The sequence below is a fragment of the Haemorhous mexicanus genome, chromosome 5, assembly GCF_027477595.1.
Source record: "Haemorhous mexicanus isolate bHaeMex1 chromosome 5, bHaeMex1.pri, whole genome shotgun sequence".
NCBI classification, from domain to species: domain Eukaryota; kingdom Metazoa; phylum Chordata; class Aves; order Passeriformes; family Fringillidae; genus Haemorhous; species Haemorhous mexicanus.
The window spans coordinates 45,734,233-45,806,321 of record NC_082345.1 but is presented as its reverse complement, the minus strand read 5'-3'; the positions used below and the strand labels follow the sequence as shown (position 1 = coordinate 45,806,321).

Below are 72,089 nucleotides of genomic sequence, written 5' to 3'. Positions count from 1 at the left end.
TGTTTCTGCTCTCTGTTGTGAGGTGGTAACCGTGAGCAAAATGGAAAAGCAGTTAACCAGAGATGGAAATATCCTCTTTGATTCCTCCACATGAGTCAATTAAGCTTGTCATGAAGTACCCAGAGAGGGTAGAATACAATCCATGTTCACTTTAGGTAATGTTTTGGTGAGGCAGTCATGAGAAAAAATTATTTTACTTAATTGTTTTGATTTTGAGATAGTTAATTTCATCTTTTCAGCAAGTCTGAGTCAGCCAAGCTGATTCCCTGTGATGATTGCGTGGCTCTTCTTCACAGAAGGCAGAAAACAGAAACACAATTCAGTGTCTCTCAGGTGGAAAAAGGAATTGCTCTGAGGCAGCAGCTCTCAGGGGCTGGGAAGCTTCTTGGAGGACTTTCAGGCAGTTTTTTCTACTAACTACTTTTAGAGTTGAGTGTGTTTCTTTAAATGCATTCAGAAAATGTCACATCCTAAGCATAATAGGCAATAATCCAAGTGACTAAAATAAGAACAGAACTTCAACATAACTATTTAAAAAATCATTTCAGGCTTCAGATTATTTGCTGTATAGCTCATATGAATTACGTCAGTTGCCAAGACCACCGCCATCAGCTTTTCCAAACAATCATTTAGTTTTGTATTATTATCAAATACTTTATCTTGACAGCATAATTAGTGATTTACTGCACCCAAACTGGGCTATGTTATTACAGTCCCTAGACAGTAATCCCCAGCTGATCACCCAGTGAAGTCAGCCGAGAGGTTGCTAGCTAATGGTCCAATGCAAACTAAAGTGCTGTTCACTACCTAATAAACACATTTGTTCATAGCACACTTGCTAATAAGGGCTCCACTAAAAAGAACATCCCTTAATCTTGTACAATACCACTGGAGTATTTTTAGTGCATACTAAACAATCTTTTTACCCAAAAGAAGAACTAAGGATCCACTCTACTAAAAGTATACCCCACTTAATACACTCCGAGAACAGTATGTTCAAAATCATGTTGAAATTAATTATTTCTGACATTTACCCCAAAATAACATTTAACAAGCCTCTGCTTATCTGCAGCTTCTCAGGATGACATTATGGAAGAAGGCAGCTAGGTGGAGGAGTTGTTAATGTTATGATGCTCACATTCATGCAGCCACCATCAAGGCAGAACTAGAGGAGGTGTTAGTTTTATGCTCTGAGAAAAGTTCTGTTGAACTGCTGAGATTACCCACAAGTTATAAAATTTAGGAGAAATATAATTATTTCTTAGGTCATCCCATGCTCTGGGGTTTTTCTAGGCTGTTTTGATTTATTTTGTTCTATAGTTACATTAAAAAATATCCTTGTCACTTAAGCCATGATTTTTTGCAGTGAAGCTTTTTCCACCTGAAGTTTGCTTGCCCTTTGTATTTAAAATGCTGAAAGAAAAATGTAGCCAAAACTCAAAGCATTTTCAAACCTGTAAATACTAACTAAAAATAGGAAAATAGCCTTCCCAATAATAATTCTGTGACTTGACCACCTGCTGATACTCCCTCTGCTGCAGTCTTTGGTGCCAGAGCTGTGTGGCACACTGCATGCTGCGGGTCCCTGTCGCTGCTGCTCTCAGCTCTGCACGGCAGAACAGCGAGGTTGCCGTAGTATGAACCCATCACCAAAGCAAGGTTCATGGGACACAGAAGTGGAAGAGAAAATTTGGAGTGGTGTATGAAAGGAAAGGCCATAATCTCTTCAATAGACCCAGCGGATAAAAAAAAGGGACTGAGTTGTAACTATCATATAATGTCAGAAATCAGAAGGGATTTGAGCCATCAAACCCAATTAGCCAGCTGTTGAAGGAAAGAACGTCTTAATTGTGTTCTTCCCCCCCACACCTCCCTGTTACCATAGACCTGTTTAGGTGGAGTGACTGCAGGTAAATGGTCTCGTTGCCCACAACTCCTTAGTGAGATGTTGTCCTTCATTGTCTGTGTCTTCTTTTTACGTTGGATATATCCTTGTGATATGCCTACACAGAATGGTTATGTATCCATTTGTTTATCAGACAGAATTCACAGAATTGCAGAGTTCTTGTGGTTGGGAGGAACCTCTAGAGATCATCTGGTCCAACCTCACCTTGCTCAGGAAGGGCCACTTAAAACCAGTTGCCCAGGACCATGTCTAGATGGCTTTTAAATATTCCAGAGATGGAGACCACAGCCTCCATGGGCAATCTGTGCCCTGATATTCAGAAGGAACCAGCTGTGTTTCAGGTTGTTTCTGTTGTAACAAATTCTGTCTCTGGGCACCATTTAAAAGAGCCTGGCTCCATCCTCTTTACACCTTCTCTGCAGGTGTTCGTACTCACTGATTGTACGCACTGATGAGATCCCCTTGAGCTCCCTCTTCTCCAGGCTGGATAGTCCTAGATCCCTTGGCCTAGCCTCCTATGTGAGGTGCTCCAGTCCCTTCATTGTCTGTGTGGTCCTTGGCTAGACTCTCTCAAGTAGCTCAATATCACTCTTGTAGTGGGGAGCCCAGAACTGGACGCAGCACTCCAAGTGAAGCCTCTCCCCAGTGAAGGATCACATCCCTCAAGCTGCTGGCAATACTTTGCCTAACACTTGTCTTCTTTGCAGCTAGGCCACTTTGCTGGCTCATGTTCAACTGGGTGTCCGTCAGGAGCCTCATGGCCTTTTCTACCAAGCTGCTTTTCAGCAAGTGTAAAAATAAAAAACCAAAACCTATCAAATAGAATAGTTCTATAAATTTCCAAATTTACAAAAGAGCTAAGCAGCTCCTATTAAGGCCATCTTCCCAGGTTAGTGAAAAGGAAGTGTTATAAAGTGTGAATAAAATAGCCACATTTCTGCCAAGGGAGCACATTATATATTTTGTAGCTATTAATAACATTGAACTATTAAGGGAGACAGTAATGACCTGCTCAATTCAGCATTAAAATTGTGGCTAAGTCAATACCTGATCTGTGGCATTCCTTGTGTTTTCAAGTAACATTCTGCCCACTAACATTCTAAGTACATAATATAAGAGTATTTATTTTTGCCTGCCAACTTTTTTCCAGCTCCTTTAAAGTCTATGATACAAGTGGTAAAGAGACTTCAAATGAAATTTTGTTCATTTTTAACAAAATTGAGATCCAGCACTGAGACTGCCCCTCTCCAGCAGCCAACCCCTCCAGAATGTTAGATATGTTGAGCATTCTCTAGCCCTGCAAACTCAGTGTTCCCTTGATGCCATTTTCCCTATCACTGCATCAAAATATTAGTTCCTGTGGGAGGTTGGTGTTGTGGTGGCCTGGAGAGCACTGCTGGCCTTGCATGTGGCAAGAAGAAAACTCCTGTCAGCCAGCTTGTACATACTCCCCCTCCCTTTCTTCCCCCAGGTCCTGGGAACATGTCCTGTGGCAGTAGTTTGTGCAGAGTTTTTGTAAAGCAGATTTCTAATTTTTAGAGGGAAAATGTGAATTTTTATTTGATTCTGATCTAATAATTCTTGAAAATTTTAAACAGAAATAAAAACTAGCATTTGCTAGCTACAATTGTCCATATTTTCTCAAACTATAGTTACCTAGATAATTGTGGGAAACAATGCAAAGTTCTTTTTGAATAGAACCTCTTCCCCGACTGAGCATCAGGATGAGCAGTTGGAAAATCCCATCAGAGAACCTTCCTGGGGCAGGTCCTGAAAAGCTGTTGTAGCAAGCAGCTATTGTACCCCGGCAGATGCAGAAGATGCCCATTAACACAACTAGCCACATGGTGGAGCTAGGTTTGAGGAGACGGAGGTCAAAGCATCCCAGGAGATGCTCCTTCTGGCTTGGGAGGAGAGGTGCTGCCTCCCAGAGTGCTGCAGGTTTCCTGTTTGTTGTCTTCCAGACGTAAATGATCAGTAGGCTTTCAAAGAGAGAGCAAACACACAGAGAATAAGCAGCTGTCAATAGGGAAGAGTTTTAGCAAGCCTTTCAGCAAAGCTAAAGAGTGAGCTTGAGTGCCAGCAAGCACAGGATCCTGGCTACACACCTAACTGCTTTACAATGGAAACAAAAGATTAGGAGAAGAATTTAATTTTTTAGATGTTGAATACCGTGACTAATTTCCACCAAGAAACCGTATTTCATCAGGATCTAAAACACAGCCTATGACTCTTACTATGATTTACAATGACTAAGGCTGCAGTTGTTTCTGTAGACACTGCTGCTGTGACTGAGAGGTTTAACTGAGCATCCGGCATTTCCAAGGGGGGGGAAAAAAAAGAAGAGGATTACAGCAGCAACTCCTTTCAGACAACTCTTCTGTTCACTGCAATGAAGTCAGCTCAAAATTAATTGACCTGTTAAGTATCAGTTAACCTCACAATTTGAAGGAGATATGGAGTTTCTCCCTTCTGATGGAGTTTCCCAGCAGCCAGGCAGAAGAAGCTGTAGGTGGCACCATGGCACTCTGCAGGAGGGCAGTCTGGTGCTGGGCAGTTCTGACTGATAATTGAGCTGGTGAAAAGAAACCACAGACTCAGTGGAGACACCACTTTTATGTCACATTGCAATCTCCCTCCGTACAGCAGCCCTTCTGGCCTCTATACATTACCCATCCCTGGTTTTCCCTGCTGGATAACCATTTATTCACCCTCTTCCTTCCACCCATCACAAACAGTTCATTGCACAGCACTGATACCACTGGGTTTTGCTGGAGTTAAATTCTGGTTATCCTTTTTTAGAGAGGGCTAAAATCTGCGATTGAGCACAATTACTCTCTTAGGGAAAGGGACAACTAAAGATATTATTAGTTCCTATTAAGTGGCAATGCCAAAACTTCACAGGATCAGGTTTTATATGACCGGACATATTTAGCAATTTAGCAGTGCTGTAAGTGAGGATGTGCATCATTTCCTGGGATTGTCAAGCCTTTGATGGAACTCTTGGAATGCAATGAATAATATTATTACAATACTGTACTTTCTTAAACCTAGTGGGCATAATTAAAGTCCCACCCACAGAGGTCAAATCCATCTGACTCACTATTGTTAATAGTTAAGAGACTTCCATTTATTTTACAATGGTTTGTTTAGAATATGAAGTCAGTGGATTTCTTGCCTTTGTGGAAGGTGTCATTTTACTATGTCAGGGACAATGTGGAATTCTGGAGTAAAGCTATAAATAGAATACAGATGCTATTGGATCTGGTTGTTACTTTAGAAAAGTTAAATCTGCTTTGATTAAATCAATGAAATAATTATTTGCATTAGGGTTTTGTCTGGTCTAGCATATTTAGAATGGGTCTATACTTTTAAAGGTAGGATTGCTAATCCAATAACAGTGTATGAAACAATACCACCTTAAAAATTGAGGTTTCTCAGGTATTTTGCTTACTCCTTTCATCACAGTGAACTAGTTTAGAGAAAAAATTATATTTCTCATTTTAATGTCAGTTTTATCATCTGGAGCTTTTGCAGAAGCACGGAACTGATAACTGATACGCTGTATTTGTATCAAGCATTGCATTGGGACTTTTCAGGGGATCCTATCCGGAGAAAAAGTGCTTAAACTTTTAAATAGGAACAGAATAATTATTAATGAAAGCCATTAGCAAAAAGCAATCTCTATATTTTGGCTGATTAGTCTATGGATTTGATAGCTGTCTGTGTAAAATTAGTTTCATGGGCTTGCTCATATGGCCACTTAAATTCAGATCTTCAGAGATATTTCAGTTTGGAAATCCAGGGCAAACCTGGTGCTTGTGTTTATTATTTGGAGCCTAAATAACTTTGTGGAGTCAGAGGTCCTGCTAATGGAAACATATTCATGTGTACCTTACTCTGTTACTGTGAGCAGTCTGGCTGTCAAGCTTAGAAAGAAAAACAGTGAAAACCAAAACTTCTTTTTTGCTCTTAAAATAAGGAAAGAGGGCTAAAGTGTTCCATCCAGCAATACGGAAGATAACAGCAGGTGAGTGGCTTTCCACTCAGAAGCTCATGCTCCTGCAGATGCTTTTGCAGGGTAACCTACCCAAGCTGCAGGGGTGGACAGGACAGTTGGCAGCTGCAGTGGGGATATGGGTGGGCAGCCCTCCTCACCCTCTCAGTGAAAGAACCACAAAGCAGCAAAAAAGCAGGACTTCCAGGCTAAACATCTTCTAGCTTTCTTAAGGCAAAGAACTGAAGCACCACAGAGACCTGACATCTCTGAAGGAGATGTTCTGTAACCCTGCAAACCCAGTCTTCTCCACTGCCCACCACATGCCATCCCCATCGTTTTGCCTGAGGAAGCTTTGGGCTGGCAGTTCTTGTCCCCATGGTCACCATGTTCTTTGTGGGCAAACCATCACCTTACTCCTGACCATATTTACTGATAACTGAATGAGGAGCAGCAAGTATTATTTGTGTTATATTACTTTTCTTTCATACTTGCATGAGAGAAACACACCAGCACATATTACTGCACGTGGTACTGGTGAATGTACTGGATAACCAAGGCAGAAGATGCTGGCAGCATCTGGCAGTATGAACAGCCAAGATACAAAGGAGTAGAAGGGACAGTGCTTCAGAGACACTGCTCAAATCATTGTACAGATCTCTGCAATCTTTCTTCTCAAGCTGAAGGCAAGAAGGCAGGGTTCAACACAACACTGGAATGAGTCTAGATTTCATTCATGATTGATTTTGTTGTCTTGCTTACATAACCCACCTAATCCTGCCTCCTAGCTCTGTAGATCACATCTTGCAGTGCTCTTCTTAGGCATCAACCCAGATGATAAAAAGCAAATCTCATTAGGCATCAGCAGTGTAAGACATAGAAAAAGGGAAGTAAAGAGAATTATGTTGCCACCTCAGTGGAATCAGTTTTATCTTCATTTTTATCAGGTATTAGTTCTCAGATGCACAAATGCACTGTGCCAGGAGAGTGGTAAATGAGGTAGGAATTGGAGTACAGGATTTTCCATTTTAGAGGAGCCCAGATTTCAGGCTGAAGTTGTGGAATTAGTGGGTCAGGGGCCATGCTTATTCCAGTGTCCCCAGTTAAGCCCTCAAGTAAGTAGGCAGGATTAACAAAGAGCTATTGAACCTTCCAGAATAGCACTCTCACTCACATAGCTTGGCCAATAATATCAATGTAAGGCACTTAAAAATATGCTCTTATTTATTGATCTAAGCAGGAGATGAACTCTTGTGACAATTTACTCCCAGTGGGAAGAAAAAATATCTGAGACATCTGACCTTGTACACCCTCCCTTGGTACTGGGGAGGTGCAGGTTTGTCTTTCATTCCTTTGTGCAAAAACAAGGACAGTGCTGAAAATATATGGGGTAGGAGAGGAGGGGGAGGCAAGGCTGTTCCTAATTCAGTCACTTCAGTCACCAAGTTATCTGAGTAACTTTGGTCTTGTTTCTTCAGAGTGCTGGGCTTTTTTCTTAGAGTAATTTGCTGAAATTGAAGAAGGATATGGCCAAACAGGCCCACAGGGAGGAAGGGGAAGGGTGAGCAGAAGAAGCACTTGGGTGGCAGTCATTCATAGGAGCTTTTACACACTTTATAGTGTAGAGGAAGTGATGCTAGCTAAATATTGGCTGTCCTCCAACAATCTGCAGCTGGAAAACTGCCCTGCTGGGGAAGGGCTGAACTAGGTGTTCAAATCAGCCCCTGCAGGCCTCAAAGATGAAGTAAAGTAGGGTCTCCTAGGGACACAGCACCATCTTTCCTAGGCACTCTTTCACTGAAAGCTGAATCCAGCCCTAGACAAAGCAAGGACACGGGATCTTTGCTCCAGCCTGCAAATGATGGACAGAAGCAATGCTGTCAGAGTGCACATGACTCATCTCTCTTTGACCAGTTCTGGTTAGGAACCTTGTGTTTTGCAGCAGTAGCAGAACAAATGCAATCAGGAAGACCATGTGAAATCAATTTTGATTGAATTATTCATTACATATTTCTATGCTGTATGGAGAAAATCATTCCAAATCCTATAGTACCCAGCTACTTTCAGCTGCTTTCCTGAAGGCAAGCATGTGACTCTGGTTTCAATTGCTACTGTAAATATACAATTATTTATAAACTACCTCAGAGGGACCATATGGTCCCCTTTTGAATAAAAATGCACAGACGGAGCTGAAAAAAAATCAGTGAAAGAGAGGCATAGTAAATTGATATGTAGGAAACCATCTGCTTCCATGTGCGAGTGATGTTATAACAAACTGCAGGAGGCACAGTTAGGACAACTGTAGAGAGCCAGCTCCTCCTTGATGTTTGCAGATCTGCTGGTCTTCTACCTAGCATCAATTTTGTGTTCACTACCCAGTGAACACACTTCAATCTGATTTAAATTGCTCTGATTTTTGCTAAGTCTATGAAACGCACTAGGTATCACTAACTGACTGTGCTAAAATTAAAATATTTTGAACAAGGTCATTTCTGTAAAGCAGTAAGAAAACTGATGTAGACCTAATTTATTAAAATTTTTTCCATAAAGGTCCAAAACTTGCTGTGACTTTGCTTAAATGATGTCAGAGTAATATTTGTGTTAGGTCTCAGTTATTACAAAGGAGCTGTGAAAGCTGCAGGGATCTGGTTTATGTCATTTCTATCATAGTATTGAGATACCATAAGTACAGTTGCCAAATGGGAGCATCGTTGATGTCACTTGGGTCACGCTGCAGAGACATGAACCCTTAAATGGGTCACTGGCTCTGCAGGGGTGGCTCAGTACCAACACAAGAGCAGTGTAGTTGGTTGTGGGTGTGAGCACATTGTCCCATGCTTTGCTCCATTCAGTGTTACAGGAGCTAGGCTGCTGGCAGTCCCTTGAAAGAACAAGCTAAGTGGTTGAAAGCCATTTGTTATGGCAAGAAAAGAATGACAGGCAGGACAGCAGTCCTAGCACCGACCCCATGAGTTTGGGAACAGTTCAGTGAGCCTGTCTGGCACATACAGTGAATTACTTTTGTTCTCCCATGGTTTGTGAACTCATCTAGGGGCCAATAAGCTGTCTCTGCCCTTCCTGCCCAGTCTCTATAAGCAGGCAGGTAGAAATATAATGTGCATTTTCTGAATCATTATGGTTATCCTAATAATGTAACAATATTATGAATAATATAAGGGTCAATATTAATAAAATTCATTCAAATGTTGTGGCTTGTGTTTTGACATGGGAATTCCATCTCTGGGGCAGAGACTGAGTCAGACAGAAAAGGGCAGAAGAGTTAAGAAGGGAATTATAAATAAACATATTTGCCTTATTATCTTCCCCAGTCCTCCTCAAGGCTGTCAAACACAGGACCACAGTCAAAAAAGCCTTCGGGCCAATGTCTCCTTGCCTGGCCAACTCTGAGGAGATGTCGAGTCTCTTGGGGGTACTTTCTTCCTTTGCAGTCTGTTTTGTGTCTCTCTTAAGAGTACATTGAACAGAGACTTCACCATCTTGACTGTGTATTGGGGGGCAGTTGGAGACTGTCTCATGAGAACCAGCAGCATAAAATGCTGAGATGAGAGAGCAGCACATTACTAAAAATGAAAACATGGCTCATCTAGAGACCTACATTTCCACACAAAGCCTTCTGGCCCTCTTTCAGTCTTTCCTTACTTCAACCAATAGTAAAACTATGTATGTGCAACCTTGTCTTCTTACTCCCCTTCTAGGTTTCGCAGGTGAGGTGCAGCTTGCTGGAGCATCTCTTTGCAGAGTTTGCCAAACTTCTTTGGCTGTAAGTCAGTCCTTCTTTAAAACATAGTCCTTCTAAAAGCACTGTCTTCTGACTTGAAACAGAAAAAGCAGTAGGCATACAGTGTCTTGCAGAGAAGTTAAGGCTGTCACAAGCAATATCAGCTGGGCTGCTAAATGACATGCACATATTAGTGCAGTGATATGGCTATTTTTTTTCAGCTGTTGAAGTAAAACATGTGACTGTCTTATCCCAGCCCTAATGGTTTGAAAAATTATTCCCAGTGAGGATTGTGTTTGCCCTTCATTAACTTGGTTGGGTGAAGTAGATTTGTTTCATGGGTCATCAGAAGCTGAACACTGGAGTTTACACATACACTTCAGTTTCTGTGTGTTCAGATGTAAAACAATGATGAAGGAGGATATACGTTTGATGACCCAGTTTCCCTGGAGCTGAGAACAGATAGATGTATTTTCTATAGCATGCAGTATTGCTGCAAAGTGGTAAAATGCTAAACTGCTGGTGTTTGTGCTGATTTGCCTCCTGACTTGGATAAGAATGACAAATTTATGTTAGGGATTAGTCTTCATGTGTAGCCTGTAATGACAAATCCTACAGGCAGTGATGGTTTTGCTCTGCTGACTGTGGAGATGAGGAAAAATAGCATCAATAGCTAAGGACAGACTTATAAATATAAGTGTGTATGCAAAATAATGTAACAGAGAGGATTTTGGTGCCTAGTTGTGCAATTCTCAGTAGCCATCACTAGCCATGTTGACTACCTCCTCACAGCTTGAGCATTGTGCATTAGAGGGTGTTTCACTGAGCTCTATTACCACTCTTGCACTTACCTTTAAATTTTTTTTTTCTCAGTAGAGATTTGAAGTAATATTGTGCTAAGAGACCTGGACTTCGTGCAACTCCAGTGAATTTTCATTCCTAAAGATATTTTCCTTAGCAGTGCTGTCTGTTTTCCTGGATTTTTGTTGAACCTCTGCACTGTTTACAGAGTCAGTTTAGATACTTTTTCATTTCTTACCAAGGTTGAAACAAATAAAATATAAATCCTTTATCAGCACTAAAAGATACAATGGCTTGAAACTTATAGAGCATTTCTCCTATCCACTCCAACTCCTCAAAGCAATTCATATATAATTTAGTAGGAATCTTCAGAAGTCTAAGACATTTTATCAGGTTATATAAATCTAATGCTGGTTCCATTGCTCACAGTGGACCTCAACCATTTCACAGCAGGGTGTGAACCTTGGAAAGTCTGTGGAAATAGTGCCTGGAAATAGCTCTGTCTATCTAATTAGCAAATTAGTCTGGTGTGCCAACCACTTAGTAGTGCTTGCTAGTACCCTTTGTGAAATGAACTCTGTACCAGCTCAAGATGTTTGTGGCTAGATTTCTTTGCTCATAAAACTTGGCACTTGAAATTCTTGTGGGGCATTAATTGATTCTTTTAAAAATGCACAGAATTTGTCTATGGGTGCTATATAGCTAATCTGGACTCTCGTAACTAGGCTGTGGGCTTTCTGTCTTGGACTCATCCAGATCTTCCTGGAAAGCCTCTGGGAATGGAAATTTGCTGAGGTGATCCATAGCAAGGATACAGGAAATCTCTTTTGTGGCTTTGAGTCATGGAAGACCCCAAAGTCTGTACTTCCCCAGCAAGGCAGCAGAGGTGTTACCAGCTGTGTGCTGGGACAGTGCTGCCTTTGCTGGAGGTCCACAGATGCAGCACCTATAAAGGCAGGTTGGAAACACTGCCTGCTCTTGTGAGTAAATGCCATCTTCCATAAATGCCCTCTTCCATGTCCCATTGTGAACAGTACCTCTCAGAGCTGGCTTTGATGAATCCTGCTCTTTGTGGGTGTTGTTTCCTGTCTCAACTGTGCTAACCACATTGTTTCCTCAAGGGTAAGTGGGTAGGTAAAGAGTGTGTTGCAAGACTTCTTTTCTATCTATTAGTTTTGACCTATTTTGTTTATTGGTATCTGGACTGTTTGTCCAGATGTGAGTAAAATGAAAAATACCCCAAAAAATATGCTTTCCAATTTTAGACAGCTGTTTTGAGCCCTCAGAGGGGTATTCAGTTGCCTGAGAGGAAGTATCACTTATTTCTGCAGTAAACAGAACTAGTGGTCTCTCGTGCTTTACAGAGGGTTATAATGTAAATATAGAAATGTTCTTGCTTGAATGAACTGATTTATTACTGTGCTCTCTTTTAGGATAGTGAAATTGTCCCCAGAGAGGTTAAGGAGTTGGTGATGTGCTTGCCTGAAGTGCTGAGGTGGAGGCTCACTTGCTCTGTGCTTTAGCTGCCTGCGTGGGGTTTGCAGACTGCACAGGGTACATCTGCTCTGGTACACCTACTCATCTTGTTATATCTAAACTCATACTCTGGTCATCCACAGGGACAAGCTTTCTCCTCCCAGCTGTCCAGAGCATGAGTCCTACCAAGAGCTGAACTTGCCTTGGTGCAATTTGTACCAGGCAGGCACATGCCAGAACACTACATAAAGGATGATAATTAAGTGGCATGCATTTATCTGAGCACATTTCCCACTCCTTAGAGAGCACTCTGCGTCTTGGTGGGCACTGGCAGCTTTGTACAAAATATTTCAGGCCCGTTTCTATTCTCTGGCTCTGAGCAGGGGTGAGAATATCATCCCCTCTCTGGGTGAGACTGGTCTGAATGGTACAGCCAGTAATCACATGTTACTTTAGAACATCAGCATGCCGTGTGAGGATGACAGGTCTGCTTTTGTAGTGATAATGAATGTGTTTTGAAGCCATCAACACAGCTAGGACTCATTTATTTTGTCTTTTTTTGTCAACTGAGTTTAATTGTTTCACAACCAGAGCTCTTTGAGAAAACAATTTCTGCATCTCCCAGTACCCGCATTCCTAGTGTTTATTCCATTAATTACAGGGATTGTGGATTCTGGTTAAAATAATCTGCCTCTGGAAATAGAGAAGCTGACCCTACTTGTTCTGCACAGAAAGATGCCAATTAGTTCTCTACTCAAGTAAAAATTCAACAAAGACTTGAATGTTCCTGTGCCTGTTGCTTTACAAGATGGTTTATCAGTTTACAGGGAGGCCTCTCTGCCTTTTCAAAGTGCTGCTGGAGGGCTGCCAGCAATAGTAACAGAAACTGTGCTCATTGTTTAAGTGCCACTGGATGCAGGAATGGCAGACTGATGCCTGCTTTTCTTTCATTTTGTGATGATCTAATTGCAAGAGATGTATAATTCCTTGTTATGTCAGGGAAGCTGTTTCTCCAGCATCTGGTACTTCTCTGATTATCTACAAATGGTATCTGAAAATTAATAGGAAATCCAGCTACTATGTAAGAAGTACTACAGGGAACTGCTGCCTGCACTAAGCCTGAGAAGACTTCAGAGACAGCAAGAACTGGCTGTGTCAATGAACATATAATTTTCTTTTTTTTTTTTCCCTCTTTTTTTTTTTTTCCTTAACATCCTTGTAAATTACAGGCTTTGGTTATGGTTTGAAGAAATGTGTTCTACAAATGTTGTAGCATCTGTATGCTGCTGTTTTTACTGCAGCCATTGTACAGGTCATTAATCTGATCCCACATCATAAAAATTTCTCCACCCTCTTCACGAGTTTCTTTGTTATCCTAACACTTTCCAATACCTTGACGCCTGACTCTGCTACATTCCCATATAATTACCTGGGGTAGAACAACAGGTTTTTTATCTTCAATGCACTTGGCTCCTGCAGTGGTGCTGCTGAGCACCACGCTCACCCCATCTCTGTAACAGACTGCACATCCAGCTCTGATGGGCTGGAACTGGTGACAAGAGAGACATCTGAGGAACAGACCCTCCTCTCTCATCCCCATCAGCTGCTTACCAGGATGAGCTCATGACATGAGCCTGAAGAGGCTCATGCAGATGCTCCCACGTCTGATACTTGGTTTTCACCCCTGTAATCACTGCCAAACTGTGCAAGGGTTGCTGCCATCCAGTGCTGTGAAAGGGGGATGGTTAAGCAAACCCTTCCTAAGCAAGGTGAGGGGAGCTGGCAGGTTTGCCTGGGCTGTGGGGCAGGTCTGTAGTGGGCAGTAACAAGAACGGTCCAGCTGTTGCAAAGCTTAAAGTGAGTGGTGCTGGGAAATCAGTGGGGTTTGGAAAGAATAATTTTTGGGAACTTATCTGAGCATGAGTCCCAAAAAGTGTCCCGGAAGGAAGATCACATGGGAGCATGTCAAGGGCATGGTCAGTACTTACTACGTTTAAAGAGTTTAGTCTGAAGTGAAGATCTCCACCAAAAACAGGTAAATTTCACCAGCTTTTCATAACTGGCAAGAGAACAGTGCTTCAGGTTTGCTGCCCAGTGGGCAAACATTCTCCCAAGGGTACATGTGTCCTAGGTAACCCAAAATACTATTGTATTCCATATCCGTGTCCAAAAAATCACAGCTGTCTGTTTATGGCCCAGCAGCACAGCCAGACCTGCAACTGTGGGACAGTCAGGGGGCACGAATCCCTTTCAAAGGTTCAGGTCTGACACTGGTTTCCCTTTGTCTCCCCATTTTCAGTTGGCAGTGGGGACTGCTACCTTGGAAGGGGCAGTACCCTGCCAATTTGGGTATCTCTTTGTTCCTATGGAGTTTGTGAGATTTAGCAATTTTGTATTTAGTTACTATTCACTGTTATTTTTTGCCTTTTGCTGTTACACTTGTTAGTAACTAATTTTTTCCACTTGTGTTAGTAGATACAAGTATTAGTATTAGTTCTTTTTTGATGGAAATAGATTCATGGGAACTAAGGGGAGGTAACTCATTTTAGACCGTCCACTTCTTTAAATTGTCTTAAACCAAGAAAATGTGGCAGGCAGGATGAAGGGGATCTGGTTACCTGTGGGAAAAGGACCTGACATTTAAAGCCAGGTGGCATTTATAAGGAGGGATGTGGCTCTTGTCTCTGGGGTACATTCTGACTCATGTTGATGATATACTTTCCTCCATTTTTCCAGGACAGCAGCCTCTGTGGGCCCATAGCTCAGGGAATTAATTCCCAGTGTGGCTTTATCTGCAGATTGACTCTCAGACAGGGCTGGCCTGTGCCACCCCAGCCTTCATGGTTTACTTTCCCAGCCATACTGTCCAAGCCTCAGCTGATCAACACCATTTTCTAAGAATACCAATAACCTCACATTTTTCAGGCAGCGAGCCGTGACAAGGTTGAGGCACACTAAGCTAGCAGCACCATCCCTTGCTGGTGCCATGATATTTAGTAATACTGATAGCTTTAGGAGTCTCCATTTTCCATAACTGTAATCTGAAAGAGAAATTCATAGCACTTAACATTTGCAAAATACAGATGCCGGGTTTCTTGAAAACTTGACTAACCACACTGGGATTTGTGTTAGAAGTCAGTATTTCAGCCACATACCCTTAACACAAATGACTGCAAAAAAAAAAGAGTGCTGCTCTCTTGCATGGGGCTGAGAATAGGGAAGGAAGCTTCCTCACAGGAAACAAAGCCCATATTGAGTTTGTGGTCCAAAAGTCTTAGAAATGAACTTATCATCTGTGCCTGCTCCTACCATCTCCACTGTCTCCACACTTCCTGAAATTGGCATGAGTTCTTATTCCCAGCTCTTAGTGTAGTGGAAAATGAGACATCTTAGTGGCTTGAATTGGGCTTCAGCTTGAAGACTAAATGCAATTTTACATGAATTTAAGTCAAGCCAAACAGCCCAGTTGAACCATATGGAGGAATATGTTCCTTCTGATAAAAGCATTGCTTGCCCTAGGAAATAGTAATTTTTAATTTTTTTTTTTCCCCACTCACAAACAGGGAGTGGTCAGACATACTCAAGAGATCTGGCTGACTTTGGGGATACAAGCCAAAAGTAGAAGCATGTGGCTGGAAAGGAGATTGGTGTTTTTAACTTTGGCTGTGTGGTTTTAGGTGAACTTCAAGTGAAGCTGTCAGACTGAACTGCAGAGGGCAACAGATATTTGTGGTAGTCTCTGCAAGCAAGGAGAAAAAAGAACAATAGCTTCTCTTTTTTCCTTTGCTCCATGAATTATGTTCCCATGTCTTGAGATATGGCTATGAGAGGATTAAGTTTGCCTGGGTACAGAAGTGTGTGCAAATGTATGCCAAACAGAAGAGACTATTAGACCAGTCCAGTGCAGAAGCTTGTTCCTCTGTGCTCCCAGGTTTATGGCTTTAAGATACATTCCCGGGCTTGGGGACCTGACAATGGCTTTCAAGGATCCTCTGATACACGAATGGCCTCATCACTTCTGCAGAGAAGCATGGGGAGCTGTACTCATCCCATCCAGTCAGGTACACTCTTTACTTGTTTGGACTCCAGCCAAGAAGCCTTTTTGTAGGTGGTCACTACAATCTGAACACTAGAAAAATTAGTGGTCAAAGGCAAAAAAAGGTAGCACTTTCCAAAGCTTTCCTTTAAAGCTTTGACAAAGGTACTTTGGCAGAAACAGCCACCTAAGACATTACTGTCTTTGGGTATTCTCCTCATACATCTAACGGCTTCTGCTTCCATAGCTGGGAAACGTCTGGCAGGGCTTTAGTCACTTCCAGTTTGACATCTTAAACCCAACTTAACAGCAGCCCTTTAAGTTAAATTGCCTGATTTGACCTTGAAACAAACTGGCAAGCACTCAGACAGTCTTCGAGAAGCAGGCGGAAACAAGTACTGGCCTTGAGGAATGCTGTCATCTTCAGCAACCGCAGGCTGTAGTAACCATCTGTCCCCACTTCAGGTCCCTGTTTCAGAAACTTCACCTTAATGTTTCATAGCTGTTTGTTGATGCTTTGCTCTATATACTGCACCAAATGTAATGTAGTTGGCTTTGCAAGAGCTTCATGCCCTAAATTCAGTGAAAATACTTGGATAAAGAGTAAGAGAGCATTTGCTGTTCAAGCCATTAAAATGATACATCGTCATCCCTTTGGAAGAATGAGTATGGTCCCAACATTAATTTAGATCCCAACTATAATGTTTAAAAACTAAGAGGTAACAGAGAGATCATAGAACTTGATACATTTTATTTACACATAGAAACTGAAAAACTGTGTTGTTTATTTCGATATGAGCAGCACAAAGTTAACAGGTGATGTTAAAAGGAGCAAAATATTACCAATGACTCACTTCAACAATCTATTAGACATGAGCTTGTATGAAGCATACATCGTTCAAACAACATTGTTTATACTGGATCTGTGTGAGCCTTAGCATATGTTGGGACACTAAAACCAGGTTTCTATAAACAATGTAAAGTTCAAGTCTAGTGGAAAAATACCTTTTCAGTTTATATTTTGTTGGCTATAACACTGAAAACAAAACATATACTGGTATTAATTTGAAAAGCTCTGTAGAACTGACTGTATATGGGGTTTTCCCCTCAAATTTGTGCTCATGATAAAAGCAAATGTTATTTCAAGTTTCATTTTCATCCAAGCCCATAAAGTAAACATGGAAAAAACCCACGATTATTTTTAGATGCATTTCTTAACCTCCATTTTGCAGCAGTCCCAAAAAAACATTTCCATGCTTTACCAGTAAGAAAGTCTACACAAGGCCTCTGATGGATGCACTCTTCAGGACATACCCAGCCCTCACCCCTGGACACAGCTATCCAAAGAACTCTGCCTGTTCACGGAGTGGGATGTGCAAGCAGTCCCTGGCCAGGGAAGCTCTTGGCAGCCTCAGGTGCCAGCATTTTGGCTGCATGAGAGCAGCAGGGTCTGAGGCGGATCAGCCACAGGACTCTGCAGGAAGGGAGGGGGCTGGAAATGGCACCAATTGCTCTGGTTGCTGCTGACCCCTGACTTGTCATACTTTTTTTTTTCTGAACTACTGGCATTTCTGATGGCTGAAAATGGAAATGCAGAAGCTCTGCCCTGACTTCTGTTTGTACTAGTTGGGTAAATACACGCCTGGATACAACACGGCATAATGCTAGGTCCAATTGCTGGCTGCAGTTTGCCATGGCTTCTTCCATAAACCCTTCTCAGCACTTTACTCCCAAATGACCCCAGCTAAGAAGGTAAGAGATTTCTGGGTACCAAAGGGGACCTTTACCAAGGGAGATTTTTTTCCCAACAGGAAGACTGGCAGACTTGCTGTTGAGAAAACAGGGAGTCATGCACTGGAATTGATCCTAGCAATTTAACTGGACCTTTTATTTCTCTTTTTACTTTAGGGACGTAATTATAATTTCAAGCTTAGGATTCAACTTGTGAACTCTCGGGAGAAAGAAAAGGATATACATTTTGCTAAGAAGCTAAAGTATTTGTATTTCTATTAAAATCATTCTTAATATGCAGAGCCTATCTCAACACTTCTATTCATAGGGGATAACCAACTGCAAAAATATACAGCATCCTATTTATTTACAATATATATGTACATAAAAATGAAATTTCCTACAATACAACACAACTGCATAGATTTGTCTTCAGAAACATAGGTATGTGTACAATTTGTGAATTCTAGACTTTCCAGCCCTGTACCTTTTATTAATTCCTTATCTTTTTTTTTTTCACAGTTTGTTACAGAAATCCTTACATTAGATACAAATAAAACATTCTTTGCTGTACGTTACAGGAAATAAGGATTTTCTGACGCCAAGGGCTCTGGGGATTTGTTTCTGAAAGCACCGTGGCGCCAGCTGATAAAGCCATCTCATGGAGCTGCTGATGGAGCTGAGTACATTCTGTGGTGCCTTTCTCCTACAGGCACTGGGGTGGGGCAGTAGGACTGGAGGTGGGACACCACCACATGGAAAGTTTTGTTTTGACCAAGGTGCTCTTTAGCCTTAATGTAAGGTTCAAGCAAAGAAATGTATAAATTTAAACTAGACATACCATTAATTGTTACTGTTTAATACTCAATATCAGAGAGCTGTGTTGCGCTTATGCACTGTAAGGCAGATGTACAGACAAAACCCACACACCATCCAACCCACACTTGCACGTGTGACATATTACAGGTGGAGCACAGGCTTTGGGTTCATATGTGGCTCAGAGTGGATGAGCATCCCCATCCCTGACCTCGCAGGATGACACCAGCTTTTGTGCCCTCGGCTTGCCCATGTGCCAGGCACCCCTTGGTCTGTGTCAGCTCTACAAAAGGTCTGTGCTGGTGCACAGATTTGGCATTGGCCCTCTGACCAGGAGTGCACATCACCCAGAGAGGTCACTGCCCCAAGATACTGCTCCCAAATAACAATTTACTATGTTTTACTACCTAGGCATGTTTGCCATTGGACAGAGAAGGGCAGCTGTATTACGGCTGCTGTAAGCCCATAACTATTTTCTTTGCAATGTGCTGTGGACTAGGAGAGGCAGCAAGGCTGTCTTTTAAGTGTAGGATTAACTCTTACAATCTTATTAGTAATCCCTGTTTCTAATTAGTCCTTCCTTGTCCCTCACCACTCGATTGTTGCTACTACACAAATAAGAATTTTAAAGTTTTTTGTTGCAGTTATTAGGAGCAATTTTGCATCCAGTCTATGACATTTGCAGTGTTCACAATAGTGATAAACTCTCTATGAAAAGAAAGCATGCTATCACCTACTAAGTAGATATGGTACTCTGGATCCTAATAATTTTACAACAGAGAAACTCCTATAGCATTTCACTGTGCTCTTAAAATCCTAACTAAAATGTGGGACTCGTACAATCGTGGCTACAGGTTCACTATTCCAAATGAACTGAATAACAGCAGTACATTTTACAGATAACCTCATACAAATATTGTCATCCATCACTGATGTTGACAGTTACAGCAGGGTCTATTGCATTCTGTTAAGAATGTATAAACCTGATGAGAAAACAAAAAGCACGTTATTTCACGTTCATTACCACAGACATCAAAAAACACATGATTCCTTTCCATAAATATCTATAAATATGATGCCAGTAAATCAGTCTAAGCAAAATTCCCTCTTTCTTTCTTTTTTCTTCTTTTTTTTTATTTTTTTTTATTTTTTATTGAGACCCAGAAACTAAGTCTGTTTAAAGACTTAATATTTTGGGTATCTATTTTTCAGTATATAAGACATGCTTTGGTGGTTCAGTACCTTGGGTAATTTCACTTCTATGCACACTCAGCGCATTCTCCCTATTTATTCAGTAAAACTCCAGTATACAAATAAACTGGGGAAAAGGAGAAGGCAGAATAGCAAAGAGGAGAGAGAGGAATAGTGATGGAGGAGATTTAGGAAGATGAACAATCACTGACCCAACAGCCCTTCAAGTCGAAGGAAGTTGGGTGCCAAAACTCAATGATTCGTATTTCAAACAGCAGACTACAGACTATTTGGGGGGAGGGGGGGGAGGAAGGAGGAGGGAGATGTCACATACGTGACCTTGCTGGAATCCTGTGCAGCAGATCAGACCTCTAGCTCATACCTGGATACTTGAAAATCTTTCCCAGGATCTCGTCTCTCACAACCCCCCAGTGCACAGTGCTGTGCTGCTCATTTATCAGTAGTAGAAGAAAGACAAAGGGGGAGGAAAGAAGGAGAGCCTGGTAACATCTTAAGGATAACACTGCACAGCATTCTCAGGTCTGAGTTAGGTTTTTAGGATAAGATCCAGAGAGATTATAAGGCACCTCAAAACCTGAAATGCAACCTCAGCAAGCTGAGTCAGAGAATGGAGTGAGATGCTGGGCTTCTGCTGTAGTGACCACTGAGGATTGGGTGCCTGCAAAAGGAAAACCACAAGTTTACATCCCAGGCTGAGAAGATGCCTAGAATGAGGCGCAAAGAGATAGGAACAAAGCACAGGCTCTTCTCCCCAGAGCTTGCCTAACACCTGGTCTTGTAGGCTATGGTATGGACTTCTCTGTGAATAAGGGCAGGGATCAGTCCCATAAGGGGACAGCACAGAAAGAACTGGTGATCTGCACCATCACAGATAAGGGTCTGAGACCACCCACAGGAAAGTAGAAGGGATCTTAGTGCAGGGGTCCCAGGTAGCTCAGCAGTTTGTATGTTAAAGGCTGGGCTAGGAAGTGCTTGGGAGAAAGAATGATGCACCAGAGACCTTGCTGGGAGGTTTCCAGTTTTGTTCTTGCTTCTGGGCTACTCCAAATATTTTGGAAGCTTGTGGAATCCACTCTGCCTTATTTCTGGATCACAGTGAAGTAGCATCAGAGGCAAGCACCTCCCTGTCTATGGTAAGGTACAGATCTGGCAGTCTGGACTTAGTAGGCTTAGTTTCTGCAGCATGAACAATCTGCATCTCAATGCCCAAATTTCTGGGAAGGCCTCAAACTAACCTCTCTGGATGTTATCTTTAGAAACCAACTTTCAGGGTCCTGAGAAGTGTTCTGTGATCTCAACTCTCAGTGACTTCAAACGATGGTAAGGTGTTACATTACAAGGTAATGGCAACTGAGGCAATTCAGTAGCTTACAGAAATCCCAAGATCCCAAATACTCTATCCCTAACCTTAAAAAGAGTAAGCTGCAATGACAGGTTCCTCACAGCTGATGATGGTCTGCTTCCACAGTTAGAAAGAGAGTAGTCAATGAACGGGCTACTGAGAGCAAGAGGGTCACTGCATACTGACAGGTATGGCTGGAGCATATCAAGGGCATCACAGCCCTTGGGCATGAAGCGGGGCTCCCTCTAGCCATCAGTTCTTTCAGTAGGAGCCACGTTCATATTCTGAGACACTCTTTAGCTCACATGGTGAATGACATAAAGTGAACACGTTTATGCTGCTGGCAGTGCGCTAATAGAAGATACCTGCTCAGGATAGTGAGTGATCACCTGCTTAGCTTTTGAGTCTCTACATGTGGTTCTCTACACCAGCTATAAGGCATTAGGCAAATGCTTATTCTGTGGACAACTGTTGCAAGTTACAGTGTTTCTGCTAGTACAATAACACTAGCTGTGTTACTTCTAAGTGTTATGTTCTGCATAACACCTAGAATATGAAGTGTTATGCAGAACTAATGAAAAATGTAAATGAAATCTTTTAAATATATAAAGTATTTCTGCTCATTTAAAGAAATGTTGCAGATTTCAATTTCCATTAGAAATTTAGTAGTTTGGCAGAGTGAGTCAAATCCTGCTCCCACTGCAGTCAAAAACCCCACTGACTTCAGTGGGAGGAGGGTAAGACACAAGAGAGGAGCCAGTCCCTACAAGGTATGGAAAAGGCATGAGGTATGATTAAATGCACAGGTTTTGATAAAACTGGAGCTTGGTATTTTTTTTTCTGAGACCAATGGGGTATTACTAAACAGTTTAATGCTGAAGAAAATGCAGACTTCTTATGGAAATCTCCAAATGTCTGCTTCTCTTCAGACTCAAGTACTCATGGCTTGGGGTCAAGTTCTGGTCAACCTCCAGCTCAAGTGTGCCAGAGGAATAGTGGCTGGTGGTGGTGGTTGTCCTGCTCCTGCTCCCTGCTCCACATCACAAAGACACACACAGTCTGTTCCCCAGAGCTATGAATGGGCCAAGCCCTGGGCCTGGTTCACCCCCCAAAACATGAAAGAGAAGCACCAGATTTAGGACCTACGCTTACACAGCACTCAGCTACGCTCTCGTGGTGCTTTTCATGACTGTATCCAGAATGCTACACTTAACCCAGTGAGGCAAATGGTGCCTGGAACAGCAACAGAACAAACAAACAAACCAACAAACCAGATGCATACAATTAGAGAGAAGAGTTTTGGCTAAAAGAGGGGGGAAGGATGTGAACGGACAACACTCCAGTTGGAATTGATAGCAACAGGCGCTGCTGCCCTAAAGGAGCAGAGCTTGTGGCTGGAGGGCTGAGGAAAATAATGGAACAATGCAACTCATGTGTGGAAGAGGGGAAACTAATTGTGATGAATTTCTATAAGCGATGGTCTATATAATCTCATGGACAATTAACACAGACTTTTTGCTGATCAGAGAGTGACACACCTGCTGGAAGCATGGGTCTGTTTTCTGCAAGAAAATATTCCCATGACAGTATTTTCAGTACTGGATAATCATTATTTGGATTTGATTTGAGCAAACTCACAAAAGGTGGAATAAACAGAACGGATGGTTGCGATTTTGGTGTGTAGCAAACAGGGGTATCTTCTTTTGAGAAGAGGGTGAACTTCAGTGGCCTTCGGCACTGCCTCCTGATTGTACCCAGTCATAGATGACCAAGGGAATGCTCACCAGGGAAAACAATACCCCCAGTGCCAAAAAAAGAGAAGCCTGAAACGAAAAAAAAAGGAGAGAAGATTAGCGAATTAAAAAAAAGACAATTAATTCAAGTGTGTTAACTTCTCTTAAGGAGATGTACAAGGTGATGTATTAAAGTTATCAGCTAAAATGAGCTAGCACTTCTGGTAAAGACAAGATCAACCGATAATTAAACAGATTAGCATCATTAATAATTACTTGCTGAAAACCAAACTAATTTTTTTTCTCCTTTCAATTCACTTCTTAAACACTGATCACCTCTAAAGATGATTGAGTCTATTTTTAGGACTGATCAGCTCTGCTCTTTCCAAAGCCTCACAGAAATCAGTATATTCTTCCCATCGGATATGTGTTCACCTAAGTTCAGCCCTTTTGTCATGGGATCTGTGGATGCAGCCAAAGTGAAACATGTTTTCTACCTGTCTGCTCAGAGAAGAAAGGTCTAACTGTACAATGCTTCCAGTGCATGCCCCATTAGACTGGGAATACACAGGAGCGTTGCATCTTTTCAGCTGCAGCACTCTCTGGGGTTCACAGGAAATCTTTCAAGGTCCATTCCTATTTGCTCATGCATGCCAAACAGCTAACATAACACTTCAGCTGGCTGCTTTGTGTGGAACCACCCTAAGTCTGACTCAGGTCCATTAAAACCATGAGGAATACTGCAAACGGAGCACTTTGCATGCTTTCTGGATCAACACACAGAAGCAGAGAGAGCTTGCTGGGCTGAAAGGCTTGTTGAAGTGGGCTGGAGGGCTTCCTGCACCCTGTTGACAGCTGCTGCTGCCTGCCAGCCAAGGAAGTTCCTCATCCCACAGAGAAAGGTCACCCCAAAACACAAGATGCTGTGCATAGCGTGGCCCCTCCACCAGGGGACTCCCAGGGTAAGCAAAGGAGAGGGGCAAGCACAGCTGCCAGCTGACATTACAGAGGGAATGTACTGTAAAGGAGCTCACACATATATTCAGATTAGGTCTGCTTTGCACCTAGCACATTAAAGAGAATGATAAGATAGAGGTGTTGCATCGATGGGAATGGAATTCATACCCAAATCCTCTGAGTCAACTTTGATCCATCCTGCTGTGTAATTTTTAAATACAACGATGAAGGAAGAATGAAGATCAGCATATTGGCAGAAGTGACCCCTGCAAAATTCAAATGAAAGAGTTTTGTTAACTGTCAGCAACAGCTAATTATTGCTTTGCTTATTAGCAACTGTATTTTAATTAGTAGTACAAAACCAGGATACTCTACCTACAACTCCAAAAATATCCTTCATGGATGGGATAAAAATGACTAACAGGTTGATGATAACCAAAAGAACCAAAGTAACCAAAACATGACGGCACAAGTCAAATTTTGTTTTTCTGGCCATCTCGAATAATGATGAACGAACCTGTAGGGGGGAGAGAGAGAGAGGAAGTTTTCTGTCAAGAATAGTCTATGACCCAATTCAAAGCTTTCCATGTTTACTTTAATTGGTTCTTCATGTGACAAGTGCTGCATAGATCTGTCAGAAATGTTGGGTTGCCTGAAGTAATGTCCTTTGAAATACTCCTTAAAATTAATTTGTTATTTCAGAACTGTAGGTACATGTACATGTGCAGTAGCATATTCCTCTCTTTCTAACATGCTTTTTTGAATCCTTCTGCACTTTAAAAGGAACTTCACCTGTGAGCCTGCTCCAGTAAAGTGATGTGATTTGTGGATTCAATTTAAAACAGATTTAAGACCAGAAGTGATTTATTTATTTACTGTAGAGAGAACTTCTCCAGAAGTGATTTATTTATTTACTGTATAGAGAACTTCTCCAGAAGTTAGTGGGCATCTGGCATGAGAGAAGACTAATCCAAGCTCTATCTCTTTTTGTAGCTGCAGCACTGTAGTCTCAGCCACCACTGGATTGTGGTTTGAAGAAATGTGCTGAGCACAGCTGTTACCAACTTCCAAACCATGCAGACCTTTTTTACTTACAGTGAAAAACAGCACTGGCACAGTGAGAATCACCGCCACGATCACAGCCAAGCGCACGGTCAGGATGAGGATGTCATCTTTGCTCTGGTACTTGTGAAGCAGATCTGACTGCACATTCTCTATGGGAAAGACAGTAAGGTAAGTGTTCTGGCACAAAGGCAATTAGTCCACAAAAATCATTGCTTAACAACAGCCTTCTTGAACAACAAGTGATTTATCTGTAAACAAAAGAGTACGGAATGAAACATCCTTGAGTTAATACAGCACTTTGAACAAAATCCCAATGATCCCATTATTCCAGATTAATCCTTTGGAGGCCTGATTTAGGAATGCATCTTAATTCATGACAGCACATGCCTAAGTCTAAGGTAATTTTCACTGTAGAAAAGACAACAGTGAGACATACACGAAAGCTTGCTTACATATATACATTTATACGAAAATAGGTAAAGTGAAATCAGCTATTTTTAATTGGTTCTGTGGACTTTTTTTGAAGTTCCAAATGATATAAAAATAAACACATGCACTGCAATGGCTGAACTTAATATAAACTGCAAGGTCTTGAGATAAATTTGTCTAAACAGCAAATAAACTTCCAGCAAAAAGCAGTGCCCCTGTTCTCAACCGAGAACAAAGCCTATCTCGGGTCAGCTCTCAGCAGGACGCTCTGACATTTACACTCAAATCCTTCAGCAGCTCCTCTGAGGGCTGCCAGCAGAGCCTGCAGCTCAGCTCCACGCTGGCCAGCAGCCCCAGCAGCCAAGACAAATCACAGGGGGTGCTTAAGAGGGAGGTGCTGGCAATATTTTAATACAACCTCCTGCCAAAATGTTTCCTTGAAGCTGTGATAAATAGTGCAGAGAGGTCTGCGTGTACTAACCAGCAGGAAAACCAAGTTGCTGAGGGACCTACATGTTTGCTTTGTAATTTTTAAATATCCAGGAGCAATAACCTAAAGGGGTGGCTGTTAAGCGTGCCACCAAACACACTTGCTGCCCCTTTTTAGGCCCATGTTTTGTTTCTGCCTGCTAATCTTAGAAAGCTGGTGGTAAAATGTAACAGCTCTTAAAGGGAACTCAGTGGCCAGGTTTAATTTACCATCTTTGGCACTTGGGAAAACCTCGTGTATTCCTGGAGGCAGAGGGATCTGTCCTGTGGCAAAATGCCTGCACTCCCCCCAGGGCGCCCTTCTGGGTAGAGACCACAGGTCAACACCGCCTACGCAGTGCCTGAATCCCCACCAGGAGAAAGAAAACGCTCTCCCACCTCCCTGCAGATCAGGAGTGGGGTTTTCAAGCCGGGCACATGCACAGCTTCTGCAACACAGAGCTTACTCTGCTCCTGCAAGCACAGACTGCAACTTCTGTACCGCTCACGGGCTGCAGCCAGGTAGGAAGTGAAGGGCAAGGCTTACAGTTGAAGGTCTGTTTTCCTTTCAGCTAGATACACCACAGAGCCCAACCACACTGTGACCTTTTAGGGGAAGAAAAACACCTCTTTTCTGTAATTCTGCAATGTAAATATAGTCATCACTGCAACACTTTTGAGAACATAGCAAACAGACAAGTACTATTGGTGTAAAGAAGAAATGGTCACAATAAAAATACTGTTCTTACCCAGGTAAGGGTAGAGAAGAGGGTTAGAACACTGTAAGTGAACATATGAAAGGTAAGGTCTTTTCGGTCTCAAGGGGAAGAATGAAGGAATTTTATGGAGGAATTCTATATTCCCTCAGTGTCTTCTTTGCAGCCTGTCACTGCACTGACACTGCAGAAGGCCCAGCAGAGCTCTCCACAGCTTCCACCTGTGGGCTGCCAGTGCTGGAGGGCAGGGATGCCTAATGTGGGGAGAGGCACACAAGACACCCCAGGGATTCCTCCGCCATTCCCCCTTAGGAGGGCCAGAAGGACGCAGCCCCTACCTCCTCCATGGACTCCAGACCCTCGTCCTTGAGGGGTGTGGGAGATTCCCAGAGAGGAGCGCCACAGATCTGCCTCCTCAGATCCCTGGGGCAATCACATCAGAATCTCCTCCCTGCCAAAGCGAAGGGGTCCATGCTGATTTACACCCACTTGCTCCCTGGGGCTGCTAATTTGATGCATCTCTACGAAAATGTGTTAGATGGGAGCAGCTGGATGAGAACGGCTGATGCTGTTGTCACTTGCAGCCTATTTGTGGGTTTATTGGGAAAATTAGAACAGATGACCTCAAGTTACTTCAACACATGTATACTCAAGGCCTCATAATCAGAATGAGAGTTTGAGAAAGCAAATATGAGATAGGTACACCTTTGGGGAAAAAAAGCCACATTTCATATTTACTTTTTTTTTTCTCTTGCAATTGGTGGCTCACAAGGGACATTATCATGAATGAGGAGGTTGTAACAAAAATGCCACTTAGAATAGGGTGGTGAAGACTGATGGGTGACTCTGAGGTAAAAGGCAAACATCAGCTTTGTCACCTGTCTTGTAACCCCTTAACAGTCCATGGAAAAAGACACTACTTTTCAACATTCTCATGATAAGGGAATATGGGAGTTCCATGGGCAACATTCATATTTTATCCTACTTTACTTAACAATTGTGCCTTTAGGGCATACATATTGTATCCTTTAGTGATAGAACATAATTTGTTTGTTAACTGAATAGATATGCATGGAAAGAGACAGGGTGGGAGTCTCAAACAGAGATAATCATCCTTTGATAATCATCCCTTTGCTGAGCTGGGACAACACTCAAAGCTTCCACACCTTCACTGCCAGTTTGTTTAACCAAGACCTAAAGAGGTCAGCTCTAGGGACACAGGGAAAACATTTGGCCTGTTGCCTCTATGATGAAAGTGCTTCTAAGAAAGTGAAAAAGCTGTAATGGCAAATTTGTTACTCATTTCCTAGGACCTGCTCTTAAATCTGTCTCAGCTTTTGCAAATATGCATGCTTCAGCCATTACCAATGCACACATCATTCAGGTAACGAACTTGGAATAAAATAAAATCTTAGTGGGGCCCAGCTAATCCCCAATTCTGTAAAACAAATCTCTCCCTCATATTTTGAAAACGCCTTTTGCAAATAATACTTTCACTTGAGCTTTTCATCCACAGGGGAAAAGGACGAAAGGATTTATACCTTCAATAGGAGAACTACAAGGAAAATTATTTGGAAAAGTATTTTAATATAAGTGGATGGGACTTTCCAGCTGGGATACACTATTGATTTTACATGTATCCCCTTTCTACTCCGATCAGTAAAGGGTCGCATACTTACCGTAGAAAGTCAAATAGCCAAATATGGCAGTCATAAAGTACATCAGAAACATGGCAAAAAATGAGATATTTGAAACCAACTGCATTTTTTTCTGTGAACGGCTGGAGAAAGAACAAGAAAAGAACACATAAGAATGGTTGGGCTGGATTTTTCCATAGCTCTTTCAAAATGTATTAGGTGTTTGCGTAAGCATAGTAATTCTGGGGAGACTCATGAAGGCATTTTCATTTAAAACAGAAACTCACTGACAGCTGTACAAGGAAGAAAAGGACTGGGAAAAAGGACCCTTCTTGGGGCTTAAGTGAAAAAATAGTGGGTGTGACTTGTAGGTCTGTGCCATGTCTGTACCTGTTTAAACAGTGAAGCTGTGTGGAGACAGGATGACCCCGAAACACTTGGGTAACCAAATTAAAAGTTCAAAATGAAGGAAGCATAAAATTATACAGAGAGAAAAAAAAACCCCAAAATGTTCTGAATGACTGCAGAGAAATATTTGTTTCCCTGTGGGTAGAATATACTGGATTTATGCTGACCTGTAAAATAGGTTAACATTTAATCTTTAGATATTTATTCTGAAATATTAACACTCCAGTACATAAACTCAGACTTTTAATTGCACACAAGGTTGCCCTAATAGGTTCCTGGGAACCTGCTCAAGTCACTTTAAATTTAAAGCACCCAGCAAGTGTCTGAGGGCAGTCATGGGTCTGATTGACCCTGACCTCTCCCCTTGGCCCAGTACCCCACTGTAGCTGCCAGGGCTGTCAGCAGTGTGACAGCAGAGCTGGTCTCCAGCTCCCCACAGCCCATCCCAGCTGGAGGTGTCAGTGAGACAGCAGTACCAACAAAGGTCTTTTAGTTTCAGTAAGGCTGAAAGCACTTTTATTTTCCTGGTAGTGCAACAGACTTTTAGTTGCACTAATACTGTGGAACAAACACTGTTCGCAGAAGACAGGCCTCTCCTATGCCAAATATCAGCTGGCAGAACATGGCTCTCCCCAGGCTGCTGTGTATTTCCAGGGAAAACTCCCAAGTATTGCATTATTCTCCACCTCCCTCGCCCCTGCTCCAGGGGCACAGCATGCCTGGGAGGCCAGATTTCCTAGCTGACAGCCATGCTTGATTAGTGTTACTAAAGCACACCTCTGAGTGGTACAAATGATTCAGAGCACCTCTGTGCTAACACTTTCCATGTAAAATGGTTCAAAACAATAAACTCTTAAAAAAAAAAAAAAAGAAGAAGAAGGGCTTACTCTTTAAGTTCGCTGTAAATCGGGAGGACCGACGGGTGGCACACAAACGCAAAAGCAATGGTGGGCAAAGCGTACACGGTCTGTTCAGAGAGAATTTCAGAAAATAAGTTAAGAAGTATTTTCCCCAGTGGTCTGAAGAAAGGTTCCATGTTCAACTACCTCATCTCCAAGCTCGCTGGACTCCTTGACCGAACACTGAGAGCCTTTCTGAGAAGGCAGGAGACCTGTCAACTAGCATGTGTTTAACGAAATGTGGAAACCAGCGCGCTTCCAACAGGAGGGCAAAGTCTCGCGTTGGAGGCGTAAGCGCAGCACTGACTGTGCTCACAGAGCACACAGCTGGATGCCACGCTGCTGCTGGCCTTGCCCCCTGCGATGGGTTTGCCTGCCCAGCTACTGCCAGCGCTACTAGCACAGTGTCTGTCACGCGGGAAAGGGACGTGTGGTGGGTCACCGCTACGCTACCCTGCCTTGGCATGGAGAGGGGTGCGCACCCATGGTGCTAAGGCTGAAGTCCTGAAGAGGAAGCCCGTATCCAGACTGTAAGAAAAGAGAACAGGAATGCAGAACTTACAAAGAAATGGATATTTCAAGGTACCAGACTGAATCCCTTAATTTCACAGGCCAACAAAAGGACCAGGAGGGCTGTGGAGGGAGCATGCTTTTTCTTGGGGGAAAAGAAAGACCATTATGTCACCAGAAAGGGCAGGAGGCCTCCAAGCGGGACCTCAGCCCCTTCTCCACTAACAGCTTGGGTGGGTTTCAGTCCTCAGCCAAACGTCAAAAATGGTATCAGTGCTCAGGCACTTCCATTCTCCTGAGGGAACAGGTATGAGCAGAGGTCACATACCTGAAATTATAGGTAATTATAGGTCCTCCTCTAAGGGCAACATGAGTCTATTCTACATGCAGCTGTGTCCTGCCCTCTGAGATCTGCTTGTGCTCGTCACAGGCATCCTCTTCCCACAGAAGACATCCTATGGTGCACCCCAGGCCTGACAGACTCAGTAAATGTGCTGGTTGCTCTCTGGAGGTCCTTTCTAGCCCAGGCCTTTGCCACCTGTCCCTCACTCACAGCACAGTACTGTCGTGGTGTCTCCATCTGAAGGGATATTCAGAAGTTGCCTGGACACAGAGCTGGGTGGCCCTGCCTCAGCACAGAGGTTCGACCAGGTGACCTCCAGGTCTCTGCCAGCCTTGGATATCCTTCTGTTCTGTGAAACTGTCCTGTCTCTCCCCTCACACACTGAAGTGCTAAAATGACTGGCAAATTGTTGGCCCTGAGGGCAAGCCTCTGGAGTTCAGCTCCTGTGTGCCTAAGTCAGATGGACCGATCCTTCCGAGGTGCCTCCAGTGGCTCTGAGGCAGATGCTGACACTCACTGCAGAAGAAGACTACTCTTCAATGCTTCCTGAAACATACCTATGCCCAGGGTGCCGTGGCACAACAAGTAAACTTATTCTTGGTCCATCATGATGGATCTGGGGTGTTGGTTACCCCCAACCAAAGAAAAGTGCTTCACTTGGCTTCTTCAACTGAAGCTGGTGGGTTAAATTTTAAAAAATACTTTTTGCACACCTCTGCTATAAATGTGCATTCCCTATGAAAGCTACCAAGGCCCTGAGGACCAGGCCCTGATGGATAAGGTGCTGTTTCAGTGGGATCACTGCATCCCAGCACAGCTGACAGGAGCCATCCTCCCACTCCTACAGTTAGAGACAGCTGCCCTCTCACATTCTCTTAGACCAACTTTTTCTGCAGCTGTGTGGTGATAGAGGGAAGCATCCAGCTGAAAGGCAACCAAATTTTTGCTGGATTATCTTTCAAGAATATCCTTTTCACAATCCAGTTCACCGCATGGCTACAGAAACGTGTACCCTGTTACAAAGAAGTGGTTTGTGTGCAGAAGGACAGAGGTTATGGCTTTGGATGCAGATGTGGCCTCCTCAACCTCTACTGAGCAACAGCCTAAAGGCACAGCTACAGCATGGATAGTAAGCAGCAGTGGAAAGGAAAAATCTCCTGAAGAGAGCAGTTATTGTCCAGTGGTAGCTTGGGCTCATTAGCCTTAACACATCTACTACCAGGGCAGGATAAGACTGCAAGGAGACACATTCACCACGGCATCTCTGTAAGACTGGGCGAGGACAGCTGCTGTGCATTAACCACTGGATCACAAATGGAACTATGGAGAATCAGGTCCTTTGTGAACAGAATCAGAACGCGGGGTGTAGGTGCTTATATTATGTGAATTAAAAGTAAGTATTATAAAAAGAAACATACCTTGGAATTAAAGATAACATACTTTGGCTTACACGTATGTTCTGAGCTATTTGATAGAATAGATGATGTTGCATTTAGCCCTTGTCCATCACAGGGAATTTGAAACTTCTTGTAAATAACCTAGAATAAGAGGAGAAGATAGCTAATTGCTAAAATAATAATGAAAAGCAAATTAGAATTAAAATATCAGTGGAATTGTGGGCATCCTGGCCACAATCAGGAATAGTGTGGCCAGCAGGACTAGGGAAGTGATCAATACCCTGTACTCAGCACTGGTGAGGCTTTCCCTCGAGTGCTGTTTCCAGTTCTGGGCCTCTCACTACAAGAAGGACATTGAGGTGCCACAGCATATCCAGAAAAGGGCAACAGAGCTGGTAAAGGGCCTAGAGTGAGTCATAAGAGGAGCTGCTGAGGAAGCTGGGGATGTTTAGCCTGGAGAAAAAGAGGCTGAGCAGGGACCTTATTGCTCTCTACAACTGCTTGATAAGAGGCTGTAGCCAGGTGGAGCTCAGCCTCTTCTTCCAGGTAACAAGTGACAGGACAAGAGGAAATGACCTTAAGTTGCACCAAGGGGCATTCAAACTGGACATTAAGAAGTTTTTTTTAAATGGCAATGGTTGTGAAGCATTGGAAAGACTGCCCAGGGAACTGGTGGAGTCACTATCCCTAAAAGTGTTCAAAAACACACAAGTGAATGTTTCACTTGAGGACAAGGTGAACAAGGTGCTTGGTTGACAGTTGGACTTTTCCAGTCTCTTCATTGCTGACACCTTAACAATTCTGATTCCAAGTGATTCATCCAACAAAGAAAGCAAGCTGAACTTACCACTACCAGGAAAAATACCATGCAGCTTAATGAAAATCCACTGGTATAGCCAAGGTATCCTGAAAGAAATTAAGAGGAAGTCTCATACAGAATCATTTTATTAGTCTTATCTTGGTTTTTACTGCTTTTTGCTTCTGCATGAAAAGTTCAACTGTATTAAACATTAGATATGTATGGTGAACTTCTGGGCAGGACAAAAGCATGTCCTGTTGGTGTGGAAGTCTCCCAAAGTCTTTCAAGTCTCCTAGCTTTTGGGCAAGGCTAAGCCTTGCTCTGACCTGTTGTGACATCCTCAGGGTCACCTTTACCACACTTCAACTAACTTTACTTTTAAAAGAGGCTGTGATAATTGAAAAAAACCTGAAAGTGTGCAACTGCAATCTGAATATAACCCAGGTTCCCTGAGTCATGTCAGCTGAGTTTGGGTTTTCATCTCAAAAAGGAAGATCCCAAATGGACTTTGGTGCCAAATGTTGTTACCAGGATGGTTCTCACCAGCACTGTGTACCTACTGGCATTGCTGCTGGATTCAAACACATCTGAAAATGCAATTCTCTGCACCTATCTTACTACAAAGTCCAATACTTCCAATTAACCTCACCAGTAAAAATTTTCAAGCAAATAGAAAAGTAACATTTTCTGTAATCTCACCATTTGTGAACTTGTTTTTATGGGCTGTGCATAAAATTGAATTACCCTATGAAATGAAGACCCTCTTAACTATAATTTGTAAAATCTATTTCCACAACTGTATGGACAAAGCTGGTTAATACTGAGCTCAATCACTGTGATAATTTAGGCCTACTTGTTTCAAAATGCTCAGAACACAGATTATTTCTGGATCAGGGAGGCTGCTTAGATAACAATGAGAGCATGTTTTTCTTATTATAGTTGAATTGTCAGTTTGGCCATCAGTGGCACAATATCTGGGCTCCTCTTTTTGATTCTCATGATGGCATTTTCCTCTTACCCAAGTTCTTCAGGAGACATAAAGGGAGGATTATACAAAACGTCACTGCGACAACAAGAATCCGCCCATCCACGTACCATTCCCTGTATAAAACATTCAAAAAAAATACCATGAGCACATCTTGAACATCTTCTGGTTTTCCTCACTCAGTCATCCTCTTTGCTGTACTTACAGAACTATCTTTGGTCTCCTTACCCTACAAATTCCTACAAAAGGAGAGAAAGGATCACATCTTGGCTTTGTAGACTCATTAGGTATCCATGGCACTGCTCTGACTCAGGTAGGGAAGATTTCCAGAGGCAGGGAAGATTTCCATTACCCTACCATGGAGATCAGGGCGTGGGGCTGAGAGGCAGAACCACCACCTCTGTGACCTGATACAAGCCAGCCTGCCACTACGATGAAAGATCACACAATGGGCTGCAGAGCACAGTGGGGCTGGGGGGCCACCACGAGGCATTTGCCAAACCCCCCAGGCACGTGACTGGAGCAGCAAAGCAGGCTCCAGCAGGCTGGCATGCACTAGCTAGCCCAACTCTGCATCTCCTCTACCAAAGCGCTTTGCATCCTACTGTAAGAAAGAAAGAGGAGAAGGAGCAGCGTTAGTGATGCTCTGTATGGCCTATTTTCATTGCTTGGCCCAGTATAGTAGGAAAGCCTAAGAATGGAATCTCTACGACCTTCTCCTACACTGAAGCACACCATATAATCCATATTTATTGGTATAAAAAAATGCCACCCCTCTACTAAAGTAGCTGGCAAATGCCAAAGAGACATAAGGGGCAGAAATCTTATTTATATAAATATTCTGCAGTGGTCATATGCTAGTAGCAAAGAATTTCACTCTGTGGACATTGTTTCAGGGGCAAAATAATGTAAGAGGCTGAGAACTCAGGGAAACATATAGTATCTTTGACTTGCATTGTTCCCAATATTTTAAGTGTTGCCTAACATTGTAAAATATCGAATTCTATTATAAGAGTTTTGTATATAACAAAATTCTTCATGAAAAGCTGCTGTGCAAAAAGGGCAACTAAAGCTTCATTTCCTATCCATCTTCTCCTTCCCAAATTTGTCTTGTCTTTTATTAGCCCCTTGAGATGTTCCTGTGAAAATCTACCTTGACAAACCTAAAGGGTATCCAATACTTCAGAGCTTTTGTAAACATATGCTTAAACTTTACTATACAATGTTAAATTCTACAGTCTAAGTATCAGAACTAATTCAACTTACGAAAAAGTTTCTTCTTTTCCCATTAGAAACTTTATGGCAGAAGGCAGCTCATTTTTGACTATGAAGAGATAGCTCAACATTGCTGGAGGAAGAAGAAGACAATTTTAGAAAATGGGTAAAATAGTTTCTTGAACAAGTACCAAGAAGCATTCTTAATCTTTTCCCATATCAGTGTCTGATGATAGAAGACTCCAAACTATGACTGACTGTAAATTACTGATCACTCAGTAATGCAGTATTTCTAAAGGGCTGCATGCAAAATGATAGCCACAACTATACTGAGGAGCATGAAGGTCCCTGGATGTCATGGAGAGAAGTAACCTGACTTGTTTGCAGCTGTGAAACTATTGAGATATTCCTGGGCCTTGTTTTTCAATATTCCTTATTTCCTTTACCTCCAACATTCTGAAGAGATGTAGATCCAAAGACAATCATTTTCCCTGGGGTACCAAAGATCTGCTCACCAAGCTTTTCATACACCATGCAGCCTGCATGAGAAGAAGAGGAGAAAGGTTACAGACACACTACTGAAAGCTGTTGAGTCAAAGCATTTACGATTCCTTTTCAGCCAAAAGGAATTGTTTTCCTATCTATGCAGCCAAACTTGCCATTTGCAAGTAAACAGGGAGCTGAAAAGGGCTGAAAATGATGTAGGTATATTTTCCTGACTTCTAGAAATGTTATTGCTGGCTACCAGTCACTTCTGAAATGGAAGCTCTTAATGAGAGTATTACACACCTTTAACGAGTCTGTCTATACCTCAAGTGACATGTTAAGTTCTGGTATCCTCATGCCAGCATAATAAGTTTTGCACCTGCAATGTAATGTAGAAAGGCTCCTCTCCAGAAGAAACCCAGCACAGCAGAATCCACAAGTCAGCCCTGGCAGCCTGGACACACACTGCTGCCATTCTGCAGTTCTGCTTGCCTTGACTGAATGATCAAATGAGGACAGCCACTGGTTTAGAGGATCATTTATGGCTTCTAATGACAAAGCCTCAACTTGTGAATTCTCACTGTCGTATGCTTTTGGTAAAGCAGGCAAAGGTGTAAAAGATAACTAAAATTTCTTTCCAAATATCTGTCAATATCTTGTGAAACTCCTCTGTTAATTATGAATTGATTTGTGTTTATGTTAAATGGGGTTTGTTTGTTTGTTTGTTTTTACTTGGCTGTGATGTAGGCTGATAAAAAGAGTGGGCATTGTGAAGATGGTGATATACACAGGAACAGAAAGAGAAATACTGCAGATGTTATACTGGGCAGATGATTTTTAAAATGTATCCCATTATCTGGTTTTCTCTATATTACCTTACAGCTGACATTTCTACTTTAAAGTTGTGTAAAAAAGTAAGTTTGAGCTTAAACATACCAGCAACATAGAAAACAGGACTTAGATTTTGGGAGTAATGAGACACAAATGTATCTGCACAGAGGAAGCTGTACCAATTTGAAATAGGCAGTTGCTGGCATCATACATACTATAACAGTAATCATGTGTGTCCAAATTCCATATTTAAATATTACAGTATTCTTATGCACAGATTATTTTTCAAATATGACTTTAGACATTGCTAACAAGGAAAGAGGCTCTTGGACTTCAGAACACAGTGTCATTTGACACAATACTGTAGGCAACTTCTAATTTCTGTGTTCAGATAGTGTATCTGTGTTACAGTTACACTTCTCTCTGTGAAGGAACTGGTCCCTTTTTTTTTATTCTAAGAAAAGTCCACCACAAAGATTATCAGGAGTTTCACACTAACCACTAAAGACAAACTGTATTTCCAGGTAAGCTTCACCATAAGCAAAGATTCATTATATTTCATTTGCAATTTGACTTGTAACGCAAAGAAACTATATGAGCTGTTCCTTCTAGCTCACTGAAGATAACATTTCTGGGCAGCTGAATTCATTCTTTGTCATAAGTATTTCTCTTTACAGTGATGTTGTTCTCCATTGCCATGCCATAATTTCTTCAAATTCTTGTTAATTCTAGGCTTCTGACCCAAAATGTGTCAGGCCTTCCTATTGTGTCAGCAAAGTGATAAAAACTCCCCATCTTACACAAAGCACCTGGCCTCATTTGAATGCTTGTCACCTCTTGATTTTTTTGATTCTACTGAATGGTGTAGCATCTTAAATTACCTGTTTCCTTTGAGCACACCAACAGGAGATGTATTGAATAAATAGACAGCAGCGTGACCGAAACCAAAAGCAGCCTAAAAAAGAATGGAAAATAAAGTTTACCATATAAGATGAAGTCTGACATTGCAATATTTCAGGTCAGGTCATGTTCCTATCGACTCTGAGATAATTTTTTATTCTGACAATGCAATAAGCCCTAAAATACATGTGATTCACATCCTGTGTTCAGTTCCACCATGGAGGTAGAAAACTCTGCATGTAGAGGGATACAACCAAATAAGACTTAGCAGAGCTGCAGTTACATCTCCTCATATTGAAAAAAGCAAGAATAAAGATGTTTTATCAGATAGGAATGAAGATTCATCAGAGCACAGACAAGCCAGATATGTCACTCAAAATCCATTCTAAGGCGCTTTATTTTTTCTGGAAGCAGAGTGAAAATTTAAAGCAAAGTCCTTTATTTAAGGACTTCCATACCAATTGGAAGCATCTTTTCCCAGGATACATTTCATATGCTACCAAAGGGGTGCCCAAATGGCTTTTTATGTACCTCACAGTGCCTGGGGAGGAGGAAGAGGGGGGGGGTTAAGGCTAGACTGGCTTCCCTTGGAAATAAAGGCTGCAACCAAAGGCTTGTACTTTGTCCAGGTAGAGATTCATGTTCCCTCACTGATGTCAGTCCTGGTCTGACATGATCCATAATTTAACTTCACACAGAAGAATTGCAGGAAGTAATGACCAAACTGTTTGTGTAGGGAACTTGCTGGCACAAATGATAATTAGTCAGTGCTGGGGGCCAAGTGCATAAAAGCACATTTTCTCATTGCTCAATGTCTTTAATCCAAGCACCATGTGTGACTTCCCCTCCAACACTCTGACACACAAAGACCTGATGATGTTTTCATGATGTGTGTGAAGAGCATTCAGACAATCTGCTGGCAATCCCTCCCTTTATTATGACAACTACCCTCCGGACACCGAGAAAAACAAGGCTAAAATTCAAGAGAAAACAAACTGCTGCCATGGATAGGCAGAAACACATCTTGTTCATAGGAATACATAGAAAGAGCAGAATGAGAAGCCTCCTCCCCCACTTTTTTATTAGTTTAGACTGGAAATACTTCCGTGCCAAATAATGACCAACTAGTTTCTTGGGGCCAGAGGAGCAGGGAGAAACATAAAGAGGTGATAGGAGGAACTGTCCTTTCGCCAGCATAGAATGATGGCTGACAATAACAACACACTCTTTGTACAGCCCTAGGGGTGTTTCTCCTCGAGAAGGTGGAGAAGGAAAGGAAGACTGTATTAGCTGAGGTCACTCTGGTCCATTTTTTATGGATTTGCTAAGCGCTGCTCCTGCCCGTGTTCCCCGCCGAGCCGTTCCGCCCCTGTCTGCCTAGAGACACAGAGCACAGCCCCAGTGCTCAGCTGCTGGGGCTGACTCACTCCCAGTCCCAAATGGCTACAGCTCTGCATGCCAGCATCCAGCCTGTCTTAATATTAAAAGCTTCTGTTTTTCAGGCACTGAGCTCATGGAGCCTTTGCAGCGGTAAAAATAACACTCCCAAGCAGCCAGGTATTTATCTGATCTGTTGTCCTTAGCTCCCCATAGAGTTCCTACAGACACTTGGCATTTTCATTAGCACTGTATGAAAAACTTGTTTGTGCTAGGACTGTGGTATGGACAGGAATATTGGTGCCAGAACCACCCCTTGGAAAGGAATGAAAATGTCCATGCCACTCACTCTGCACAAATTCAAAACAGAAGCAGGAGAGCTTGCACTGCAGTCTCAAAAGCACTCCTCAACTTTTTATTTTGTCTGCTTTCAAAGAAGCGCTGGTAGCTACGGAAGCCAACAGCAGATACAAAAGTTACCTTCCCCCAACAGAATAAACAGTTAAGGCTAGGGAACTGATACAGTGTTGGGAAGAACAAGGTGCTTCTGTGATGCCTTCTGCTGTTTTCTCCCAGATGCCACATTTACCAGGTAAACTGAAACCTGTGCTGTCCCTCCCCTCTGTGAAGTCCCAGGCTTTGGGGCTAGAAGACCTGTGAGGATTATGCAGTCACAAGAATTATTTCACTGAGCAGTTCTGAACCCTCAAAAGGTGCAGAAGATGGAAGAGCACAGGGTTTGCTCTGGTACAGCCTCCCTGCAGGTCTGCCAGCCTGCCCCAAAACACTGCAAGAGTTACACTGCAGCTTCCTGGCCCCTTCCAGACACAGCACAAGTGGCTGCAGTGTGAGACTTCACCTCTAGTCTCATACTATTCCCGATCTAACAAGCCCCTCTGCCTCAGCAAGGTGTTTCAGATCACATGCAGTCCTGGGTTAAATGCAGGTTGAAAACACCTTATGCTTGGCCAGTCCCTATTCCTCTGCAACATGATCCATCACTTTGGTCCTGGCTCTCCAGGATGAAACCACAAGCAACAACAACTGCTCCCTCCACCCCTAGGTGGCCCAGCTCATCTCTAGCTTTTCAAACTTCTCCTCTTGTCTTTCTACAGCAAAGTTTTCTCTCCTTTTGCATACTGAAAATGATGCTCTCTTTTGGTCTGGGCAGTAGTTATCAATAACACTGGGATTAAGTTCCTGTGAGTTCCCACCCTCAGTAATTTTGCCTAGAAATTATAACGCTTTGTTATGGCACTGTTAAGCAAATAAATTGTGTCATTGCCATGTTTATTTTGCACATCTTTTGCTTAGGATATCGGATCTGAATTGATCCAGATGTTCATGGCAGTGCACACTTCACACTGCAGGAGCCCAAAAGTTGTGAGAGTGGAAATCAGGCTGGGTCTGCTTTGTTAGTGCTGAAAATGCTCCCTTAATTTTTCTGCATCTGAAGAATTTTCAGCAATGCATGCCAATACTAGATAAGGCAACCTAGAACATTTCCAGAACTGTGCTACTCAAAAGCAGTGAATTTAAGATCTTTCTCATGTGCAAAAAGCAGTGAAAGTATTGTTAGGACTCTCATCACCTGCAAAGCAGAAATGATATACCTGTGACAGTGACAGCAGAACTATACACTTATGGGAAAAATGAACTGAATTAGTGTGTAAGAAAAAATCTATCACTAATGGACTAGGTTTAATGAGAGATTATGGCATGAGAACAGAACATTTAAAGCAGTTCAACTTTCAAGCCTAACTACGTTAGGATCCTGCATCTCCAGGCTTCAAAGAGGGAAGCTCTACTAGCCTGCTCAGGAAGGTCCTGCTAACTTACTTCCTTTGATCTTAGCTGGCTGCTCTATCTCAAGGCCAAGAGATCCAAAGGCATCATAAAGCTAACAAAAGCTATAATCCACTTTTAAATACATACAGTTAATTCTATAGAGAACAATGCTGTCCTTTACTGAATGAGACCTCCGCATTCATATTTGGCAGTATTTTGTGCAGTGTGTTGGTACAGATCTACACACTCCCTACTCGAGTCACCAACACACCTTGCTAGAAGTTTCTCTGGTGTTCAGGTCACCTGGTGATCTATGTCACCTAAAAGAAACTGCATTTTTACATCCTTTAGAACAAAGGATGTAACTCTCATGAAAACTGCTGAAAGAATGGGAAAAGGATGGGTTTATAAAAAACTAAAGCAGTAAGGACAAATTGAGGCTGCTCCTTTGCTGAGAGCCTGTTAAACAGCCTGTATCAGGTGACAAGCCTGAAAAGATGTAACTTCTTTTTCTCTCCTTACAGTGATGCCTTTTCAGGACTACCTAAAAACAGAGGCCTAAGGCATCAACAGCAGTTATTGCAACCACCAGTTTGTACTCTCAGAGATGGAGCATGGGTAAAATATTACATACAGGTTAGAGTACTGGGCAAAAAAGCAGCAAAAATAAAATAAACTCTGTCACTTTGCCAACGAAAGATGTAAATTATAATCCAGCCTAGCTTAGTGACAACACAATAATGAGACCTTCTACACTCTTAAAGTAAATGGATTAACTCCTTTGATTACTCCCTAGATTTTACCCAGCCACAGCAAACTCTAAGCTAGCAGCATGGATGTAGCTATTCTGGCACAAAACTCCAGAGCAGATGGCTATATGTACCACTTTGGCCATCTACTCTGCTTTATACAGGGCTCAAATTATGTATTTCCCAAAATCCTAAGAAATGACAAAAGTTCTATATTTTTAGATTTGACATTCAAGAAATGACATCTCTTTAGAGCAACCTGTAAACTCAATAACTATATTTCACTGTTCTCAGATATTGTAAATTATTGTATTTCCTCCCTCAATGAACATTTATCATTGAAATCTGCACACAATTCCCAACTGATTTCTTAACAATCACTTCTCAAAATGAAACGTCTCATACTGAGATCCAGAATAACACTGTCTTAGTCATTCAATGCCACTGTTCATTTTTAAACTATGAAATTCTCCTTTGTAAAAAGCCTCTTTTTTTTTCTGCTGGAGTTAAGTAGTCTACCTCAGTCCTTTTCTACACTAAAATCTTGGCTATATTTATGTTGGCTTTCAAGGACTCTCATTAAAAAAGCTGTAGGAGTGAGATGTAACATACAAGGGAAATAAATATTCTTGGTTTAAAAAAAGTGTTTATTGCACCATGCTTTGAAGAAAGCTCTGGAAATCCCGTGACAGAAGTAAGAACTAGGTACTAACTCACTGCAGCTATTACTATAGAATATTTTTGATATCTATGTAGCTTGCAGAGCACAGGAAAAATCCCTGTCTAGGTCTGTAGTAAATAACATGGACTTAATTTTCTCTAGCACTAAAAGTAGTGTTTTTGTCCACAAAAACATATGACTGAAAAAAAGATGTCTGAAACTTGTAACTAATATTTTCAGGCTTGAATGCTGTACTTGATTACACATGGACTATAAATCCCTCCACTTGCTGGCAGTGCATGCATTCTTTAAACAGAGTGAAATTCCATGGAGACCAGCTACTCACCACATGAATACTTACAGAAAAAGGAGAATTCCTGTGTTGGCCAAGGCAAAAGCAAGACCCAAAATCCCACTGCCCATAATTGCATTGCTAAGGTTGAAGACGGACATTCCCAGTGAAGTAGTTCCTGGGATCTGGAGAAATAAAGACAGATGTGTCAGCAACAGCTTGGAACAGAGCAGGGAAATGCAGCTCTGCTTCAAACCCCATGTTTTGTGATGCATCAGATGTAAGTAACTACTGCTATGAAAAGCATTTAACAAAAACTGAAAGAGGAGAAAGCCTTGCTGAACTCTGTCACAGCTACGCTGCTCGCTGCCCCACAGGTTTTGTAAACTGACCTAATTGGTACAGGCAACACACAGCTCATACTGCACTCTCAGTTTTAAACCCCATCTTCCACTACACCTGAGAAACATCCTGGATGTGTAATTCATATATGGAAAAGCCATAAGGAACCGCCACAACTTCCTCCCAAACAGAGGCCAGAGGGATTCCCTTGCCTCAACCCAACCAATATGCTTGGGGGTTTTGTTTTGAGGTTTTATTTAAGTGCTGATCCCAGGCAGTCCCTACTGGAAATTGAATTCCGTTATAGTTGTGTGGGCCCAGCACTTTTGAAGACAACATCTAAAGGCCTTTCATATACACAACATGCAGTTCCCTTTGACAGAGAGCAGAGCAGTGAGAGAGACTTACATATTCATCACATTTCTTCTTCTCGAGGTGGCTGTTTGTGAGACTTCTTCTGCTTTCTCGATCCGAAATAAACTTGCTGAAAGAAGTCAGAGGATTTATTTCCAGCAAGTGCTTAGAAAATATGAACGCAAGGTCCTGTGAAGCAAGTACAACAAGAAACCAAACAGACTTCTTCCCCTCCCTATCAACCTCATACTCCTGGGCAGCAGCTCCGTTACTTCCTGCCTTGCCAGGCTGGAAGGTCCCAGGCACAGGGCCCAGCAGGCAGTGCTGATGACCCCTCCACAGAAGAGGAAAGCATAACAGCATCCTGGGCACTGAGTACAGAATCAAGCAGTTGCAAATCCTAAGTGGGGAACTTGGGACTGCAGCTGCCACTGGCCAGAGACACCCCCCTGTCCTCTGCACCTTCCAAGGATTATGAGAGAGGCTCATATTCTTTTACATGATTTTTGAGTCGAGATTATGACTGTGTACTGATACAAGAAACCACAGATTAAGATCTGACCCTATCTGCTGACAATCCAGTTGACTAGACACTGTAAGTCAAACTGTACTCTAAAGTCTGTATTATGCTACTTATAGACTGCACTGCATTGATTCTGCTTGTTGAAATCCTGTACCATTCTAATCACAAATTCTGTGCTACACTAATCATAACACCCTGCTGGAAAATAAACCTTTAATCGTAACTATGAATTACTGCCACCCTCATTCTGCCAAGGATCCCTAAAAGATTTCACTGTCCCCTCACTGTCAGGTAGCACTGCAAAACCTTATTGCTACTGAAACCTTTAGCTGCCTGTCCTGGTTTAGGGCAAATTTGGGAGAAAACTTTTAAAGGGGTGCCTCTAGAAAGCAAATTCAAGTGGGCCCTCCCCCAGCTGGTTCAGGAAAATATTTCCTTGGAGGAAAGTGGAAAAAACGGTTTCTTTAATGGCAAAGCATTCACCAGCGCAGAAAATGAACAATATTAAACAATAAAACCTCTTGCCAATCTGAAGAGATGACAAACTCAGAAAGTCCTTTTCGTGGGCTGTAGCTCAGCTCACCCAGTCTGTTAGCAATCCCTCTGGTGCTGGAAATGCCTGGCCCTGTGGGCCACAGGTGTGAGCTGCCGGTTCTCTTCTGGGTGCTCACTCCAGAGCAGGTTTAAACAGGTCCAAGAAAAAGAAAAACCAGGGCCAGGGTACTTCTCTGTCTCAGCTAGCTAAAAGCTAACTAAAAGCAAAGGAGAGCTCTGTCTTGCCGTCTGTCCATCTGCAAACAACACAGTCCAGGAGAAGGATGCGGGGCAGCAAATGCAGTTTCTGAAAACAAACTGCACACTCCTTCTCTCCCCCCCTTCTCTCTCAGAACCAGTCTCAAAGATGCAAAAGTTATTTCTGGGCTAAACAGACAAGTGGGGATACAAGCATCATAAAGTCACCCCAGGACACTGCCACATAGGGTTGGTATGGCTGGAGTTAAGAGGAAGAAGAAGTGACACACATGCCACTGCTGGCTGGACAGTCCTGAAGCAGGCAACCTGCTCTGTTGGTACACTGTCCTGGGCTACTGGATTTTCATGTAGTGTCTCTCAAAACTCAATGCTGAATTCATCACACTGCAAAATTAAACACTTCTGTGCAGGGAAACATAGAATAAACAGCTTTTCTTTCTCTTTACCCTTTGCTTGTTCTGTGTCCTTGATGTATCCACATTTAGGAACTTACTGTCCCCCTGTGGCAGTGTTGGCATCCTTGAGATTTACAACACTTCTGATTTGGATGTGCTGTTATTTTCTCATAGATCTTCTCTTCAGCAAACATGTTAGTTTGTACAAAGCATTCTTTCAGCTTTTCATCTTTTGAAGGTTTATGCACAATTAAGTCCCTGGCATCTTTGCTAATCCACAGATGGTTCTTAGTCTGCACTGGCTAATGCCTCAGCCATGGTACACGTCACATACCTAACCAGGGGCTGTCACCAAGTGTCAGAGCCCATTTTAGCTGTGGCTACATTAAGCCAGCTCTTCTTAAATTGAAGCAGACAAACAACACTGAGCACAAACAGCAGCACTGCTGGTCCTTTCCCACAGTGGGAAACATCTGCTGGCCAGGGATGTATAGTTCAAACTGTGACTCAAAACTTTGCATCATTTCAGTACATCCAGCAGTATTCAGGCTAGTAATAAATCCATGAACTTGTAAATACAGAGTCTGAGCAAACTTCCCTACTGCCCCAGTTGTGGCCTAATTACTAGTGATATATATGCTAGCACAGCTTCTAAGGCCATGCCAAAGTCATGCAGCTATAATGCTGCTGACTTGGCTTCCACAGCTGACACACTGGGCCTTGTGTCTTTAACATTTTGTGTTTATGCCTTAAATCCAGGCACAGATGGCAAAATGTAAGTAGTATTTTAGCTGAGTCTTTTGCAATTTTGACTCCTGCCCATTGGTCTGCTTTGATTTCCTTTATATCAATGAAAAATAACTATAGGCTTCTGCTGTATTTTTAAATACTAACTTCAGCAACTAATTTGCTGCAAAATATAGACATGATGTCAGATTTACCAGTTCTAACACAGTTGGAATAGATGGCTGAACTTCCCCCACCATTTTATGAAGTGAAATGCAACCACTTCTAAGTTAGACTGATCTGAAATTAGCTTTCCAAAGCTCACCTTGTAGGTATTTCATCCTTGTGGAATAAAATCTCAACCTGATTCAGAGCATGTGCCTTTTCTCTTTCATGTCTGTTTAAAGCCCATCTCTTGAACACAGGCAGCAGAGTGTGAAAGGCTTGAAAAAGACATTCCAGCTCTCTCTCGAAACACCCTGCAGGCAATTTGTACAGGCAGGAGCACAGAGAAAAGTTTTGTCTCTTTTGGATTTGTAACTGCTGCTGGGAACATCTGCAGACTTTGCCTTCTTCTGTCATTTATGGAGATCATGTGTCATTTTAGATTTTGTCAAGAGTTATGATAGAATTCACTAGTCTGCTCCCCCCAGTTCTGCTCATCCCCCTGCAGCCAGTTCTCCCTTAATAATTACAAAAATAACAAATTTGTGCACACTATTATTATTGCCTTCTGGCACTACATTTCCATGAAAATTATTGTTAAAAAACTAATACAGGATAAAGACAACACTTGAGTAACATTGCTTGAATATAAAAGTGACCACGGGACTTTCCATTAGAATACTTTATTCTGACAGAATAAACAGCTTCCTTCCACAGCCAGCAAACATGTTATTTCCTCCTGGATGAGACTTTGAGAGAACTAGTCTGATTTGATAAATTGATCCAAAGTACTTTTTTCTGAGTTAGTTCTAGGGTAAAAATGGGGTCGGCTTGTTGTTCAGCTGGGCTCCTCTTCCACCGCAGGTTCGCCACATCACACTGCTCTTTTCTCCATTTTTCTGTGATGTGTACAGGAGGGCAGAGTCAGACATAGGAATGAGGATACTGGAACCCCAAACCATGAGGTACACAGCACTGAGCCCAGCTTTCTTATGGGGGACTTCCCAGCCCCAGGACAGCTGGCCCAGACAGCCCAGCAGCAATGCAGTACAGGGGGTTGTGGGCTCTGCCTGTGCTGCATTTGCTGCTGCAGGCAACTTAACCTGCAAGTCCAGAGCAGAGGTCTGCCTTGGGAAAACGCCTGGTGAGGCCAGACCATACGCCAGACAAGTTTTCCACAAAGGAAAAATATTATTGATCTTAAATGAAATAAAATGAAAAAAAAATAGGGTGGAAGGTAATCCAATGAATTCAGCAGAAACAAATTTTATCAAGTTATTGCTTTTTATGAACTTTGTTTTTTATTTCAGGGTGTTTTTTCCCTTAGAGCATATGAGAGGAAACATATGCTGGAGTACTGGAATTTCTAGTTAAACTGTGCTATGCATCTGCTCTGCTTAATAGACGTGCTCAGAAAACAAGCCATCCATTGTCACAGAATGTTGTATTTTTGACCTTACGAAAATGACACAAATTAAGTGAAACGCCTGTTTACTCCGCCTCTCCCAGCCCTCCCAAGGATCAGAGGCCAACTGGGAGAGGTTCTGTGGCAATGCACTGTAGGACTGTCTGTGCCATCAAAGCCTTGAGACTCCCTGACGAGCATGAAATCCATTTGCACTGTTTGTTGTCTTCATTTCATATGCTTTACCCATCACTGAAAGACATAACCTGTTCTTACATATTTCTGCTTTCCTGTTGTGTTTCCTGTATCATAGCTGAGTATGAACAGACTATACAAAACTTTTCAGATACATTAGTGAAATATCCTGGCCAAGATATAATGAGCTCATCCTTGTGATGCATGAAGCCTCACAGCTGGCCTGGAAAGAATATCTTAATCTAATTATTTTCCTGGTTTGATTTAGTGCAAAGTAGAAACTTACCCTTATTGATAAAGTGGTTTAAAAAGGATGATGTTTACTTATGGTTTCCAAATTTAATTTATTTAAGGACTTCAATGAGAAATGTTTGATTTAGGTGATACCCCCAAGCTAATCACTTTGGCTAAGCAGAGTTAGCCAAAAACCATTTAGCCATCTCAGATAAGTTTAAACATAATTAAATTAAAATGGTATTTTACAATGCCTTAAACATTTGTAAGGGAAAGCGAGTTTTGCCAAGATGACAGAACTTTATCCTTAGGCAGCTTCTTAAACTGCATGCTAACTTGAGCAGTGGCAAAGATTTCCAGGGCAGGCATGAACAAGAAACACAGAGGAAAGCTTGATCTGACTTACACTATGAAACTTGGACCAGATCTTAGCACACCTACTAACAACCTTGTTAACTGAACAAGGGGTGCTGATAACTTACTAGCAGCTGTAAACCAAGACAGGCATTCAGACATCAGCTTCTTGGGAGCATTGTCATAGTCATAGTCAAGAAGTAAGTGATCTAAATACTGATTTACAATTATGTGCAGAGATGGCAAGGTTTATAGCCAGGAGACATTGTTAAAAGTCACAAAATCCATGTCTGGGTTTCATGCAAATCTCTGAACTGACATTTTCAGAAGACATTCCCATTCAACATCTGCATACAAAGAAAAAGCCCTCTTAGTACAGCCTCTTCAAATCAACATCCCCTCCCTACATATATTTAGGCCCAGAAAAGGCTGGAAAGCCAAAGGAACATACAGGATTCTTTTCCAAGAACAAGTACTATTTGGAGTTTACAGCCAGCTTTGGAATCAGCTTGTGCCTGGTGTACCATCTCCAAAAGAGCCTTAAAAAGTGGCTTTACATTGAGCTTAAAAAACTGTGTCCTGAGAGAGAGGCAAAAAATATTAAATTAAATACAGAGTGCAATATCAAACGCCTTGAAACAACAAAAAAGTAAGTTGGTTGAAAATTACAGATCTAATCTAAAGCTCAAGTGAAATCAACAGAAAAAGTCCCACTGATTTTGATGGACTTGGGCATTTTACAAGGCCTCACATCATGTGCCAGGTAGCACAAAATGTGTTGCTCCCTCTGCCTGTTAACCTCTTACTCCATGGAAAAAAAAAGGTGTTTGCCAAAATAGTTATAGGAAGGGACTAACCACATCCTTTCAGGATGCACGGGTGCAGAGCAGGATATGCCTGCCTGCTTGTCACACAGGATGGCATGGAGGTGCTTGCACGGGGCAGCAGCTGTGGGTGGCTCAGGGACAGCCTCAGCCCCAGGGCATGCTGGCAGGGCTGCACTGGTGCCCCCGAGCTGCTGCACTAGTGCCAGCTGTGGTCAGTGTGAGCTGCCTTGAAACTCTTGGTTTGGACATGGAGGGGGACATGAACAAATTGAGATATACAGGGCTAAATAGTCACGGGTGGGATGCAAGCAGCTGTCCCATGAGTACCTGGCCAGAGGGCTAAGAGAACCATAACAGGCTATATCCTACAGCCAAATGATAGATTCTCCTGCAGAGGAATCAAGTTCTCCAGAAAGGAATAGAAAATTGTGAAATACATTAACCTGCCCTAAGAGCCAGAACAGTAATCAGAAAATCTGCCTCTGAGTTTCTGACCCTCTTTCCTCACTCCCCTTTTCTTCTTCCTTTTGCAGGCAGTCTGGATCCAGCCCAGATCTTGCCACACTTACTATGCCTTAACTCCACAGAGCACACACATTGTGACCACAGAGGACCAGGCACATACAGCACACTCCTTCCCCACCCTCCATAAACATTCACTGACAATGAAGCGCCAGCAGGGTTTTTCCCCATAACAGTTACTGATGGCATCAGCCAAAGTGCTGGGGAGGCACAGCCAACCCGGTATAGCCACTCCTTGTCTCAAGGATATAAATCCTCAACAGCCTCCAGGGAGTGAATTTACCACTGTCAGCCCCTAAGATCCTCTCCTTACAACATGAACCAGCAGGAAAGCAAACAGGTTCATACTGGAACTGTTTTGTTTTGGCAAACTTGGAGGGTTTTATGTCTTTCTCTAGCCTTTTTTTTTTTTTTTTTTTTTAACAGAAGTGGTTTGTGTTTCATTTTGGCACTTTCCATCAAAGCAGTTGCATCAGAAAATTCCTGACCAGCTCTAATCTTCATCAGCGCAGCTGCGCTGCGGTCACAGCACCACCCGCCCTGCCGGTGACGGCCCCAGGACTTCCCCGGGGCTGGCGGGGACAGGCTGCCACTCTCCTGCCCCCACCCCCGCCACCAGCCGGGCCCCCTGGGCCCCCTGCTCTGTCCCACGCTACGCCTGGCTGGTTTTGCTACTTGAATGGTGTGGACAATGCTGGGTGCTTATTCCCACACCTGTCACCAAGATCCTTGTCCACCCATGCAGTTGCGAGTCTCACAGCTGACTCTAACCTCACCTGGGAAAAAACATCTCTGAATTTCGTTTTTATGCTAGAAAGTGAGTTTCTCACGTAGCTGGAGAGGATGCTGCCAACAGGAAGAAAAGGCAAGAGAAGAAGATCTTAAAGATCATAAAATAGGTGGTGGCAGCCCCGCGGAAGGGATCACAACAATGTGCTGGCACAGGCTTCCATCCCTATGCAGGCACTGACTGGCCCTGTGCTCCACCTTGGTTTGCAATATTTGAACAGGAAGTTTGATCAAAATAGATCTTCCTATTTTACAGCTCACAAAATACAAACAGGGTCTGTCAGCAGGTCTTTGCTGCAAACTGGATGGCTCAGCCCTGTTGGAGGCTGGCAGGAAGGGCTGGAGAACTGCTCTCTGGAGAAAAGGCAGCTCTTCAGAAATTACTGTAAGCTTATAGAAAAAGCCAGCAGCCTAATAATTGTATTGATAATAATTTTAACTAATAATTTTCACCAATATTGATGCCTTTTTTTAACCTTGATCTGAGTTAGGTGTAAGACACTGTTTTACCATCTTCTTGCCACCTCTGCCTCAAGGGAGCAAACCGCTGCCCAGTTTATCTTGTCAAATTGCAAATACAGACTGGCACTACAATTGCTGCCAACCACACCAGCTGTAACTCCCCAGAAGCTTGGATATATGGAGCTGGCCAGACAAGCTAAAATTGTCACACCAGAGATTAAAAGTCAACTAAGAGACTTCCCCAAAATTATGCCATCATATTGTTATTACTTCTTTGCTGTGCGGAAGCAGACATCTAAAAATTTTGGCTTTTTGCTGCATTATATGCTTATGAATTTTATTAGACTAATTTGAAAGATTCAAAATGATGAATAAATTGCTACTCTGTTTGCTCTATCTGCTATTGCAGCCCATGCCCAACAGATGTTACGGATGAAATTCAAATTACATCTTCAAATGGAGCATGACTTGGTAATGAATAATTCAAGATATATACTGAAAATTAGAATGCTGTTTTTAAACAGTGTGTTTCTTAGCAGAGGCAACGTCAGTGGAAAAATACTCACCTATTTATCTGGCCGTTTTCCACCTCTGTGAAATCATTTGAATCATTGCTGATGTTATCATCTTCAGGGACAGTCATATTCTGCAACTCGGTCAGCTCTAATCCAGCTTTGAAAGGCATGCTGGGTGAGGAGCTGTGCCTGTCCAAGTGGTTCTTCAAATACTAGTGTTCGGTTGGTACCTCGTGAGTAAACTGCAACCACAGTGTCAGCAACCTAAATAAAACAAAAGCAAAAAATCCAAGATGTACACCACCAACAGCAGGCAATATCACCAGGAGAAACCATTGAAACCTGCACAGAAGGGACATCCATACCAACCAATTTTGAACTGTTAGATGGACCTCAGGTTATTACCTAAATACACTGCAGAACACTAGTGACCTTGTGTGTCTTAATGAGATCAACCTCACTAACCTTATAAATTTACCCTGTCCTGCAATCTATTGCTGAAGACAGCAATTTTTTTTAAACTTGTGAGCAAACCCCGCCTGTTTGTTTCAGGAAAAAAGATTAACCTCAAATTAAAGAATAAAAACTATTTGCTTGTCCAAGTCCCAATTCAATATCTGGAGTTTGTCTTCTGTATGCTTCCCATTCTTACTTAAAAATATAAAATACATGTCCATGCTGATGCTAAGTGGGATACAAAGAGGGACAGAGTTATCCCAGTACTCTGTTCTACTAATACATGTATTCCAACCTGTTAAGGATTTTTGGGAAAGCACAGGTGCAGTGCATGCTTTGTTCAAATTTTTGAATGGTTAAACTTGTTATGAACAAGGAGAGAAACAAAAAAAACCCCTAAGCTCATGTATCACAAAGAGCAATGTATACCTTGTGTCGAGCAGTTATTATCTAGAGACCAGGCGATCTCTATTCCGAGAGATGTGTTCCATAAAAGCACAGAGAAGAACACCAAAGGCAGATCAGAGAAGTGTGCTACAGTGACATACTTCCTCATCCGCAATGCAAATCAACTGAAAGACCAATATTTTCCGGAGTCCAACTCAGCCAAGCTACAACTCCTGCGTGGCAGTGAGGCAGCAGTATGTTACACACAACAAGCTCCTGCACCACAACTCTCTCAATTCCCATTTTTGTGAATGAATTTCCTGCAGTATTGCCAAACAACTATTCAGCCTGGGGTACGTGGAGAACCCTCAAACACCAGATTAATTTGGGGATATTTTAAAATTCTCAGGGCTACCTCAAAGCCATCAAACTGCATGCAACCAAAGAGGCACGAGCATCCCCAGGCTCTTGCAGGGCGAGACAGGAGGATGTAGTTCACTCGTTCAGTTATGACATCTGCCTGTTTCAAATTAAGTTTACAGAAGCCAGTACTTCTGTTTTATACCACATCCCTACCACACAGAAGATGGCTTTGCAAATGAGCAGTTTTTTCCCCTGTAAATACTTTCTCAGAAGCGCCATTTTCAATTCCTCAAGAGCCCACCCTGTCCAAAGTTCAGGTACAAGTTTAAAGGCTACCCTCTAGGCTAACAGCAGGATCCCTTCTCTTCAACTGATGGAGCAGCTAAGCATGTGATTATAGTGGCAAACACTGCCTGGTGAAAGGGTAGAGTTCGGGGTGTGTGAGCTGGGTACTTTTCAACTCTGCAAAAGAGATTTCCACTACAGATAACAGGAGAAAACTGCTCAGGTATTAAAATGCTGGCACATTAAAATATTAAAAAAAAAAAATTGATTTAGGCTGCTGATAAATAAATGCAGACTGGCAAGCAGAGGGTGGTTTTAGCATTCTGGAACAGTCTTCCCAGAGGCTGCAGGGATAAAATAGTCTACCTATTTTGGAAGAGAAGCACAATCTTTTTATAAAAGGATAAAGCCACAGGAGACGGTGACTGCTGAAGTGGCAAGACCAAGCCCACTGAATTCTGAAGTTTCTTGTGACCATGAGTTCCTAAAATAAACAATTTCTTAAGAGAACCGACAACCTCTGTACCAGGATCTGGGTCCCCTGGCATTTTAAAGCCTGTGAAAAGGTTCAGCTGAGATTCAAGCAGAGAAGCTTTTCCTTTGGGTACTGTTTTGCATCAGGATGCCCAGGAGGATTTTCAGAACTGCCTTGACATTGCCCGTGCTTAATAAATTCCCCATTAAGTGCTTCAAAAGCAGGTGATGAAATTAGCAGCAGTGTGAGGTAAGCAGCGCGCTGGAGAGCCGGCTGCACGGCTCACTGACGTGTGGCTCCAGCTTCGCCCTCTGCCCCTGAACACTACAGCACCAGACTGGCAGGAACACAGCTCCCTGCTTCATTCCCAAGGAATCTTTGCAGCACAAAAGTGACAAGCTTTGTCTGTTTCAACCAAAGCCCTCCTACAGAAAACTAATTGAATGAAGACTCTTCAAGGGCATGTAGTGATAGGACAAGGGGCATTGGCTTTAAAATGAAAGAGGACAGGTTTAAGTTAGGTATTAGGGAGAAATTCTTCACTGTGAGGGTGGTAAGGCACTGGAACAGGTTGCCCAGAGAAGTTGTGGATGCCCATCTCTGGAGCTGTTGAAGGTCAGGTTGGACAGGGCTTTGTACAACCTGGCATAGTGGAAGGTGTCTTTGTCCAAGGCAGAGGGGCTGGAATGAGGTGATCTTGAAGCTCTTTTAAAACCCAAACCCTTCCATGATTCTATAGGACAGAGCAAAATCTTAGAGCAAGCTGAAGCACCAGCAGTCATCTTAGCAGACTCCATGTTTCAGACAGATGAGTTGCTCCTGAAGCATCATGACAGTGAGCACATCTCTGAATATGTGTCAGGCTCTCTCTGGGGCAAGTGATTTACTAAAAAACCACCATAACAAAAACAAACAAACAAAAAAATCTTGAATGAAAAAATGCATAGCACTTCCAAGTATGAGAAAACCTGATCTCAGCAACAAAATATGAGCTGGGTGAGGAAAGAGTGGTGGGGCTGGGAACTGAAGTTTTCATTGCCATGGCATGAACTCATCACAGATCTTTGGCAAAGTAAAACCAACATGTCCACTGCACCTCCACCTATAAAATTAAGATGATAATAGAGACACTAACACTCAGTTTGTGACGTGCTTGAAGGTTTAGAGACAAAGGGCGATACAAGAGTGACACCAGCAATAAAACACTATGCAAATCACAAAAATTTTGCAATGATAACTTTATCTTAGAGATATACAGAGAAAACCCTTTGTCACTGCTAATTACTCTGGGCACTCTCCACAGTCAATGGAGTATAGGTGGTCACATGAATTTCATCCCCAAATCCCCTACTCTAAACTTCAAGTTCACCCATGTGACAAATCACAGAGCCTAAATAAAATCTAAAATCCCAAAAGGTTAGGGTTCATGTCAACTAGCTAAATTCCCTACAAATCGAGTATCCACTCCAGGCCTGTCACTTGGCCTCTACAGCAGAGCCTGGTGCAGCTGGAGGACAACCCCCTGACTCATGGGAGGGGTCTGCAGTCACACTGAGCTGTTCCTTGCAATTGCAATAGCTTTGCTCCCAAAAGGAGATTCAACGCTGGGATAGCTGAGCAAGCTGCCACCTCAGGTGTATGTGCCACTAGTGCTGTGAGAAAAAAATCCCAAAACTGCTTCACTAATAAAAATTCACCATATGTTGATACTGAGCTATAATAGAAGCAGCAGGGTAATATTTGTACTTTTACGGCCTTTTCATTCAAGAAAAGTCTTAAAAGACACGCAAATAAAAATGCTATGTTGGCAAGAGTTCTTAGGCTGAGCTTTATTCCTAATTCACATTGAAAGACAGTAAATAATCACGTGAATAGTGACTGGAGAAATTCCAGTCACCTCAGTCACTGTGCCTACTACTCTGTCCTCAGCCTTAAACCTCTCAAAAGGAAAACTTCCAGAGATCCACCATCAAACCTCTCCTTTCAGACACACACAATCATAAAGGACAAATCAGAATTTTGCTCTTGCTTCAAATTTTTCCACTCAGATGGGCAAGCACTCCCTCTTGTAAAAGACATCCCCGAAGAGAAAATCAGCAAAGAGCCAATGACTCTTCAAAATGAACCTCAAGGATCTGTGTTTAGTAGCTGACCCAGCTCCTCTGTTTAGTAGAAAAAGCACTGCTCTGGCCTAGCAGCTTGGCTTTCTCTTTAAATATCCCATGATATGTCTTGTAAAAGCCATTACAGATAATTTATTTGCTGTGTGCTTCTTGCAGAATATGGGAAAGATTACAACTGGTCACAACTTCAGGAGGACTATGAGATGACACAAGAAGATAAAATGAGTTTATTTTTTTCAAGGACACTGAGACCTTCACAAGCCATTAAAACATATTGCAAGAACTGTAGTAATTTTCCTGTTGACTTGTGAAACATAAAAAAAAAAAAAATCCCTGCAACTCCATTTTCCTGGACTGTTAAAATTCCACAAGAGCAGTAATGGGATCAAAAACTTTATGTTTGAAAAAAGATATAAGAATACAATCTATTTCTTCTGGTTCCTGCATGAACCCTTTCAAGGCCATACATGGAAGAGGTATAATTTCAGAAAACACTTCACCAGAAGCTGTGTTTCTAGAAAGAACATCATCCCTCCTGGTAGTAATCACAACGGCTTAATTCACATGCCATATTTTTTTCATATCCTGTAAATGACACAGTTCCAAAAGCGTCATCTTAAGGCACATGGCTGCTCAAAAGCTGACCCAGTACATGAGAGGCATGTGGGTAAGTGGCCCATGTGGACAACATCTAGTCCATCTCTGGGTGCCGTTTTTGCAATATGTCCTTTCACTGGGCACTTCAGTCACTGCGCACTTCCTGCAGTCAAATGGTCTTGGGACTGGTAAATATCCAAAACACACTAAGCACTTTAAACTATGGAAATCACAATAATTTGCTCAAAAGACAAAATGTGACTCAACTTTCTTCTCAAAGAGAGTTTTGCCAAGAAAAACTTGGTCGGTTACAAGTCATCAGAACACTTCACTTGAGTTTCGCACAAGCTGTTTTTATTCCTGCAAAGCCTGAGATGTGATACGTCTTTCTTTGCTCATACTTTTGAAAGTTCTTTCAAAGAAGAGCAATATGACCAGTAAGACACCCTCGATATAAATAATGAAACACAGAGACTGAAGCTCTGTGCACGGACTATTCACTTAAATGACAGAAAGCAAGAATAAGCTTTATACGTAACAGTATCACACTGGGAGGCAGGGAGGCAACTATCACCTTTTTGTTCTGCATTGGTGACACCTGACATGAAGGACATAAAGCTCCAGACTTACTCTTCATCTACAGAAAGGACAAAATGGAGAGATTAGAGAAGAGCCACTGAGATAACAAAGAGCTTGGAAATTAGACTGACTCACATCCACTGAGCAAACATCTGCAGTGCTTGAAATGTCATTGCCTCCAGCTCCTCAGCTCTGTCCCTCTGCAGCAGGCAGCAGCCACAGGAGCAGTGGGAGGAACCGGGTTCACCCCAGCCCCAGTGGTGTCCCAGATGGGCCCAGGTGCCACAGAAAACCAACATGGTGCTGGCACATGCCTGTCCTGCCCACCAGGGCAATGCCAGGATGAGGGCAGCGTGGTGGCCAGAAGGCCTTGGCGCTGCTGTAGCCATTTGCTTGGTGTCTGCAGGCCACCACCTCTTATCCCCAGGCCCCTCTCTCTCACAGCCCCCACGGCATGCAGGATGGAAACAGTTAAAAGATAAGATAAGGGGTGGGAAAACAAGTGGCAGAAGTCTTGGGAAGGAAGCTCAGAAAAGGGTGCCATAAAAAAGAAGTGATGAGAACAAATGTGGATTGTCAGCCTTTCTCTTGGTAGTGCATGACCTTGTGCTGCAACAGGAAAATGTTCCTGCTTTGCCCCATCACTCTCCACGCTGCCCTTCCATGCTGCCATGAAGAAAGGGAAGACAGTCCCAAATTAAGTTTCGACAGGCTACTCAGCTGATCAAAGGCAGGCAAATAAGAAACCATAAAATCCCAGTCTGATTCACCAAGTGATTCATTACTTTAGGCAAAACACTTAAAGATGAGCCATAAAGGAAAATGGTTTTAAGTACATTTTTGTTTTGAGCCCTTCCCAGTCAAATTAGGAAAGGCATTTGGCAGAGGAATATAGTCACATTTTTTCCTAATTATATTTCTTTGTGAAATCCTCTCGACAGTCTTGGTTTTCAGAAGAGATCCCACAACGTACCGCCACAAATAAATGTGCTCTTGTCTTCCACAGAAAGTGGAAATGCTGTGTGAGTGGGGCTTTATGGGTCACTGCAACAAAACACACTACCCAGACGTATTTCTAAGGGTTAAACAGCAGCTCTGAAATTCCCATTTAAATAAACTTTTGCACTACAGAAGGAAGAATCCTTTGTATAAGTTCATGTGTAACTCACTTTTCCTCTGCCCCAGTTTACAAGTAATTTCTCAGCCACAGTTTTCTTGACTGTAAGAGACTCAAAGCAATATTTACCTGATAAACTTGGTCAAATATTGTAAGAGCTAACTGCAAAACATGTAAAAGCTGCTATTTTTCCCAAGAGCAGCTGCTCAAACTTCTTGGATTGGATTAAGGTCACAGCAGTAAGTATCCATCAGAAAGAAAACCGAATTCAGGTTTAAAATATTTAAATATTTCCACAACATCCACTTGTCTTCACAATACAACTTGTAAGTGATGGTTATTATCAGGTCAGTTGCTACGCAGATTCCAACAGAAATGAGCAAGATGCTAAAAAGAGAGAGAAGAGCACAGGAGAGTCCCATTTCTGCTCGGTCACCACTCTTACACTGCTAAGAACAAGCTCCCAAAACAGCAAACACAGACAAAATGTAGGACAGGGACCCAGGATGAGCAGCCTCCAAGCAGGAAGGCTGAGAGAGCACTGCCTCCCCTTCCATCCTCTAAAACCCTTGTAAAAAGCAGGATTTGGGCACGAAGGACAATTGATCCTCCACATTTTACAGCAGTCTGCAGAAAGGCTCAAACTCGGGGGATAATCCTCTTCACACAGGAATGTGCAGCTTGGTGCTCACTGCCAACAACCGTCTCCCATCCTCACCCAGCCTGGAGAGCCCAGTTGGTCCAACTACAGCATAAATAGTCTCAAGTGACGAGACTGAGGATGCTGCAGTGTGCTTCAGTGAAGTGCTCTCTCTATGGTGCCTCTTAAAAACAAAAAAACCTGACCTTCCGAAAAGGCAAAGTCAAATAGGAGTCATTCAGTACAACAGTGAAGCAGATCCCATTTTAGTCAGTGAATTTCCACCGAGCCTCAGCAGAAGGCCTCTGCTCACCAGCAATATGGCAGTTCGGAGATTGCACGCAGGTTTTGCAAAGCGGATTTCAGCGCCATTTCGGCAGCGGCTCCTAGCCTGGAAAGGGCAGTTATTGATACCTATATCCTTCAGCAACAGATGGAATTTCCTTTTAGAGGCTTTTTAAACAAAGTTGGTGTTTTGGTAGCAAATTAAGTAAAATTTAGATGGAGGATGCTGTTTCTTTCTCCCCCTGCAGCTGTTTTTATTACTTCTGATCTGTGAAGGTTATTCTCAGAATGTAGGGGATTTTTGCTTTGTTTTGTTTTTTATTCCTGCAATATTCTATCAACTAAAATGTATCTTTTTCTTACACTTTACTTCTAGAACAATGTCTGTTCTATGTTATTTTGCCTTTCAAGCACAAGTAAAAGCCAAACAAACCTGAAGGTGAACGAAGCACAGCACAGGTTCCTATTTATAATTTGGACTAGAGGTTGGCAGAAATGCCCCACGGCAGTCTGGGACTCTGAATAGCCTCCGGACAGGCGGTGAGTTCAGCGGGTGGCACAAGGAAACTATAGCTTCTCCTTCCATAAAACCAGCTGCCAGATGCAGGCTTTATTTCAGTCCTTCCAATGTCACATAAACAAAGTACGGCTTTACACACCTCATCGTCTCCTCCCTCACAAGGAAACAGACACATCCAAGCTACAGGTTGCATTACGAACTCTGCCAAACAATGGAACAAGCCCCCTGCCACAAGAGCGAGCTGGACGGACACACACGTGAGCCAATGCACCCCCGGGCATTCACTCGGGCCTCTTTTTGTTCTCGCCTTGGCTCACGAAAAGCGACCACCTCAGCTGTTACTATGAATTTACGGGCACCACGCACACGCGTGCGCGCCGTGGGCCCAGCCTGCATTTTCCGAATTCCGTAAAACTTGCATTGACCCCATGGCAGTGCCGGGTTTAAGGGAAAGGCATGAACGTTCCCCGGGCATGGCTACACCGCGGCCGCGCACCCTGCGGGAGCTGCGGCACCCGCGACCTGGCCTCATAAGGGGCAAACTCATTTATTATTACTACATTTTTTTTCGCTGCCAGCGGAAGCCCGTAGCCGCAGACTGCCAGGTTTTTGTTTTATTTCTGCGGGTTTTGTTTGTTTGTGGGTTTTTTCCGCAAACTGCTGCCCGCCTCAGCAGTCGGCGAGGGCAGCATCGCCTCCCGCCTCCGGCGCGGCAGCGGGAGATGCCGCATGGCCGCCCCGTCCCCACGTCCCCTCCGCCCCGCCGGGCTCCCCGAGCCCCGCCCGGCTGGCTGCTGGCGTTTTTAGGGTTTGCACTGGGCAGCACGAGGGGCGAGCCGACACGTTTCGCAGGGATTGGGGGGAGGGCTGCGCAAACGGCGGGGACAAAGCGCGGGCGGCGGCGGGCTCCGGGCTCCGGCCCGCGCTGCGCGGCCAAGGCGCGGAGACAAAGGGTGCGCGGGGAGCCGCGGCCCCATCCCTCCGACTGCATTAGCTGCTGCTGCCTACCTTCCCCAGGAGCCGCGGGGACCCTCTGAGAAGCGATCCACCTTTTCCGCCGGGATCCGACTGGAGAACCCCGACAAATAATTACAGTGATAAAAATAAAATAAAATTTAATTAAAAAAAAAAAAGAGAAGACGAAGAAGAAGAAAAAGGGGCGAGAAGGGGGGTAAATGAAACTGGCGAAACGAAAACGACGAGAAAGATGCCCTTCCTCCTCCCGCCGCGGGTGTGTGCATGTGGAGGTGGGCGGGCTGGCGGGAGCGCGCCTGGCGCGCGCTGCGCGGGGCCGGCGCCGGGGCCGCGCCATCAGGTGCTGCGGGGCGCGGAGGCTCCGGCTGCTCACACGTGTCCGGGCAGGGGACCCACGGGACCCCCGACACGCCCAGCTCCCCGGCCGCATGGACGTTCAGAACCTTTCCTTTAAAAAAAAAAAAAAATTTTTTTTTTTTTTACTCTTTTTACAACAGACAGTAATTTTTTTCACGCCACGGTTGGAGAAGGCAGCCTGGCAGGCAGGCTGGATTTTTGTGACTTGAAATGGCTACGGAAGATCTGGCACTATTGTGTTAGCCGATTTCCTGTTCTGTCATGCAAAAGGTATATGCTGAAAATGCTGCCATTTGTGCAAGAGGTCGCAGTATTTCCTGCTGGGGCAAGACACCTTCCTCAAAATGAACTCAATGCACAGATTATTTGCTGTAGCTTGTTATTTCCATCCTAATATCTAGAAAGCATTGCATGTGCTTTTTGGCTTGGAAAAAACTTTTCAAGAACTAACCTGAAGCAAGATGGTATTGCAGCTCTCCTTGGCTCCCCTGCCCTGCAGAACACATGACTTGCATGGGATATCACGAGGCAAAAAATGAAAGGGTGATGGAGCCTGTGGGTTTGGGTGCAGTTTGCCTCGCTACCCATGGAGGGTAATGGCTTCTGGGAAGCTTTCATGGCAACTCAAGAAGCTTCTTGAGGTGCTTGCTCTGGAATTTCCACTACTGTGTCTCCTAAATGTCAGGCCAAAAAGGCAGATGACACACATGAAGAACTGTGGTTTTCAAATTACTGACTTTGCATATAGAAATTGGATTCCTGTTTTGGTGCTTTCAGCAGTTTTGGTTTTTTTCATCCCCAGTAGGGCAGTTCACAGAATCATAGAACAGTTTGGGTTGGAAGGTCCTTTAAAAGTCATCTAGTGCAACCTCCAGCAATGAAAAGGGACATCCTCAACTACATGAAGTTGCTCAAAGCCCCATCCAGCCTGTCTTTGGATGTTTTCAGGGATCCACCATCCCTCTGGGCAACCTCTTTCAGTGTTTCACCACCCTCATTTTCCCTATATCTAATCTAAATTGAACCTCCTTAGTTTAGACCCTTGTCCTATTGCAACAGGCCCTGCTAAAAAGTTTGCCACTCTCTTTCTTACAGGCCTTACAGGTGCTGAAAGGCCACAATAAGTTCTCCTTGGAGCCTTCTTTTCCCAGGCTGAAAACCAACTCTTTCAGCCTTTTCTCATAGGAAATACCTATGAGAAAAGGTATGCCTATGGTCATCACCAGGACCCTACTGCTCCAACAGCCCCATGTGTCCCCTGTGCTGCGGACCCCAGAGTTCTCTGAATGTGAAGTGCTGTGCAAACAGTAATTTAATTAACACCAATTGCACCCTGCTAGGACAAGAGCCACATCATCCCAGTACTGAGAGTGAAAACTGAGGAAGAGCTAGCTTAACAAGGGTATTAGGGCAAGGGCTGATCTTTCAACCTTACTTGTGTGATTAAACCTCTCACAACAGAATCATATGCAGTTCCAGAGAAGTTTAAGATTGACAAAAGATGTGGCTCTGGATTTCAAGCCAGAGGCTTCACTCCCCACCCAGCCCTCATGCCTGAAAGCAGAGAAGCAGGTATTTGCAATTAACTCTGACTCAATTAGACTTATATATGGTAAACTGAAAATCAATCTCTCCCCCAAATTATTGAATAAAAACGTGTATTATATACTGGATGAGGTCAGGTGGTGTTACTGTAGGGAATAAGAGGAAACTACTTTGTTTCTTTAAAACAAAATATGTATCAGGCTATCAGGTGATTGATCATTGATTTGATGTGTAGTGCTACCTCCTTTCCTTTCATAGTTCTAAAGGCAGGCTATTTGATTCTTACCTTGTCATGTGCATTCTTAGAATGGAGGTAATTATTTTTCATAGAATTTCAAAAAAAGTCTTTTCAATCTATTTTAACCAGCTCCAAAAAATGATAGTACTTCTCAGAAAAGTAAACTATTTTACTTTTCATCTTTAGTAGTTCAAATTTCTCCTATCTCCCTCTCAATATCTCTCTGCTTTTTTTTAATCACTGTTGGTTCTGTTTGCCTTGATATGCTGTGAAACTTTGATGCTTGTGGCAAGCGTCTTCTAGTTCTAGTTTTATGGTTTCTTGTAAGCTTTTTCCCAACAGGTTTTCATGGCTGTCACTCCTTATTGACCCTATTCACTCCTCCTGTGTCTTTTTCTTTATTCTTTTCGCTCATTATCTTGTTCATATTCCTGCTTTAGAGATATACCACAAAGATTCAGGAATTTATTGTAATATTTTTCTTTCTGTTGCCCATATTAAACTGGTATGAGATGGGCATCCATCTCAAATCTCTTCTTGGATGCCGTTCAATGCACTTTTATCTTGTCAAAATGGATCCTCTTTTCTTTCCTCTGAAATAACCCTGAGCCTTTCTCTGTTTGTGGTATCACCATTCTCATCCTGCTTTTGTTCAGACTTGCAGCTTCCAAATATCCTTTAGATTATATTTTGCCTGCCTAAAATGAATCAACAGCCATGTTCATTTTCAGAACTACCCTCTGAAGTGCAATGTTCTTCCAGAGTCTGGAAAATTCCCTTCTGTACTGTCCTTCAAAAATTTATGCTTATTGACTAACTTATACTTACTAATGGAAACTGCTGGTATGCAACAACAAATATATCTACATTTTAAAAGTGAACTTAAATCAAAAGACACCAAATACTTCTTTGGTTGACTAAATTATTGCATGTGTGAACATTTGGCAATTTTCTTCACGCAGTTTCAGAATGCTGTTTGATTTGGCATGCATTTCATTGAACGTGGGACTTGTTTGGCGTCTTTGTTGTCTTTTCCTTCCAAATTGCAGCAAAGCCTACCAGACATTCCAGACACAATTTTTGCACCTGAAACAAAGCTGATGACAGAGCGTCATTAATTTTGTATGATTATCCCGTTCAACTGTTTTACCCTCAGGCAAATATATGGCTACAGCCCAGGGGAATGGAGTTGCTGGAGTTGGGGGTGGCTGTGCCTGGGGCAGAGGAATTCAGGGCTGATGTGACGAGGCTGACAGGTGGAGCTGGAGGTGCTTACAGAGTTCTCTTCACCTCTATTTTAGTTCATCCTTCATTGGCATGCTTGAACTCATGCGTTAGTGCTTGTGTGAAACAGAGGAGAATAAAAGAGAATAGATCAGAAGTGCAAAGCCAGCTGAGGGACAAAATCCAGTGTTTTTCAGAGAAGGTGCTTGCTGCCAGAAAGTGACCTTGAACATCTTATAAGTCTCTGACTGCCATTCAAGAGTAGCAATGAAGCAAAGGATGTAACCATGGCTATTTTTGCACCTCAGTACTACATCTAAATCAAGCTGAACTTAAATGCACATAGAATTTCGTGCCTTTTTTTTTTTTCCTCTGCTGTTTTTGGTTTTTTTGGAAAGATGAATTTGTATCCATTTCCTGCAGAGAGCCAAGAAGCTTAGGTTTGATAACTCAGTGTCTTAGCCATGGGGCTGCTCACAGGAGGGGGCAGTACTGGTCCTCTTAAAGGAAGTAATTAGACAGGGAGATCTCTTTCTCACCAAGGCTTCACAGAGACTGTGTGCTCGAAAAGTCTTGGAGATGTGCTGCAAAGACAAGCAAAATACTGATACCTACTTGGGCTGGGTGTGGTTCAAGCCCAAACACACCACGGTGCTTGCTGAAGTGAGTGAAGGCTTTCAAGGTGGAACAGTAAGATATTTACTTCACAGTACAAATTTATTCTTGGAAATAAACTAAATGTTTCAACAAATATCTATGGATTCTCTAGTGCTGCTGTGCCAGGATTTGCTAGCAAACAAAAATATAGGTTTTGGGGATATCGGTCACCATGTTAAAAGCCTTTTGGTGCTAGCAGGGTCCTGACTCTGAGTCTGTGACATTAGCAGAGGAGGATATTTTGTCTAGCAGCTGGGCAAGGCAGAACATCATTGACTGTGATGCATAATGTACGATCTGTACATGACTGGTCTTGCATGATACTCCGAAAAGAGCTGCCCACACTTGTCACAGATTTTGTGAACACTGATAGCATCAACTGTGTTTAAACATGTGTTCAGCCGCCTCCAACTCTGCATGTTGAGACAATCAGTTTTCCAGAGCTGTGAAATCTTGCATGCATGTCTGCAATGCTGTGACCATGAGATGTTATCACTTATTAGTTTCCTGGCCAAACTACGGTATAGGACTGATGATGAATAATCCTTGTTTAATAGCAGTTGTCCTCTGCTCTTCCTCTTTAGATTCAGGAATTCACACAACGAACCAGGTAGTTGTGCTTTTTCTCCTTAACTCCTGATTGTCTGCTCTAACTCTTTTTTTCGGTCAGAACAAGTGTTTTGCTGCAATACAAAGTTTTCAAAATTCTTGCATGAGGCTAAGGAAATAGCAGTGGCTAAAATAAAAGAGATTTACAATATGATAGATGCCTGCAGTGATAGTAGAAGTTTCATTTAAACACATTTTAAAAGTAGGTGTAACAAGATGCTCTTTATTTACTCACCTTTAAGGTGTTGGTTCTTGACGTCAGTTTATAGCACTATAGACCAATTTATATGGTCTGAGTAGACTATAAAACTTTGATCTTTTTGAAATGAGTAAATTCAGATTTTGTGGTGACCAGGATGCTGAGTTGTGTTATAGCATAAAGATGAGACCCTCTCTTCTTTTCCCCAGAAAAGAATGGGTTTTGCCATTCCATTTGTATAGAGAACTTCAAGGGCTTGCTTAGTATTTTGAGATAATACCTCTGATCTCATGTTATCAGAAATTATCCTGGCAAATTGCAACTCCTAGTCCCAGCATATACAGCATAGCTATTGAGAATGGGATGTGTCTAGAAACATGAGATAATAGATAACTGTTGCGAATTAAATTATACTTAAAATACTTAGTTATGAATTGTATTAAATTATACTAAATATAATTTGTTTAATCTAGGACTGGCCTGCTAGTGCAGAGCCCAGTAATTGAATTCTCCTCTTTTAAAAAGAAGATAGATTAAAAGGTAGATAGATAGATATAGATATATGTATATATATGAAAGAAAAAAATGAAAACTTAGTTGAGAATTTAGATGTCAAGTATTATATATCTAAATCCATAACATTAATTAAAAGCTTTTGAAGTTGATGAGCATATCTCATTGCTGCTCAAATCCATGGGCATTGAGGGAAATCAGTCTCTTTAGAAAGCAGAGTGCTTATTTACCTGACAATGTGAAATTAGGTGCTGACTTGTAAGTATCCAGGTTGTACATACTGATCTTAGTGTAACCCTGCAATAACATGATCTGCTGACCTGAATAATGAAACATCATGAAATGGGAGAATTTGGAAAAAAGGAAAGAATTTATTTTTTGACGATTCCTATGTAATAAGATGACGTAAGCTTTCAGGATGGTGGGAAAATGATTAATTCTTTAAATCATCACCGTAAACAAACAACAAATAAAGCTTAGATTTACACACAAGAGATTCAGACTCAGGGAGTAGAGGACTAGGTTAAAATGAAGTCCGTTAAGAACACCTTGATGGCAAATATTTTTTAAAAGAATAAACCAAAATAAAGCTATTGACATGCCTGAGGACAATTCAAGAAGGGTGGCTGGAATCTGACAGAAGCAGTGAGTTTATTTAAAATCTGATGTTGTTAACACATCTGTAAGACCAGACAGATGCCTCATGTGGTACCCAGGACCCATCTCATACTTCTTCTGGTGATTACATTAGCTTTTGCAATTCTGTAAAATACAAACAAATTCAATATTCATTAAACATAAATTAAATCAGTGAAAGCAGAATTTATCCCACCATTTACAAGGCTTTGGGTGTTGCATATTCCATGCAAGTCCTAGATTGTGACAGTTCTATAGACCAAGGCCATATTATGTGCATATGTGTTCAGTGGTTATCAAGTGTGCATGTCTCTAATGACATGTTTATGGAGGAGTAAAGTTCCATAAAAAAAAAGCATTAAAATAATAAAATTAGACACACTGGAATTTCATGTTATCAGTATAGCAAGACTTCCTGATCTGCCCAAGACAGGGAAGTTTCAAGCCTTGCTGGTGTGGCTGCTTCCCCTGAGCCTCCTGTGCAGCAGGGAGCTGGTCAACACCAGTTGTGCCTCAGACAAGCTACTGAGCTTGAGCTGCAAATGAGGAGAAAAGGTAAATAGCAGACAAAAATGTCAAAGTATGCAGCTCTATTAGCAGTCATGCTTAAACACATTCTGAGGTACCTGTGTGGTAACCTATTTCTCTCTTTGGTTTTGGGCTTCATGTAGCATGTCATTACAGTAATGAAGTGATTAGATCTGCTCTGTTGCCTAATTACAGGACTAGAAATGGCATGCGTTCCTGCAATCTAGTTAAGTACTCTATATCTGAATCCTCTGATTTCAAGGATAGTGTTTGGGAAATTATCTTTAGAGCACATTTTTTTTTTTAAGTGCACTCGATTGAAGTGAGGAGTCTATCATATTGAAGAATTATTGATTACATTAAGTACTTTGAACTTACACAGTGTTTTTCATTTTAGTATCTCTTAGTATTTTGCTACAAGGGGCAAGTATTATTAGTCCCATTGCAAATTGAAAACTTGTGGGGAAAAAGGAGAATACATTATTCATTTAGGATTCCCATCAAATGCTACAGCAAAACTAGCTAGTTCAAGACTAGATACCCTTTTCTTTAATGTCCTCAAGAGGATGCAAGAGACCTTTTGTTGCATTTCTTTTGGATAAAAGGATTTCTATGCAGGTCCTGGTGCTATAGGTTGTGGGTACAAAACGACACTGCTCACAGTCTCCAGAGAGATACAGCACCTGCAACTTTTATTTCCCAGAACAGTTCCCCACTCTTCATACAATTCAATACAGTCATATTAATGATAGAAGCACAGTGTTACAAGAGAGAAGACTTCACATGTCTGCCTTAATTACTGATATTTACCTCTCAGAAGGGCTGCCTTCATACCAGCTCCTGACATCTTTGGAGATGGACAACTAAACCTGCTCCTTACTAGCATCTGTTTTATCGTCTTCCAGCAGCTGTCTATTTGCCCACATAAAATGTACTTTAACACTGTGGGCTTAAATCCCTCTCTTGTTGGGGCTTACATCCCATAGTGTCCTTTGTGGGACAGTTGGTGTGACCAGAAGTTGAACACCTGAGTGAAGACTACCTGCCTTGTCCTGCAGCCTCTTCCGACAAATGTGTGCTAGCAGAAGATGCTGCTCACTTAGCAATGCTTACAACTAAGTGTGTGCCCTCTTGCAGAAACAAGATGATCATTATCAGTGGAACATACACAACTCAAGCTTTGGCAAAGGCTCTTCACACTGGAAAAGGAATTCAGTAGTTTTGATTCCCACTGCTTTCACTCATCTACAGGTCCCTCCTGTTTCACCATCTGTGTCATGTGCTTAGTCAGAAGATGAAGAGAACAGGTAACAGTAACATTTTAACAAGACTGTGTCAGAGGTAAAGTGCAGTAAAATTTCAAGGACTCATGTAAGAGTCTAAATGTTGGTTTAAAAAAATGTATCCTGAGGAAACTGATAGTAGAAAAAGTTCTTAGAAGATCAGAGTACAAAAAATGGCTGGTAGATCTGGTGTATAAAGCTCTGAGCAACCAGAAGACAAAAGATATATTACAACATGTAGGATATATAAATTTACATTATTATATTATAGCTAAAATTTAGAGATATCTAATGTATAATCTATATTATCTGATGCTACTATAGCTCTTATATAAATACATTTTTTTTTAAATCCTGAGTATGGGTTTAGAACTTGTATTTCATGCAGGAGCTTGACTGTAGTTTGCTAAGTATACCTAGTTCAAAATTCCCATTTGAAAACATTGTCTTCCTAAAGCCTTGCCTTATCAGAAAGCCATAGCCTGATCCTGCAAATTTTGTGCTTTCAGGTACTGAAGTCACATTGGAAATATTGTTATGGGCTAGTGTACAAAGCCCAATGTGTTTTTAGTATTACCATCATGGCTTAATGCAGATATAAAAGGAAGGCATAACTGCATTTTGCAAATGTGTTCTGAAATATTCATGTGCATCACAAATGCTATCTGGTTCAGGTTGTGGATGCTTTTCTAGAAGATTGTGGTCCAAAACTGCTCTTTTCTGGAAGAGTTGTGGTGCCAGTTTTGCGGAGTCCATCACCCCTCTATGCATGGGCAAGGGGGCTGTGAGAAGTGGCCTCCTAGGCAATCTCAGTTAGTGTTAGGGCTGGCCAGAAGCTTCCTGAAGGTAATGAAGGCAGGGAGATGCATTAAAAAAAATGCTGTGCTGAAGCACTTTCTGAAATTTGGTCCATAATGGGGAATCCAGGATGTAGTGGTGTAAATAATTTCTCAGAAGTTACAAGGGCCCGGGGCCAAGGAGCAGTCCGCGCAGGAGCACACCTCCCTACTAGGCTGTGGTTGCAGAGCCATCCCATTTCCTTCCAGCCAGGCTGGGCACACATCCTGGTTAGCAACAACATCATCCCAAGCCTTGAGCTCAGATCTGTTCACAGAAGGGCCATTGCAAAGGCAGAAATGGGCACATGATTCACAGGCAGCTTTGCTTCCCTGAAGCCTGAGCTAGCACTTCTAACTCATGCTGGCTGTCTACAACAACTTCTCTGAAACCTGACTTCTCACTGGAAGAGTTAGAACAAGAGATTTTTAATCCCACCTCTTCTGTCTCCTTCCCAGACTGGGTGCTTGAGAGTCCCCACTGCACTGTTGTTTCCCTTCTCCAGACCAGGACCCCCCCTGGGCCCCAGGCAGCCTCAGGCGGGCACACCATGGCCAGGGCAGCACAGGGGTGCAATCAGTCACTCCCCAGCTTGGGATCAGAGCAGGGGGACTGTCAGACCCCCAGTGCTGTCAGACCTGGTGAGGGCTGCCTCCGAACATGGGAGAACAGGCTGGTGATGCTAGCCTGGGGTAAGACTCAGAAAGGATGCTCCGTATGCTGACCTGGAGGGAGCTTGGTAGCTCACTGCAGCTCCCTGTAGCAGCAACCACAGCCCTACAGGAGCTACACAGCTCTCTGGGTTATAAAACGGTATTTATTCCTGCATTCCAGGTAAATGGCACTGTTCTGCAATTTTCCTGGGGTTTTGCACTTTTTGTTTTTTGCATTAAAGTCTGTGGCTTAGTGCAAAGTCGAGAATTGGGAAAATCTGGATGCCAAGATTTGTGACAGAGAAAAGTAGCCAAGCCCAGCCACAAACTCTCCTCCTCTCTTTTTGGTTGAGACAGGACAAATCCAGTCCCACAACTCCCCCACCAAGCCACCTTAAGCCCCACCCAAATCAGGACCTTAAATGAAAGAGGGGTTGGACTTTGGGGCATGCCCACTGCCACAAACAAAACCGGCAGCCTATGTTACAGGGAAGCAGGAAACTAAAAATATGGTGTATCACAACTTGACTCACACGCATAATTCTGTTTGAAAATGTTTTGGGTTTAACCAGCGGAGTGACTGATTGCCAATTGCTGAGAACCTCACCTTGTGCTCAGTAAATATTCTGCAGGCAAGAGGCAGTGTCCATAAATGATCAAGAAGCTCTCGAAGCTTACAGCACTATGCAGTTATTACAGTCTGAGCATTTTTTAAGCAGAGCAAATATTTGCTTTCAATTTCATGGCTAGCTGTTGCTGGCGACACACACGGCCTCTATGGGCACAAGCACTCACTGGCTCATTGTTTACCTTTTGGTTTTCTGTCAGAAGAAGGGTTTGGTGCCAACAAGGAGTATTAGAAATATAAAATTATTTACTCTTCTCTGACGTTCATCTAGTTTGAAATGGCTACTGATGCTTTTAATGTAATTTTTCACGTGGATTAAACAAACATTTAATTTCTCATGTAGATTAAACAAACATGTGCCACTCACAACAAAACCTTTCTGCTCATGACTCATTAAGTTGTGCTTCCTAACCAGGTAATCAATTGCCTGAAAATGTTGCGACAACAGAGTTGATGACCTGTGTAATGTGAAAACGAGGGTAACACAACCAAGGGCCGCCTTCTTCAGGCCTTTTGCACACAACAGTGCTGCGTTGGGACTTCTAAAAATGGAGAGATTTTTTCCTTAACATTTTAATCTCATGCTTGGAAAATTTTTTTATTGAAATTTATGTTTTTGCCCCTGCCCTTTTCCTTATCCTGTCTCCCTTTATTTAGGCTAACTTGCACCATAAATTGCATTATGTCACATTACATAATGAGAAAGGTGGAGCACCAATGTCATTAATTAGGGACAGACAAAACTTTCCCTTTTTCAATACCTTCAGTCCATATTTCTTTGCTAATTAAAAGACCACACTTCCAGCTCACCTGCATTTCCCCATACGCTGATCCAGACCTCATCCCAGTATGCCCTATGGACACAGGGACAGCAAACACACTCCATACCTTCCCTAATTTTTGTGATAATATGCAAAACCTAAGGGGTCTGCTGGGGCTGTTTGAGTATGGATACTTACTGTGTGCTCTCTTAGAGTTTTGGAGTCCACACTGCATATTTGGAGAATAAAATTAAATTTTAAAAAAAAATTATTTCTATATATTTTTAGTTATAACTATATTTATTCATTTATTTATTTGTATATATGATTATTTATATATATACTTATAACTAACATCTAGTGTTGAACTGTTCTTGGAAAATATTCGTCTACTAACAAAAGTGACTGCCATCCCCCTGAATTCATCCGGTCTAAAAATACTGTGTCATACAGAATTCACTCATATTTCACTAGTGAGTCTGTAATTTTCTCTAAGAATTTATTTCTTGCTGTGGAAGTGTTTATTTTCTCCTATGACACTAGTGCTTGAAGTGTTTATGTCGTTGTCATGTTGCTGCAGTAAAACTTGCCCTTGTTTTTCTACTCAGCTGGATTATTCTGTGTTAGCACATCATGAGAGATGGCAACAAACCAGGACACAATTGATGGAGATGGGGTGCACTGACACGCTCTGGCAAGAAGAGGCTTTGAGCACGCATGGCCATCTCTGGTAAGACGTAGCAGCAAACTTCAAAGTTTGGCAGAAGAAGAGGGAAGCTGCTCTAAGCCAGATTGGGTGTATGTAAGTTTGGCCACGCAGCAGAAAAGGTAGCTGGTACTTGCTCAGCAAAATGGAGAGATTTGATAAGTTTATCCCTTGAAGTGTGGGGAGGGGTAATGTATCACCTGCCAGATGTGAGAATGGGAAAGGAGCAGTCAGTGATGTGCAGTGAAACTTAGATTCATAGCAAACTTTGGTTTGCTGCTTCTGTTTCAGATCTATACAGAGCTTGTGTTCATGGCATCTTTTTTTTGTTTCTAATTTTTTAAATTACACCAATTAAAGGGTGTAATCCCTACTTACCAAACCTGTCTTATTTCTTATGCCCATTGACTACAGTGATGCTACATCTTTTGATAAAAATATGTGTTGAACACAACTTATTTTGATACATATGACAGCATATTCTCAACTCCCATTTTAAATACTAAGAAGGAGACAATATATTCTTGCGAAAAGGTTTATGGAGGGAAGTCACAAAATTAAACTGCGATTCCTATGATTTTAAAATGGAGTTTTCTGAGAATATGTGTTCCTCTGCTACACTGCAGTTTTTCCCCAGTTCTGTTTACAATGTACAAAAATATTTCAATGTTACTTCTTTGACATCCAAATTGAACAGTCTTCAGTTTATTTCTGTTTCCCCTGTATTTGGTTTTGGATATATAGATTTGTCTCTTTTCTCTTTTGCTGTTCCAGGAAATAGGTATGCACCTTTCAGACAAGTGGGAAGTGATTTATCTTTGATTGAAATATGGTATTACATATAATGCTCTTATTGATCTATCATGCTGTTATCCTCAGATGTGCTTTCCTTGCAGAACTGTTTTCTGTGTTAAAGAAATAAGCAGCTGGAATTCTGATAATCCCAAGCTAAATCTGAATCAAGTTCATAAATCTAAATATAAAACTAATAGCGAGATGTGATCAGAGTTTGCATATGTCAGCTTCATTTGCAAAATCAAATTCTGACAGGAAATGGGAAACAAGAAAATCATCCTCAAGAGGATCCTAATAACCTCCAAATTTGAGTATTTTTATCTTTTTTCATTTGATCCTCTTTAAGGGTTGATACAACAGGATGGTGCTTCCTATGCAGGAAACTTAAGAGACACAAAATGTTAAAAGGTCTTGTATTACATCAGAATGAAAAAAAAAAAACTTGTAACAAGAGGAGGATGAGAAGTGAATTTAAAGGACGTAGTTGCTTTTTCGTAACTTTGCTACTCAGCAGCAGCAGGCAGGAATGTTCCTAATTTACCCCGAAGTATCGATCCCTAAGTAGTCAAAGGGAAGGAAACACAGCAATATTGTTCTGTGTGCTGTCATATGACTTCGCCCAGCGGAAAACGGTGGCTTTGCCGGCCCGCGTGAGGGGCCGGGGGAAGCTCCGGCATCCGCAGCATCACCGCTGCCCTTGGCTCCACCGCCGCTCCGTGAGCACAGGCCAGGCGGCATCCGCCTGCAAAGCATTCCCACTGCAGCAACAAAGCATTCCCACTGCAGCCACCTTGAGTCGGCTATCGTCATCTGCCTAATTCTCCTGCTGAGAAGCCTCCTTCCAAAAGTGGCCATG

The 72,089-nt window shown here is 42.4% G+C and overlaps 1 protein-coding gene across 2 annotated transcripts; it reads right to left on the bottom strand.

Annotated features, from left to right (window-relative positions):
- Positions 1-16,686: 16,686 nt before the first annotated feature.
- SLC38A1 (solute carrier family 38 member 1) lies at positions 16,687-59,234 on the bottom strand. 2 transcript variants are annotated; one of them, XM_059847024.1, is made up of 16 exons: positions 59,098-59,234; positions 50,314-50,526; positions 42,452-42,527; positions 41,771-41,886; positions 36,816-36,889; positions 35,064-35,156; positions 34,669-34,750; positions 33,436-33,518; positions 32,466-32,524; positions 31,640-31,759; positions 29,357-29,436; positions 28,104-28,204; positions 24,842-24,960; positions 24,122-24,263; positions 23,915-24,012; positions 16,687-22,879 (listed from the first exon to the last, which is right to left on the bottom strand). In XM_059847024.1, the coding sequence occupies exons 2-16, from the start codon at positions 50,430-50,432 to the stop codon at positions 22,778-22,780; spliced, it is 1,464 nt and encodes a 487-aa protein (XP_059703007.1). In that variant the 5' UTR covers positions 50,433-50,526; positions 59,098-59,234; the 3' UTR covers positions 16,687-22,777. The 2 variants fall into 2 exon arrangements, with proteins under 2 accessions (XP_059703007.1, XP_059703008.1); XM_059847025.1 differs by lacking the exon at positions 59,098-59,234 and adding an exon at positions 51,148-51,255.
- Positions 59,235-72,089: the final 12,855 nt, after the last annotated feature.

Bases quoted from the DNA above. Each gene is read 5' to 3' on its own strand.
- SLC38A1 (XM_059847024.1), bottom strand. From the start codon at position 50,432: ATGCCTTTCAAAGCTGGATTAGAGCTGACCGAGTTGCAGAATATGACT. The intron at 41,887-42,451 runs GTAAGTCTCTCT...TTATTTCTCCAG, and splicing joins AGAAGAAATGTGATGAATAT to ATCCCAGGAACTACTTCACT. The intron at 24,013-24,121 runs GTAGAGTATCCT...TGAATTTTGCAG, and splicing joins GGATATTTTTGGAGTTGTAG to GGGTCACTTCTGCCAATATG.